This window comes from Crotalus tigris, unplaced genomic scaffold, assembly GCF_016545835.1.
Source record: "Crotalus tigris isolate CLP2741 ecotype Arizona unplaced genomic scaffold, ASM1654583v1 scf7180000024297.1652928, whole genome shotgun sequence".
NCBI lineage: Eukaryota > Metazoa > Chordata > Lepidosauria > Squamata > Viperidae > Crotalus > Crotalus tigris.
This window is the reverse complement of record NW_024100470.1, coordinates 1288929-1361017: the sequence shown is the minus strand read 5'-3', so window position 1 is coordinate 1361017 and position 72089 is coordinate 1288929. Positions and strand designations below refer to the sequence as shown.

Sequence of the window (72089 nt, the reverse complement as noted above, 5' to 3'; positions counted from 1 at the left end):
AAAATGTTCTTTGAGGAAAGCAATTGCCTCACAGTTCTTATTTCTACTAGTCTCATTTATCGGAACCATGACATTAAACCAAGACTGCAAATTTCTTTCATCCATGGAGTTCTGAGCCCTGGTCACCTACCCAAGCCTTGGGAGGATGACAAAGACTCAGGGAAGACATAGAGATGGAAAAGAAAGGGGAATCACCCCCAAGCCTGGAAGCAGCTGCAGCGGATGGGACACAGGCTGCTACTTTCGTGGGGAGTGTGGTCCTAGCAGCTGGAGCGAGACCAAAGAACCATGAAGTCCTTCTGAAGAAGCTGATTCAGAAGGAGGAAGCCATTGTCCTCAGGGGGACCTGGTGGTCTGACGCTGGACTGCCCCTAAAGAGCATGCTGAAAGCTGCAGAGGTTGAATTCCCACTGGTTTCATTGCTTTGGAATGCAAATATTTCAGTGGAGGTTTGGATAATGATCATCTGGACATGCAGAGCAGTCATCCATGTCTGAAAAAGAACACAGTGGAGTTGATGTAGTGGATTATATGCAGTGTTGCACCATAATAGCTTAATCTCATTATAATTGGAAACTTTCTACTCTTCTTATCTGTTATTTTCCCCTCTGGACACAAACAGCAATCATAACAGCAAACGGCTCCCCTTCTTTCTTGGCCTTGCTATATCCTGCTTCACAAGGATCATTACACAAAGATAAAGGTGATGCTTATCAATGAATGAAGAAGTATTTTAAGATACAGAGAGGAAAGGAAGTGCTTGGAGAGATACTGTTACTTTGGAATTAACAGAATCAAAATATGTTGATAAGCAGAAGTAGTGTAATGACATTATTTTGAGATGTTATTAATTAATTAATAGTAGTAAAGTTGGAAGGGACCTTGGAGGTCATCTAGTCCAACCCCCTGCTCAGGCAGGAAACCCTATACCATTTCAGACAAATGGCTGTCCAGTCTCTTCTTAAAAACTTCCAGTGTTGGAGCATTCACCGCTTCTGGAGGCAGGTTGTTCCATTGGTTAATTGTTCTAACTGTCAGGAAGTTTCTCCTTAGTTCTAGGTTGCTTCTCTCCTTGCTTAGTTTCCACCCTTTGCTTCTTGTCCTACCTTCAGGCGCTTTGGAGAATAGCTTGACTCCCTCTTCTTTGTGGCAGCCCCTGAGATATTGGAATGACTTACTGAAGTCTAAGTAAACTTTTTCTAATTAGTTTTATTCATTTATAACATAAAATGTGAAAATACAAAAGAAAATAGTAGGGGACAGTAGAAAAATGGAAAACAAAAAAAGGTGTGAAGAAAGGGAGGGGAAGAAACAAAAGGCATTAACTTCTGACTCTCTCTGTTGCAGTAAAATCAGACATTAAAATCAAATCTCAACTTTTTACATTTCTATAGTAGTATGCACTAGCCATGTCTGTATTGGCAAATCATTGTAATCAGTAAAACCCAAAATCATAATATTATTTTTTTTCACCTCAAGCACAAAGCTCAGAAGCAGTTTCCAAGTAGAAACAAAAGTACTTATGCTCTTTTCTTTTATCAGCACAGTCAATTTGGCCATCTCTGCTAATTCCATCAGCTTTTGTAACCATTTGTCCATGATAGGAATCGAGGCATCCTTCCACTTTGGTCCATAGAGCAATTTTGCTGCTGTAACTATATATAAAATCAGAGTTCCAATTTTTTTTCAATTCTCTTTCTATTAGACCCAAAAGGAAAGTTTCTGGTTTAATCCTTATGTTCACTTTAATAATTTTCTCCATTAATATATGAATCCTACTCCAATATATATATATTTTTTTGCTTTATCACATGTCCACCATAAATGATAAAAAGTCCCTTCTTTACATTTACATTTCCAACATTCATTTGTAATATCTTTATACATTCTAGATAACTTTTCTGGTGTTAAAGTCTAAGTAAACTATTTCCATAACATTTTCCTTATCTACTAATTTAGTCACTTTGTCAAAAAAGGCAATAAGGTTTGTCTGGCATATTTTGTGTTTGGCAAACCCAGGCTAGCTTCTAGTAATTGTCTTGCTCATTTCTAGATGCTCACAAATCCACTGCTTGATTCTGTTTTCCACCATCTTCCCAAATATTGATGTGAAGCTGATTGCTCTGAAGTTTCTTAGATCTACTTTTCTTCTCTTTTTGTAGATTGGAACCACATCAGCTCTTTTCCAGTCCTCTAGTATTTCCCTGGTGGTCCTGGAGCTTTGAAATATTTTGTTTAGTGAAAGCCATAAATAAGAAAAAGAAGATATCTTTCTCTTTTTTACATTCCCTTTTGTGAAGAATTGTCTTGATTATTGCAACAAAAATTGGGCACAGCAAGAGGGACCATAAAGGGATTGAAAGGGTAAAGCACTGATGAATATGTGCATCATAAATTTCTCCAAGCCAGTAATAGACATGCAGGTAATAGAACGCTAATGCAATAATTTATATTCCTTCAATAATGGAATGCAGTAAATTCTAGAATGTTACTATAACTCCACTTGCAGCAGTTGCAAATAATATCACCATAAAACTTCTAACTTGATTTCAGAAATCCATCTTCTAGGCCAGATTGCTAGGAGAAGGCATGAAGAAAATATTTGATTGACAGTCAGAAAACCTAAGTTCTCTCTATCCAGCAATTAATTCAGAAAGGGCCTTTTATACTTTTGTTGTTCTTTTAAAACCATTTCTTAAGCAAGGACTTATTTATTTATTTACTTGTTAGATTGCCTTTAGGATCTCAACACACTATTGACTGCATTGCCTCTTCCAATTTTTCTTCACAACTATGTAAGATAAGTTGGCTGGAAAAGAATGGCAGGTCACTTAGTTTCTGTGCTATTGGTTCAATGTGAACCTGTGTCTTTCTAATTTTAGCCCAACATTTTAATTATTTAGCCATACTGATTTACTAAAGATTTGTCTTTCCATTGAAATAAACAGTGTGGATTAGAGTGGTTATTTATAATATTAATTAATAATTGAAATATTTTATTTTAAAGTTCAATTACTAAGTTGCAAATCATGAAAGTTAGCTTTCTGAATTAATGAAATTTGTATTCCATTTATGGATAACAATTCTTGAAATATGTCAAATGATAGGAAGGAGAAAAGGAAGGAAGGAAGGGAGGGAGGGAGGGAGGGAGGGGGGAGGGAGGGAGGGAGGGAGGAAGAAAGGAAGGAATGAAGGAAAATATAACACTAAATGATAATGGAGTTGGAACTAACGAGAGAAATTGGAACCATAAGTAAGAAGGCTCCCTGTTTCCTCAGTTCAGCTTAAAATCATAATTTTATAAAAGGACTGTTTTTAAAGATGTCTACAATTGGGGGCATATAACAATTTGAGGCTGACATAGCTTATTTTTAAAACTTTTTTTTCATTATCTGATTCTTATTGTTCAATTCAGGTCTCATCACAATGATAAAACACTTGGGAAAAAAAATACACATCAATAAGCCAGCACTGGAGGAGATCATGGAGAAGACCTCCACAACCAACATGTATTTTCCTCTTGTGCTTATATAAGTAGGAATAAAGCATAACCAAACAGTGCAGAAGACCAACATACTGAAAGTTATGAATTTAGCTTCATTGAAACTATCAGGTAACTTCCTAGCTAGAAAAGCAACAGAGAAACTGACCAGCGCAAGAAAACCCATAAAACCTAACACACAGTAGAACATGGTGACTGACCCTTCACTGCACTCCATGATGACTTCTTCAGACATTGAGTGCATATCAAAATCTGGATATGGTGGAAAAATTGCCAACCATATGATGCAGATAGTGGTTTGAACAAGGCAACAAAAAAGAACAATGAAACTCTCCATTGCTTTCCCCACCCATTTTCTCATTCTAGATCCTGGCTTAATGGCCATAAAAGCTAGGACCACAACAAAGGCTTTGGCTAACACACAAGAAACTGCCATGGAGAAGATGATTCCAAAAGCAGGTTGTTGAAGGAGACACACAATCTTATCAGGTTTCCCAATAAATAATAAAACACAAAGGAAAGAGAGGAGGAGAGAAACGAGGAGAATGTAGGTGAGATTCCAGTTGTTGGCTTTTACAATGGGAGTGCATTTGTGTTTAATGAAGATCCCAAGCACCAGAGCTGTGGTAAAAGAAAAAGAAAGAGCACAAATAGCTAAACTGATCCCTAAGGGTTCTTCATAGGATAAGAAAGTTATGTGTTTTGGAATGCATGCATCTTTGTCATGGTTTGAATAATGACCTTCTGGACAATGAAAACAGTCTTCCATATCTGAAAAAAGAAAACAACAGTTCTGGTTATTGACCTTCATTCATCAAGCCTTAGTATGACATAACTCTCAGAGAGAAGCTAGTCATCAACAGTGACACTGACTATTTAATCATTTTAATATGAAACCATATTCACTGAAGATTAGAGCAAATTTTAGGCCAAGAAACCTTGGCCCATACTCAAAGTCTTTATCGTCATGCATTTCATTCTATCTTAGATATCACATACTATGTATTAGCTGTATATCATTTTTGGTTACAAATATATATGTAATGTATTTTCACAATCCTTTTCACTGTGAATAGCTTTAACTCCAAGGAAATTTCCACACACATGGAAGGTTATGTTTTAATCTTTGTAAATTACCCAGAGTCACTTGTGTGACATTGGTAGTCATATAAATAATCTAAATAAATAAATAATCCAAATAAAAAGACCTGTTAATAACATAGCTTATTCCATTACTTCTCAAAAATGTTTACCTTCTTTGTTTGAAAATTTTCCTTCTGGACATGGATCGCAATCATAGCAGCAAAATGGTTTTGATTCCTTCTTGGTCTTGCTATACCCTCTTTGGCAAGGATCATTACACAAAGAAAGAGGATGTGCCTATCCAAAAATTAAAAATGTTGTGAAGATTTTTACAAAAGCATTTGAGCAATTTCTATTTTACTGGAGAATTTAAAGCTTAGACATGGTGTAATAACTACTATTGAACTATTATAATATTATTGGGAAAGAATACTTGGTCTGCAATGATTTAATGGAATAGCCACCCTTCTTTGAATTTGTCCCCCAAAGTTTTTTCAAACTGGCTCCTGAAGCCAAAGTGTTCTTCATCCTTTGATTTCTGTCACATGAATGTAGTTGATCTTTTCAGTTGATATTCTTTATTAGAAGGATGATTCTTAGCATCTGTTCATCTGTCAAATTTCTAAGCAACACTACCTGGTGCCCCATGACCTTTGGATTGCTCCTGCCCCTCTCCCCTTTGGGGGTGTTGGACTGATTGGAGGGAAACTTCTGCAGCTCCGAAGGGCTGCAGCTGTTCTGCACTCCAGGTGTCCCTTCTGCACGTGGCTGGCATGCCGCCCAGCCGAGGCCCGAGACAATGGCTTCGCTGCTGTCATTGGCCAGTCCGTGAATCCACCTGCTGGGTGGGGAATTGTGGTGCACACTCTGAGATGCTCTCCTCTTCTTGCAGCCACCACCCGGGGCCAAGCGTGTCACCCGTCCCATCCCGTCTGTCCTTCCATCTGTCTTCACAACTCAGAGCTGGCCCAGTGAACGGGCCCGGCTCCCGCCCCTCTCCCCTTTGGGTGCATCGGACTAATTGCAGGGAAACTTCTGCAGCCCTGAAGGGGGAAGGCAGAATGCTGCTGCTGCTGTTCTTTGCTCCAGGCATCCTTTCTGAGCATGGCCAGCGTGCCACCCGGCCAAGGCCAGGGCCAACAACATCACAGTTTCAACGCCTGAAGTCGGCCTCTTTCTGCGCCACAAGTTTCCCTCCCCAACATGTGGGTCGTGTACCTGAGACATCCTCCGGGCAGCAGTTCAAAACCTCGAGCTCCTCTCATGGTGAGGCCAGGGATCAGGGAGGTCCACCTCGACTCCCCACATATCCCCCAGTAGTCACAGGGCCTCCTGAGTGGAGGGGTCCTGGGCCAAGCTGAGCACCCAGTCCCATAACCATTGAAACCAAGCTGTGCCCAAGTCTTGTCTTTCCATTTGTGTGTGGTGCGCCCTCATCGTCAGGCCAGCCAGTCACGCAGCAGAGGAAGCAGAAGAGGGGTGGCTGGGTCTCTGGAGCTCTTTCAGCTGCTCACTGGCCTCAGCAGGCCCCAACGAGGCAGCAGAGTTCACACACCAGCTGCTCAGCCTCATGGGGTGGCAGCACCTGGGCAACACACAGGGCTGGGAAGGAGGAGGTGACGCCAGTTCGTGAAGTTGTTCAGGGGCTGGGGAGAAGTTGGTAGTGCTGGGTGGAGGCAAGGGTGGTGGAGCTGGGCCTCTTGCTCGCATCCCTGCCAGCCATGGCATTCCTCAGGTAGGTGAAAAGCCACCCGCTCTTCAGCCGGGAGTTTCATATCCACAACCATGCTGGCATCAGCTACTGCTTGGTGCTCTGCATGTTGATCTCACTTATGTTCAAGGTGAGCAGCTCTGGCTGGGGAAACCAGTTGTCTTCTCCTTGGGAAAAGGGGGTCCTGCTGAGTCCTATAGCTGCATGTTTTCAAAATGAATGCTCCCCCCTGGCTCTGGGAGTAGGAGGTATCAAGTGATTTCCTTCCACTGCAGAGGCTTTTGCCATTTCCTCTATCTTTTTCACTTGGTACATCTCTCCCTTCTCTCTCTCTCTCTCTCTCTCTCTCTCTCTCTCTCTCTCTCTCTCTGGTTCAATTCCTGGATGATACGGTATTAAATCAGAGAATTACATTGCTATTTATTCTTCTCACTTGGGAGCCCTCTTGCCCCCTGGAGTTTAAACCTGGTTGCCTGGATTTGAAGATCTAACCTAGAAACCCACTTCTGAGCCTTTCTCTCTCTTTATTCTCTGAACTTTTTCCCAAGCCTTAAATCTTGCCCTGTCCTAATTCAGAGGCTTTCACAGAGAGCCAGGCTTTCTGGGCAAATGCCATCAAGGCCAAATCTTGGTGGGCTTCTTGGCTAGTTTGTCCCTTCATGGTTATGTCAGTAACTTTCCTCACCTACCAAAGCAGACAGTGGAGTGACACCTCAGGGGAGCTTCCATCTTCCCCTTCATTGGCTTGGGTTTGGCATGGTGAAGGTTACTGCTCCATGTGGAGTGAAAGAGCAACAGTTGTAAGGAGCACCTGTTGTCTGCACCCTATGAATGAATTCACCATTGCATGACTAAGTCATGGTGTGGTTTGTGATCCAATCCAGTTACTGTCAGAATCCAATTATATTTCATCTTTAATTATCAAACATAGAAACTCCCAATTCTGCCTTCTCTGGATTCTGCCATAAGAGGGAGAAAAGGGGGAGAGCAAAGGGGCTTTATGGCCCTCACTTCCTTCAGCACACTTCAAAGGACTGAATGTGTGTTTATTGTGGCCTCTAAGCTTAACATATCAAAGAAGAGTAATTGCCTTTCATGTAGTTATCTGAAGTCTCCATCCAGACGGAAGAAGAAAGGGGATGGAATTGTGATACTTGAAACTATCACTGGAAGGGGGGTTGATTGGGTGGGACTACTGGGGAACCCCTTAAAACCTTGAATGGGAGAGCTTGAACCCCAAGTCCTGTCTAGCATGCCTGCAACCATTTTCTCTTAATAAAGGATTCCTGTTGGAAGAGCTATTCCAAGAGTTCTGTCTTCTTAAGATGCAAAGTGGGGTGGGTCCTTACATTAGACAGGACTTGCAAAATTAATCCACCTGGAAGGTAGACCCTTGCCGGGGGATTTTGCAAAAATTTACCATGTCAGACAACGAAGCAAGAGAGGGAGAAAACTCCCTGGAAAGAGAGCCGCTGACCCAGTTGGAACCTTGCCAGATGTTGGGATCCGAGAGGCCAGATTTCTCAGAAGAAGAAGTGGTGGAGACACAGGACCACAAGCCTCGCTGGTCGATGGGCGTTGGAAAGAAAAGCGAGTGGGGAAAGGAATCAAGAAAAGTGACCCTGAGACGGGGGACCAAGCAACCAGAATGGAAGCAGGAGATGGAGAAATCCCTGCACGCAAGTGAAGAGGGAGGAAGCTGTATGCCGTACTCAGACTGGATCCTAGAGAGAGCTATTGACCTGATGAAGAGAACTCTCAGCTCCCTAGGAGAGGAGATTCCTGAGCCCTACGCCCGCCCCAGTTCCTGGAGCCACAAAGGGAGAGACACCGAGGGGGACGTGGAACCTGCAACCCCAGGGACATTTACTGATCCAGGAGCTCCCACCCCCTACCGGACCACAGATGGAAATCTGGACGGAAGACACTACCACCCACAATGGAGGCACCGATCCATTCCAAGACGTCCACCGTTGGAGGTGAAATTCAAAGGGGAGCCAACACGCTTGGGGTTTTTCCTAACCCAAGTCCTCAGCTACATGGAGGAATATGGGCAGGACATCCCCAGCGACAAAGCCCGCATCCGGATCGTGCAATCTGCCCTGGATGGACCAGCTGCAGATTGGGTGGTGAACCTGCATGACTCCAATGCCCCAGAACTCAGTAACTTCAACCGTTTCATGTCCTCGTTGAGAAGACGATTTGAAGACCCCCTGGCTGATCGCAAAGCCCGTGAAAGAATAACAACGATGAGGCAGGGCAAACGCCCAGTGGCTGAGTATACACAAGAATTCCGAGCCATTGCCAGCAAACTGAATTGGCCAGAAGACATCCTCCTTGGCCGTTTCAAAGACGGACTAAACTATGATCTATATGATGCTTGCCTGCCCCGAGGAGACCCACATCGACTTGAGGAATGGTACGTCTTGGCAGAGGAAGCAGAGATCGACATATTGAAGAGGCATCGCCGAGGAAAACAATGGAGCCGCCCCCCGCCTGAGCTGACACACCAACCGGTGAAATCATCGGATACAGCCAAGAAGCAGATGGGGTGTTTCAAGTGCGGAAGAGAAGGGCATCGAGCTGTAGAATGCCGCTCAAAGGCCCCCCAGCACAACCCAGACAGATCCCCAATCAACAAACCCAGAGGGTATTCAGCTAAGCCAAAAGAAACAGCCATGAAAATGATGGAAATTGCAGAAAACCCCACCTCTGCTCACCAAGGGGAAAGAACTCCAGCCTACACCACAGGGACGGTGGATGCCTCAGATGACAGCTCGGAAGGCGAACCCCTGGTAAGTGGACGCATCACACCCATCTTCAAAACAGTGACTATATTAATCCCCCCCATGCCCGAAGCTGTGAAGGTGAAAGCCTTAATAGACTCTGGCTGCACCCGCTGCCTCATTAGCCCAACACTAGTGGGGAATCTGGGCATCCCATCCAGGAGACTGGAACAACCAATCTCATTTGGCCAGCTAGATGGATCCATAGCAGGGGGGGTGCCAGCTACCCTAGCCACTCTGCCAATACACCTCTCCCTGGGCAACCATGAAGAGGACTTAACGTTTGTGGTGACCCCAGGTATGGAATGCCCAATGATTCTAGGGATGGAATGGTTGAAAAAATGGAACCCCTGGGTAAATTGGAGGACGACAGAAATCAAATTCCCGAAGGGGGACCCTATGGACTTAAAACCCCAAGAGAGGCTACCAGAATCAAGAATAGAAAAAGCATCCATAGGAGAGGAAAAAAGATTAACAGAAATACCAGAGGAATATAGGGACCTTGCTGAAGTCTTCAGTGAGGAGAGGGCGAATGAGCTTCCCCCCCACCGACCCACAGACTGTACCATTGAATTCAAGCCTGGGGCAAAACTCCCGAAACCCAGATTATACTCCATGAGCCCAAAGGAGAAGGAGGAAATGGAAAGATTTATAAAAAAAAACCTGGAGAGAGGTTTCATTGAACCAGCTAAGCCTAAAGTGGCTGCCCCGGTCCTTTTTAGAGAGAAGAAGGATGGCTCTTTACGTTTATGCGTGGATTATAGGGCCCTGAATACAATCAGTGAAAGCAACCTATACCCGCTGCCCCTCATGAAAGACATGCTGTCACACCTATCGAAAGGGAAAATTTTTTCTAAACTAGACTTAAGGGAAGCTTACTATCGAGTGAGAATCAAGGAAGGGGACGAATGGAAGACTGCATTTAACTGCCCCATGGGGTGCTATCAATTCAAAGTCTTGCCATTTGGATTACAAGGGGGCCCTGCAGTCTTTATGCAATTAATCAATGACGTTCTAAGGGAGCACCTGTTTAAGGGGGTCCTTGTTTACTTGGACGACATTCTTATCTTTACCGAAACAAAAGAAGAACACGTCAAACTTGTCAGAGCGGTTTTAAAGAAGCTGCGAGCCGCTCACCTATATGCCAAACTCTCAAAATGCGAATTCCACCAGGAAAGGATAGACTACCTAGGCTATCGCATATCCCCACAGGGCATTGAAATGGACCCAGAGAAGGTCAGAGCAGTATTAGAATGGGCACCACCCCGCACAAGAAAGCAACTACAAAGTTTCCTGGGCTTTGCAAATTTTTACCGCCAATTCATCCCCTCATTTGCACAGATAGCCTTGCCCCTCACCAACTTACTAAAAACGAAGGGAACATCCTCAGTAAAACCTAGCCAGCCACTAACATGGACAATGGAGTGCCAAGCAGCGTTTGAGAGACTAAAGAGACTTTTTTCTGCCGAACCAGTACTAAGGCACCCAGATATGGACAAGCCCTTCATAATACAGGCAGATGCAAGTGATGTGGCAGTGGGGGCTGTGCTATTACAAGAAAATGATGATGCAGTATTGCAACCCTGTGCATATACATCTAAGAAACTCACGGAAACAGAACAGCGCTGGCCCGTATGGGAGAAGGAGGCTTATGGGATACGTTGGGCATTACTCACGTGGCGACAGTTCCTGGAAGGCAACAAAATCCCCTTCCAGGTATGGACTGATCACAAAAATTTAGAAGCCCTGAAAACTTCCAGGAAACTCAATCCCAAACAAGCCCGCTGGTCCCAGCATTTTCACCAATTCCAATTTAAGCTCAAACATTTACCAGGAAGAAAGAACTTCCTGGCAGATGCACTATCTCGCATGCCCCAATATAACAGCGCACGAACCACAGACTCTAGACCAATAATGGCAGAATCACAACTGGCAGCGCCAGTAACCACAAGAACCCAAGCCAAAATAAAACCACAACTGGACAGCCAAACTGGGATTGAATTCAGAAAAAGTTTGGAAACAGATGATTGGTTCCAGAAAAACAAACATGTGTGCACAATGAGAGACGGATTGCCTTGGGTAGGGGAAAAGTTATATATACCAACAACTCAAAGACTAACTTTCATGCAACTTTGCCATGACACAAAATCAGCAGGGCATTTTGGATTTGTAAAAACTTTACACTTAATTAAACGGCAATTTTGGTGGCCATCAATAAAAAAGGACATAGAAAGTTATGTTGCCAGCTGCCCAACCTGTGCATCAGCAAAGAGGTTGCAAGGGAAATCGCCAGGGCTGTTACAACCAGTGGCAAGTCCCTCAGCCCCCTGGAGGGAAATAGCCATGGATTTTATAGTGGAATTGCCTGAAAGCAATGGGAATACTGTTATCTGGACAGTCACGGACCTATTTTCCAAACAGGTGCACTTTATCCCTTGCCAAAAAATTCCCACTGCAAAGGCCTTAGCAAAACTTTTCATCCAGCACATTTACAGATTGCACGGGGCACCCCAACGCATCATCTCTGATAGGGGAGTGCAATTTACGTCTGCATTTTGGAAGGAATTTTTATCCCTCTTAGGGACCACTCAGGGATTGACATCTAGCCACCACCCTCAAGGAGATGGACAAGCGGAACGGTGCCAGTCGGTACTTGAGCAATATTTGAGATGTTTTTTAAATTTCCAACAGAGTGATTGGACGGACTTACTTCCTTTTGCAGAAGTTGCCTACAATAATGCAGTCCACTCCAGCACAGGCTACACTCCTTTTCAAATAGCCAACGGCCAAAGTTTCAACCCTATGCCAGAGTTAACCCCAAAAGAACCAACGATCCCTTCACTGAAAGAATGGATGGAAAACCTACAAAACACCTGGCCAATAGTCAGAAAATCACTAGATGAAGCTAGGCGGGCATACAAAGCACAAGCCGATAAAAAAAGGGTTGAGCCTACACCATTCATTATAGGAGAAATGGTGTACTTATCTACAAAATACCTAAAGTCCCTACAGCCCTGTAAAAAACTTGGACCAAAATATATAGGACCTTTTCCAATTAAAAGGATCATAAATCCAGTAACAGTAGAATTAGAATTACCCAAAAACCTCAGGCAAATACACCCAGTTTTTCATTGCAGCTTGCTGAAAAGAGAGCATCAGTCACCTCTACGGCCAAAAATCCCCCCCCCACCACCTCCAATCATGGTGGAGGGGGAACAACACTTCGAAATAAAAGAGATCCTTGACTCTAGGAGATATCATGGAACAACTCAGTACCTAGTTGCCTGGAAACACCTCCCTGCCTCACAAAATGAGTGGGTCCATAAACGTCACGTCAGAGCTCCGAAGCTATTGAAGAAGTTTCACACAGAGTATCCTAACAAGCCTAACTAAATTCTTTACTTGTGTTTTCTTTCAGGTGGATCTCTCTTATTGTTAAGAGGGGCCGGATGTCAGAATCCAATTATATTTCATCTTTAATTATCAAACATAGAAACTCCCAATTCTGCCTTCTCTGGATTCTGCCATAAGAGGGAGAAAAGGGGGAGAGCAAAGGGGCTTTATGGCCCTCACTTCCTTCAGCACACTTCAAAGGACTGAATGTGTGTTTATTGTGGCCTCTAAGCGTTAACATATCAAAGAAGAGTAATTGCCTTTCATGTAGTTATCTGAAGTCTCCATCCAGACGGAAGAAGAAGAAAGGGGATGGAATTGTGATACTTGAAACTATCACTGGAAGGGGGGTTGATTGGGTGGGACTAATGGGGAACCCCTTAAAACCTTGAATGGAAGAGCTTGAACCCCAAGTCCTGTCTAGCATGCCTGCAACCATTTTCTCTTAATAAAGGATTCCTGTTGGAAGAGCTATTCCAAGAGTTCTGTCTTCTTAAGATGCAAAGTGGGGTGGGTCCTTTGTAAATCTTGGTTTATGGCTCAATATGCTGCATAAACCCATTAACAGTATAGCTTGAGCCCAGCCCCCTTTTCAATAATGCAGACAACCATCCCCATTGTTGATTCCCAGCTTGGCTGACTGAGCAAGCCATGTTGCTGCAACTATGAAAAACTAGTCTTCCTTTACTTTCTTTTTTCCTCCAGAAGGCTGGAGGAAGCATTCAGTCTCATACACTTTGCCATTTGGGGGAATGAAGGGACTGGCAGCAGCTTTTTTTTTAGCCATCTCTGTTACTCACAGGCCTATTTAGATAAACAAGCAGAAAAGATAGTTGCCCAAAACTTCTGATTCCACTGACTTTTGCTCTTGGGTGAAGAGCAAACTTGGGCCATGTTCACACAACAAATTAATCATCAGAAGGGGTCAAAAAAGATGTATGCATTCTCCCCTTACTCAAGTCATTTGTGGCTTAATATTCAGCATCAGATTATTGGAACCAGAACTGGTTCTGTTTTGAATTTGAAAAAAGAAAATTGAAAAGCTTCTGGCCCTAGCCTAGTGAATAAGTTTGAGGTGGGGGGGCAGTTTAAGATAATGGCACACCGCTCTTCCCTTAACCTTTTTTAACTTACTGGCTGAGCAGGTTGTGTGAACATAACTACCACATCCTCATAGCACTAGTGCCCAAAGAGGGAGAGAGGAAAGGGTAGCTTCTTCCAGGGCTCAGTTAAACAAATAGACCAATGCTTTTCCCCCTTTGGAGAAAAAAATGGAGGAAGGGATTGATTTGTTCACCTACTCAAGCAAAGTGAGTGAACTGCGGAGGCACAGCAAGGAAGACCTGAGTCCACAGGACCCCACTCAATCTTTGTCTTCTTTCCCTGAATAAAAAAATAGATTTATTCTTCCTGCCTTGCTACCATGAGGAGAGATGTGTAGTAGAGACAATTGCCTCTAGTGCACAGTTGTCTACTCAAATAAGCAAATGCTCATCTCTCCTACCATAGTACAGCTGTTAAGACTATGTCCAGCCTTTCGCACTGAACTATCAGAGAGAGGCAGCAGCTCTTCCTTCCACTATTTGGGATGATACCAGGAGCCAAAGTTAGGCAGAACATACTTGCTCTAAGAGCAAATAATTAATATGGATCTTTTTAAAGCTATGATAACTCATCAAGATAAATACATGGAATTGAGAATCACTTAAATGTTTTATTTATTTATTTATGAGACTTATATACCGCTTTAAGTGCAAGCACTCTCTAAGCGATGTATACCAGTAAGCAATGTATATATATATATATTACATTGCCCCCAACAATCTGGGTCCTCATTTTACCTAACTCGGTAGGATGGAAGGCTGAGTCAACCTTGAGCCGGTGAGATTTGAACCACTGACCTGCTGGACACAGTCAGCTAAAGTGGCCTGCAGTACTGCACTCTAACTGCTGCGCCACCTCGGCTTCTTTCCTGTATCTCCACAACCCAGGGGCAATTTGAACCCAGTTCCCCTTGAGTTCCCCTTAGATCAGGGGAATCTAGTCTAGCATTTTACCACAGCCTGCTCAGTCAGTGCTCACCAGCAGAGCATGAATACAATGACACTATTCTGCTTATGTTCCCTGATAACTGTTATTCAGAGGAAGTTAAACATGCCAACCAGAATGTGAATCAGATGCATCTGGAGCCAGGGTCTTGAGAAGCAATGAAATGGCTTCAGACACATTCTCATTTTCCCTTTAGAATGTGGACAAACCTGAATCCATTTTGTTCAGAATCCTGGCTATAGGTACATACTGTTCTGAATTGATCCTGAAATGAATGATTTCTGGGCCAAAAAAGAATCCTGTTCATAATTTATGTACAGCACTGTGACGGGGAGGGACTGAAAGTATTAAGATTTATCCTGGCTTTCAGGCCATCTCCTTTATTCATTTGTTTTTATTCTGTTCTCTAGCAATATGTAGAAGAGGGACTTGTGCTGGAGCGGGGGTCTGGCTAACTCCATTCTGTTTTGGTATATTCTCTCTATTCAGATCATCTACTCCAGTTTAGTCTAGTCTTACTGGCTGACTGACTGGGGATTCTGGAAGTTGAAATATAAACTTCTTAAAATTGCTGAAATTGAGAAATGCTGATCTAGGGTGAGAATGTCACACTACATTTTGTTTATCCATTTTGCGTTTTTCCTGTTTGACTTCTGTAATGACTGATGTGTGATAATTGTATAACCTTAAAACTAAAGGAGGATTGATAAAGGTTTTTTTTTTAAAAAAAAAAATCTGCCTGGAAGGTCTGGATTTTTCTGATTTCCACCCTTTTCTGTAACAGCAGCTTTCTTGAAACAGCCATGACTCTTCATTAGGAGATAAACACTTGTTCCCAACTTGTCACTTTTTTTCTCAATATCCTTTTATAAGCATCTCCCTGAGTTATCTAGTTATTTTGACTAGGCTTCCTTTGCTCACTTTCCTACTGCACTCAATCTTCATGGTATGTAACTTCAATATTCCCTGCCTCAGTCTAAACACATCTATTATATGGATTTATTTTAAATGATCTCTTCTGGATCTGGGCAGGAGATCTGCAGACATCAACATTATCATTATCCTTATATTCCATTAATTTTTCTATTTGGGCATCCCTAGGTGATCTAAGGATATTGTTTATACGTGATCACCAGTAGCAAGCAACTGTGGCTGGTATGTGCTTTTAGAACCTTTGTTCTATGTCTCATCATTTATATTTATTAAGAGAACAGAGATGCCAGCAGCCTTACATTTTCAAGAGTATTATGGCTCAGTTCAGTTATTGTATCTTTTTTTTTTTTTTGCTGTCTGATGTACTTGAATCATCCCACCTGCAGGGCTGGGCAGGAGGTAGCAGTGGCAGCCTAATGGACCTGCACGAGCTGCTGGCAGTGGCAGCCCAAGGCAAGGCTAAGGTGTGTCAGGTGTGCAAGGGGAATAGGTTCCACATGCGGGCCAAGGGTAAGATTTCTGAAGGGGCCAAGGAGATGACCAGCAGTGACCTGTTCTCCAACTGTAAGCAAAAACAGATGGGATGGAGTAGGCGCATCCGGCAGTCTGCATCATGCGCCTCCCCCCAACTCCGCCTGCTGCTGGAGGGCTGGCCCGGTATTTGCAGTGGGCTACAGAGTCCCAGAGTGCGCTGGTCAAGGGGCCGGCAGGGTGTGGCTGCTGAAGGATCCCGTCAACCCCCATGCGCTCGCTGATCTCTTTGTGCAGGGGCCAATGGTGTTAGGCAGCAGCCACCCCATCCCCTACCTCACCTTGCTTTGCCCTATGGCAATGGCACTCCTGCCCTGCCCCTGCCTTGCCTCACCTCACCCCACAGGACAAGCCTCCTGCACACTGCCCCACCCACCAGAAACCCTCTGGATCTTTCCAACCCTACCCAGCCCCCACAAATGTCCCTCCCCATGAGCAACATCGAGGTGGCCATGCCCACTGCAGCCATGCCCACCCAGTGGGCCATACCCACCCAACAATTGGCGATAAATAAGTGGGTTTTGGGTTGCAGTTTGGGCACTCGGTCTCTAAAAAATTCGCCATCACTGATTTAGATGATTTGGAGATACTACATATCATCCCCATCCAGGAAGATACAGGCTGAGTTGAATAGAGGTGATGGGACCTGCATGCTGACATATATAAGGGTATCAATTTGAACATGTAGAAAAAAAAGAATTTGAAAAAAATATGCATACATACATACATACATACATACATACATACATACATATGATTGCAGGCTAAATTTCAAAACCAAGTTTTCAGAGTGCATGACTAAGAAAATACTTAGAGCCAAAAAAAAAGTTTTTTGGTCATGTAAATTGTAACAATTTATAAAATATTTGGTATCTATCGATAAACAATAGATATTTATGAATCTTTCTGCTGCTAGGAAATAGCCTTTAAAAATTATAAAAATATTTTATATTGAATATAAAATTAAAATTTGCTTGTCCCAGGGAAGAAGCTAAGCAACATATTTGAATCCAGAATGTTTTTAATGTTGTTTAAACAAAATAAAACACAACTAGTCAGAACTCACCTGGTTCAAGCTTTTTGGCCACATGATGGAATCTTCAGAAATGTTGAAAAATTTGTCTGGGGAAATCGTAGGATCTATCCTTCCAACCTGGATCCTGAAAAATGACCGGTTTGGGAATGTGACCCAGTTGTTAATATCAAATCCACCAATGAATTCCCCATTTTTGTCAAAGGAAATCTTTTCTCCAACACTGTTGTTGAATGAGACCCTTCTCAGGAAAAGATTAAGCTAAATTAAAAAGGGTGAGAAGGAAGATAAAATATGACTCATTCGTCATTCTATTTCTGGTCAAAGTCCATTTCATATGGAGTTTGTTTATTAGATTTTTTTTAAATATATACATTTATTAATCTATGAGTTTCTTAAGCACATGAAAATGTACACATATATTTCAATATATTATTTTGTAATGGAAGGGCTTGAAAGATGTCACATAAGGAAAGAGGGTAACTTGGTTGTTAAAATGTTTTTTTTTTCCCCTTGATGAGTTTCAGCCTAGAGGAAAGCATTTGTCTCCAACAGATATCCTTCTGAGCAATAGTGAAAAATATTGGATATGAGAATAATATGAGAATATGAATGCCTGACTGTTCAAGTATACTGAACAGCTCTAACTGTCTCAATATAGGGGGAGATATACGACATCATCTATCTCCAGTCTACAAAACAGTCCTTTCAGCAGTTGCAAGAAGGCTCCACACCCATTTGCATTACTCAGTTGACCTTGAGGATACAGATAAACCTCCAACTGGCCTTAACAACTCTCCAAAAGAATGCAAATGACCAGATGTCTGCAAGGAATATAAATCCTTCCATTCTCCACCATCCAGTCAGAACTGAAGAAGCTTCTTGGATGAGAAGCAAAACATCTTCAAAGAAAAAATAAGAAAGTCCAGTTGCCTCTTGAAAAAGCACCTTTCGGATATAGCTCTTAGATGTCCTACTTTTCTTTGGAGTGAGCCTTCTAGTTGGCCCATAGAATGAACTTGCAGATCTGCAGCATATCTCTACTCTGAACATTACCTGCCACAGTTGCTGATTCTGAAGCCTGAGCCCTCTTCTCCCCACAATAAAGTTGTGCTTGAGTTTTGATGAATGCATTGCCTCCAAAGCATAAGCTACAGTATAGACAGCATTGTACACATTATAGCTGTGGGCAGTTGTGCTAAATTCAAACACAGATGCAGGAAGGGTTGCCATCTTCTCCTTCCTTGTACAGATTGTGCCATCTTTATTATCTAGATGAGAGTTGTCAAACAAGCACCTAAATGCATGCTGCCAGAAATTCTTTAGAAACCCATCGTGTTCTGCTGTTCTTGGATTTCTGATTAGAAGAAATTTCTGGAAGCCTGGCAGCTCCTTTGAATGAACTGCAAAGGATAAAGCACTTTGGAGGAAATTTACATCCCAATCTCTTTGAAGAGAAATGGACGTGAAATCCATTTCAGCATTCATGATCCAGACCTTTGTTTTCAATGACATATCCTCCACTTCTGAATACTGCACTAACATTTTCAAAAAATTCATGGATTCCATTGTACCATATAAGACAATCACCTTGGTTGTGCTTTTTGCAATAACAGAGTAGGTTTTGCATGTTTCGTCCATCACATCCGTAAAGTCACTGTAAAAATCTACCTTTGGGAACTCTTCTATGAAATCAAAACAGATGCCCTGCTGGTAAAAAGTGGAGAGCACCTCCTGTATAAATTTTTCCCCTTGGTCATCATTTACAGCAAGAACTCCAATCCAGATCCATCTAAAGTATAGCAAAAGCTGGAGGAGGCCCTTATGTTGATGGGATTCATTTGGAAACATTTGTTGGAAGAAAACTCCTTGAGTCTCTTTATCCATGACTGGAGCAGAGCCATAGGTCAGCTAAGAAAAATGATAGGGAAGAATGAAGAATGAGTAAGACTATTTTTTTCCTTTTAAATAGTGCTAGATTTTTTTTTCTTTCCCTTGGAATCAGTGTTGACCGCTGATGATTGCATAGACAGTTTCCTGTATTTTTTGGGGAGGTAAGATTTCAGAAGTGGTTTGCTATTTCCTGCTTCCTAGGGCAAAGCAAGAATGACTGGCCCAATGTCACCAAATGGGCTTAATGACTAAAATTCACAATTCCCAGTTTCAGACCCAATGCCTTAATCACTACACCAAACTGGCTCTCTAAATAGTGTTATGTTTTTTAAATTACAATGACTATTTTCAAACATCAGTTTGAAATATCCAGTTTCATGGAGATACTCATGTGTGCTTATGATGATTATCAACAAATTGGACAATTTCCATTTTTTCCATGTGGACATGTGTACATTATGAATGTACTGCTATAGAAAACATCTGGACAAGAAGTAAAGCCTACTGCCCTTAGAAGGAAACTGACTTGAACATATGCTTTACTACTCAAGGTTGAATCTGGAAGAACACAAACGCACACACACACACACACACACACATATGCACATAAACTTGAACAATTCTAGAAGTTTCTTTTAAAAAAGAAATAACAAATTTTAGTAAATGTTTCATATTGCAGTCCTATATTACAAATGCATGAAGACGTTCTCATTAAAATGAATGGGAATCTTTACACCAGAGAATACAATAAGCATAAAAATGTTGTGAGGGTGAAAGCCTTAAAACCTCATGCAACACAACTTAGATCCAGATTGGAAATCCTATGCCAACAAAAAGTTAATCATGGAATTTCTTATTATGTGTTTAGTTTGATTTTCTTCCACACCTTGAACATGGCTTTTAGCACACTGTTCCATAATTTTCTAAGGGACCAAGATTTTTGGTAATTGTATGCAAAAGATGACAGAATGATCTCAGTGCAAATCCAAGGCAAACCATTCAATGTCACAGTAGTCCAAGTCTATGCCCTAATCACTGGTGCTGAAGAGGATGAAATTGACTGGTTCTATGAAGCCATGTATGGCTGTGAAAGTTGGACCATAAGAAAGGCTGAGCGCCAAAGAATTGAGGCCTTTGAACTATAGTGCTGGAGAAAACTCCCGCGAGTCCCTTGGACTGCAAGGCGTTCAAACCGGTCAGTCCTAGAAGAGATCAACCCCGACTGCTCTTTAGAAGGCCAGATCCTGAAGTTGAAACTCAAATACTTTGGCCAACTAATGAGAAGGAAGGACTCACTGGAGAAGGGCCTAATGCTGGGAAAGATTGAGGGCAATAGAAGAAGGGGACGACAGAGAATGAAATGGCTGGATGGAGTCACTGAAGCAGTAGGTGTGAACTTAAATGGACTCCAGAAGATGGTAGAGGACAGGAGGACCTGGAGCAGCGTTGTCCATGGGGTCGCGATGGGTTGGGCACGACTTCACAATTAACAACAACAATGAAGCCCTACAGCACCTTATAGAAACAAAACCAAAAATGATGTCCTTATCATCATGGAGGATTGGAATGTTAAAGTAGGGAGCCAAAAGATAATCAGAATAACAGGCCACTCAGGTATGAACTAAATCATATCCCTGATGAATATACAGTAGAGGTGACAAATAGATTTAAGGAATTAGATCTGATAGAGAGAGTGCCTTAAGAACTAAGGACAGAGATTCGCAACATTGTACAAGAGGTAGCAACTAAAACCATCCTAAGAAAAAGAAATGCAAGAAAGCAAAATGGCTGTTTGAGGAAGCTTTGCAAATAGCTGAGGAAAGAAGGGAAATGAAAAGCAAGGAAGAAAGAGAAAGATACACCCAATTGAATGCAGAATTCCAGAGAATAGCCAGAAGAGGTAAGGATGCCCTCTTAAATGAACAGTGCAAAGAAATAGAAGAAAACAATAGAATAGGGAGAAGCAGAGATCTCTTCAAGAAAATCGGAGATATGAAGGGAACGTTTCATGCAAAGATGGGCATGATAAAGAACCAAAATAGCAGGGACTTAACAGAGGCAGAAGAGATTAAGAAGAAGTGGCAAAATTACACAGAAGAACTATACAAGAATGAGCTTAGCATCCCTGATAACCACAATGGGGTGGTGACTGACCTTGAGCCAGACATCCTAGAATGTGAAGTGAAATGGGCCTTAGGAAATCTGAGCAACAACAAAGCTAATGGAGGTGACAGTATTCCAGCTGAGCTATTCAAAATCTTAAAAGACGATGCAGTAAAAGTGCTACACTCAATTTGCCAGCAAATTTGGAAAACTCAACAGTGGCCACAGGATTGGAAAAGGTCAGTTTACATTCCAATTCCAAAGAAAGGCAATGCCAAAGAATGTTCAGACTATCACACCATTGCACTCATTTCACATGCTAGTAAAGTTATGCTTAAAATCCTACAAGCTAGACTCCAGCAGTATATGGATCGAGAACTACCAGAAGTACAGGCAGGATTTTGAAGAGGCAGAGGAACTAGAGATCAAATTGCCAACATACTCTGGATCATGGAGAAAGCTAGGGAGTTCCAGAAAAACATCTACTTCTGCTTCATTGACTATGCTAAAGCCTTTGATTGTGTGGATCACAACAAATTGTGGCAAGTTCTTAAAGAGATGGAGTACCAGACCATCTCATTTGTCTCTTGAGAAACTTATATGCGGGTCAAGAAGCAACAGTGAGAACTGGACACGGAACCATGATTGGTTCAAAATTGGAAAAGGAGTCCGGCAAGGCTGTATACTGTCGCCCTGCCTATTTAACTTATATGCAGAGCACATCATGAGAAAGGCAGGGCTAGATGAATCAAAAGTTTGAATTAAGATTGCCAGGAGAAATATCAACAACCTAAGATATGCAGATGATACCACTCTAATGGCAGAAAGTGAAGAGGAACTAAAGAGCCTCTTGATGTGGGTGAAGAAGGAGAGTGAAAAGTTCGCTTGAAACTCAACATTAAGAAAACCAAGATCATGGTATCCAGTGCTCTCAAATCCTGGCAAATAGATGGGGAAGAAATGGAGGTAGTGACAGATTTTATTTTCCTGGGCTCCAAGATCACCTCAGATGGGGACTGCAGCCAAGAAATTAAAAGATGCTTGATCATGGGGAGGAAAGCTATTGCAAATCTAGACATCATACTAAAAAGCAGAGACATCATCCTGCCAAAATAAGGATGTATAGTCAAGGCCATAGTTTTCCCAGTTGCAATGTATGGATGTGAAAGTTGGACCGTAAGAAAGGCTGAGCGACAAAGAATTGACGCCTTTGAACTATGGTGCTGGAGAAGACTCCTGAGAATCCCAAGGCATTCAAACCGGTCAGTCCTAGAAGAGATCAACCCCGACTGCTCTTTGGAAGGCCAGATCCTGAAGTTGAAACTCAAATACTTTGCCCACCTAATGAGAAGGAAGGACTCACTGGAGAAGAGCCTAATACTGGGAAAGATTGAGGGCAATAGAAGAAGGGGATGACAGAGAATGAAGTGGCTGGATGGACTCACTGAAGCAGTAGGCGTGAATTTAAATAGACTCCAGAAGATATAGAGGACAGGAAGGCCTGGAGGAACATTGTCCATGGGGTCGTGATGGGTCAGACACGACTTTGCAATTAACAACAACATGCAAAAGAAAATTCTTAAATATATAGAAATATTAATATATAGCAAACTGTCTTCCAGTTTCACAGATTCATCTCCTTGCCAAGTATAAATGCTGATTATACAATCAATCAAAAGGCAATGAAAATCTGAACTGCAGATTTTTTTTCCCCCTAAAAATGGATGTCTTTTAGATTTAGAGGAAATATTTGCATTTGTGACTTCATAATTTCAAGCAGAAAGTTGGGACTAAAATGATGCACTGCTTTGTGATTCAGAAACAGATTTTGGAATGAACTCATTAGATGGCTGAAGCCTAAAATAAAGACCAAGTAAAACCCATAATTGTAAACGAAAGCAAATTACAGGTCTGTTTCATAAATTGTAACTTTATGTATATTTTTAATTAAGAATTTTATCTTCCAGCACAATGTAAACTTTGTTTGTTATTTTTCAATCATACCCTTTTCCAAATCTCAGCCACAAAATTGCATCCAAACAATCACAAGAACAGTAAATGGCTTGTTCAGTTCATATGTGTCATAAGTACACTTTACCTGGGGAACTGTGTAGATGTCCAGTATGGTTGCCATGTGAAAATAGATATCAGGTCCTCCAATAACTGCAGCTGGATTGTTTTGAATGCCACACTTAAAATTGGGGCTGAATCTAGTCTGAGCAAAGAGAAGCTCCATTGAGGCAAGGTAGATCCAACTTGGACTGAAGTAGCTATTATAGATGCTGAATCCCACGGTGACATTCGGTAAAATCTGGGGATTTTCATTGATTTCATTTATAGCAAAAGCTAAGGCCAGGATGTGTTGGTAACTCTGAAACAATACCCTGGAATGAAAACTTCATGCTGTTTTAAAAGTAAATGGTTCCAAAAGTATTTCCTATATTTATGCTTAAATCACCTTAATACTGAGCATTTCACAAAGTATATAAAAATAAATGGATTTCTGAACAAGAAAGCATTGTCTTTGTTTTAGGAAATATAATTTGCATTATACATTTATGTAGAATTCACAGAATCACAAACCTGCTTCATAACAATGGGTGATTAAGGATGTTATTTTTGAAACCTATAGTGCAATAAGGAGTCATAGCTATTCTTAGTTAAACTTAGACCAATACATTTAAGTCAAACACAATTCTGCTATCCCTTGATTATTTATCAACACTAACACAAAATGCTGTTAGCAAAGTGTTTTAATGTCATTTGTTATCATTTACAGAAGACTGTATACTCAAACAGAGAGTTTCCGCAGCAGAATATTAAGTGTTAAACAAAATGATTAAAAAGATTAATGCACCCTGTTCCTTACTGAGTGATGGTAGCTGTACCAGAGATTGCCTTAAAAATAATTTGATTCAACACTAGGGTAAAAATATAAGACTTACACAAAATCATCAAGAAGTTCCAGAGAAGGGAGTTTAATGAAAGCAACAGGACTGGAAAAGACATAGAGTTGAGAAATAATGCCAGCAATTCTGAGATCTCCAGATTGAACATATTTATGATGAATATGGAGAGATTTACTAACATTGCAATTACGATTGGGGACCTTACACACCACCCAGGCGTTGATACTAATAATGAAACAATAAATACCACCATATTGCCTGAAAGTCTTCCTCCTGTATACAGATGGACCTGTTTCCACTTTGGCAAGTGCATATTTCCTTGATGAGTGGCTGAGCATTGCAAATGCATATTTCCAAATTGCAGAGCCTGCCATGATTCTCTCAAATGTTTTGAACACTAAACTGGGCAATGTAATATATCAGTGATCAAATATGTTCTAACTGCAACCCCAGCTCTGAATGTCTGGGGGAATATTAATAGCATCCTTCATCTGTTTTCATCTGATACTCTGAAGGATTTGGAAAAGTAGTGATGATAATCATGTGTAATTGGATAATTACAACGTACAGTAGATAATCACAAAGTCATAGTTTTTCATTCAGTCTCACCTTAAAGACAAAATAATGGAAATGTTTTATGTGCGTGAATCAGGAAAAAATAAAGACCACAGTAATAAGAATTCTAAAAGAACCCTTCTGTGTGAAAACACTGATTTTTGAATATACACTGCACTACACATCTCTGTATACATAGAAGGAAGACATTTTGGATGATTTCAAAAATGAAATATTACAACCTCCAAAAGTTTTAGAATTTGCTGAAGTGTAGCATATATCTGTCTGTCTGTCTGTCTGTCTGTCTGTCTGTCTGTCTGTCTGTCTGTCTATCTATCTATCTATCTATCTATCTATCTATCTATCTATCTATCTATCTATCTATCTATCTATCTATCCCCCTCTCTCTGTATCTATCTATTTATCATATCTATCATCCATCTTTTTATACACCCACCAACCTATTTGTGTTTCTTATTATGGATTAGATTTGTTCAAATCATTATCTAAATCAACTTCTTGATGGTGTCAAAATTGTTAGCTTATTATTCCACTCAATCATATTTTTGCCATTTTTTTAGCACTGGAAAATCCATATTTGTTCTCCAATGTTTGTTGTTTGTTATTCCAAAAACTTGTTTCTTATAATGTAAACATCCCTAATATGCACCCTAGCAAGGGAAACATATCTATGATTCATCCTAAAATCACTTAATTATGGGGAAAGAACATCTAACATTGAAAATATTAATGTGGAGAAATTCATGTTCATAAAAATTATGTTTTCTCTACTTCTGAACAAAGATAATCATAGCAGAAAATTATTTTCTCTTCTAAGAAACGTCTAAGTTATAATTTTCATTACAAGTAGTCCACAACTGAACCCCAAATTTAAGTGCCAAATATCATAAATATGAGTCATTTGCCAAGTATCAGAATTTTGATGGTCATGGTCATAAATGTGGAAAACAGTTCTAAGTTACTTTTTTTCAGTGCTGTTGCAATTTTGAATTGTCACTAAACAAATAGTTGTAAGTCAAAGACTACCTGTATACAAGAAAAAATAAGGGTCTATTCAAGAAAGCAAGAAAACAATACTGTACTGTGGGAAAAAACAATTTTAGAGGATATATATAGAGAGAAATAATGCCACAGTCTATAACAGACTGTGGCATTTTATCTCTCTGTATATTTTCTAAGAATCACTTTGATTTGCCATGGGAGATATTTTCCTTTGGCATCTGCCCAAACTGCTCCCTCCTCTTGATTTATGGAGGATGATTTCTCCCCTGTCTTATTGTGATAGATTATTATCCAATAATATCCAACCAAATTAGAAACTAGAATCAATCTAAACTCCCGAGACAGGAGAACATTTCTTTTAGAAATACAACACAAACCCAGACCCAAAAACTAGGGGATACAAATGCAGATTATTGAATAAAAACTCTTCATCATGGTTTAGTCCAAACCGGGAATAAACAACATGGCAACTGCTTTAGAAAGAAGGTTATAGTTTATTGAAGAGGAAAGCCAGACAGAAGGATGGCTCTGGATGAAAAGAGAGAGAACACATGTAGGGAGTGGGTTTTTATATCCTCTGGGTTCCTTGAGGTTGTTTCCTGTTCCTGTTTGAGGGTAGTAAAGGGAAGTTTGAGTTTGAGTTCAAGGGCTGCTTTGGAAAGGTGAAGGTGAGTACCTCTAAATTTTAACTTTAAAGCTCAGGGGAGTGAGAGAAATGTGTATATGTGTATATGTGTTTAAAGTTCATTCAACAATTTGGCACCCCAGATGGGACTCCAAGCTAACCTCTCCAATGCCTCAAGGAAACAGCCATTTCCCTTTACAAAAAAGAGTAAATCAGGCCAAAATTTAAAAGTACCAAAGAAGAGGGTTTTTTTCTTTTTTCTCACTCTTCCACCCCCACCCTGTGTAATTCTGGGCAGACAGACAAGAACTAGTTAGCCAAAGGAAACACCTGGACGACAAGAAATCACAAAAAAATGAGCCTTGTGTAAACAATAAAAAACCCACTGGATTAGGGGCTACAGAAATACCCACCTGATAGAAATAATGTAAAAACTGACAAGATTAGCACAAACACACACAGAGAAACCATTAGCAAACCATCTCCTGAAGACAGGATTAACCTCTTCCTGTCTAACAAAATCAGGCTAGGAAAATTAGGAAGACAAATAACCTTTACAAAGTCCAATTAAAATTTCAGTAAGACAAGGGGTATAAGAGTTGGACCACTCACCATGGAAAAACTACTAGCTAGTCCAGAAACCATTGCTGTGTCATTATTGTCTGGTTTCTGAAATAAAATCTACTTTCTGGTAGCTTGCTTCATTTAGTGTCTATTCTTTTTTCTGTGCTGAAGAATTATTCCCAGCTGGGGAAATGAACTAGAGAAATTTCTTCTCACAATTGCTTTATTCCTTTCTGCCATTGTTTATTGCTTCATCACTTCTTCTTGTTTATGGCAATAGACAGGTGCAGGAAATAACCTGAGTTCCATTACCTATAGGAACCTGAGATCCTTTACCTATGAATACATATGTCTTTACATCATGTGTTTCTTATGCACATGAGATATATAAATATGAGTGTATCCTTTTGTGATGTGGGATTTCTCTCATTCTTTGGGAGGAATCCCACCAGCACATGTTGATTACTTGCTTTGGGTCCTGTGTTTTGATTCCACAGAAATCTAGTGTCAGAAGTGGGATTCACAATCTACAAGCTGTGACCAGGGAGCAGATTCCTAAGAGTGCTAAGTTCCTGTGGGACCTCCAGATATAGGCAGGTACTGACCAATCAACCAGACACTGTGATAGTGGACAAGGGCAGTAGTGATAGATGTAGCAGTGCCAAGTAGCAGCAACATTAAGGAGTATGGGAAGCTGAAGAAGTACCAGGCCTGAAAAAGAAATTAGAGAACACGTGGAAATTAAAGGCCAAAGTGGTCCAGTGGTGATGGGGGCACTTGAGGTTGTGACTCCTAAGCTGGAAGAGTGATTTCAGCAGATCCCAGGAACAATATCAAAGCTCTCTGCCCAGAAAATTGCAGTAATTGCTAATATATTATGCAGAACTTCAAATTCTCAGGCCTCTGGTAGAAGATGCAAGATTGTGGAATACACATCCCCCTCCCACCAATTGAAGTGAGAAACCAATTGATTTACACAATATATATTGTGGAAGACTGTTATGTAAAGCAAAAGTATAACCAATCAAATAAGAAAGAGCAATCAATCAATCAGAATAGAGCTTGGAATTCTTCTAGTCCAACCCCCTGGTCAAGCAAGAGACCCTTTACCATTTCAGACAGATGGCTGTCCAGTCTCTTCTTAAAAACCTATAGTGAAGACTTCCGGTTTGCCATCGCGGGGCTGGCAGATGCATGGAGGTGAGCTCCATCTTCAGTGTCTGGTTTTATCCTGCAGGGAGACCCTGGAAAGGATCAAAAGTCACCCTGTGATGAGCAAGGAGAGGACCCCCACTCAATCGTGGAAAGGTGGCAGCCCTGCCGCTTGATCTGGGGCAGCTTTCCAAACCGGCGGGGAAAAGACCGGCCATAGTAATATGGCTCATCATTAAGCTGCTGACAGCCGAAGTCAAAACTACAACCAAGCACCTTTAAAGCAATGTGGCTGAAACTGCGTGAGATCTGATCTTCTCTTTAAGACTTTAAATATTTTTTTACTGCAAAATCTGCCCAAAATATTTCTCCCCCTGTGAGGAGAGAGGGAAGGAACTCTTACCCCACCTTCTAAGAACAGCGGGGGCTGACTACCCAGGGGAAAAGAGCAATTATAAGAACAATTCTAATTTAATTGGATGCATATACCTTTGAAATTTGGGAACTAAAAGTTTTCCTATTCTTACTGGAGATATTAGCTTTTATTTAAAAAGAAAAGAAATAAACCTTGAAGAACTATTATTAATATGAGATGTCAGGCCTATTAGGTTAAAGAATAAATTTAGTTAATATTTTAAAATAAACACTTCTTCTAGCTTTGTAATTCTTAGCTCTACTTTTAAAGATTTGTTAGTTTTATTACCTATTTCTATTTCTGTTTCTTTATTTCTACACTGATATAGATATATAGTGATTTCATTCTTTTTTCCATCACTTCTTGCCTCAGAAGGCCATCATTTTTTTTAGTTGTGAGTATAAAAAATCTTGAGACAGATGCTTGTTTCTTTATCATTATAAAATTAGCCTGTTTGTACATTCCAAATCCTATGGGTCTCCAAGGCAAAATGATAACCTGACCATGACAGCATTGTTAATGTTTCCCATGACATTAAAATTAGAAGCCCTTAGAGCTCTGTGAGTATAAACAGTGGTAGATATTACTGTCTATCTCTGCCTGAAAAAAACAGCCAATGAAGTCATGTTACACTGTTCTACTTGGACACCTTCAAGAATCATGTTGTGGACAGGGACATTTGTATACCAAAAGAAGACTTATATGGATGATGGTAGCATTGATGGTATTATTGTTGATAGTCATGCCTCAAATAGCATGCCAGGATCCTAATGTTCAATGTGACCATGATGAGCCTGTTCCTATTCGTTACACATATCATCAGCTTGAAGAAGTTAGCATTGGTGGCATCATTTCAGTGTTCATGTCATTTTCTGATCCCACTGATTTCAATCAACATCCTTCTGAGAAGCTTCAAGATGGACTTATGTAAGTTCCTAATTGATTGATTTTTCAGCTCTGAGTCCAACTGTTCAATTATATGACGCTCAAAACTTTTTTCCTCTAAGCTATAGTAACAAAAGCCCAGAAACACCTTTTTCAAACATAGGATACCTTGATATATTTTCAATGTACATTTTAATTGCTACATAAAAACAGATCAAAAGTCCATTATGACAAATTGTAACTAATTCATTCTAGGTAGTGAATATAGATTTGTGTACCTTCAGAAAACGTACATAGAACTAAAATCTGAGGAAACTGTATTACCCATGATTAATATTTATTTGATATTACTGGTAGGAAAATTAAGTTTCTTTCTTTGGGATATAAGTCTGGAAGATTGGACATACCATCTTCTGATGCAGAGCCTTTTAAATCTGTTATGTAATTTTTGTTACAGAATATATTATCAAAACTACCAGCACATACTGACTTTAGTATTTGCTCTCAAGGAGATCAATGAAAATCCTCAGATCCTGCCCAATGTCACGCTGGGCTTTCATATTTATAATAGCAATTTTAGTCCAAGTTGGACTTACATTGCATCCATGGGGCTTCCCTTTACCCAGGGCCAATTCATTCCTAACTTCAAATGTGGGGTCCCCAAAAATCTGGCTGCTGTCATTATGGGATCTGACATATGTCTCCATGGGGCAACTCTTCTAAACATCTACAAAGTTCCTCAGGTAAGAGTGATGAAGTTGTACCAACTACCTGAACAAGCGTAGAGTGCTAGCTTTTATGATAAAGAGCATGGTTCAGATTCTATAGAACCTTTTTGATACATATCCATTAAGAAAGTTTGAAAGATTTATCTAAATAGTAGATAGAGAGAAGAATTGGTCTGGATGTATATTTCAAAATAATAGAAAGAAATAGAAAGAAATCAACCTGCACAAATAAGGAGTCCTGGTGACATAATGATTAGAATGCATCATTGCAAGCCTGGAGATTAATCCCTTTTTTTTAAATTAATACTTTTTTATTTTTCCAAACTCTCCCCCATACATATACCATGATATTTATCAGATGTTAACATACATTCTTTTTACATTCATATATAAGATACTTTTGATAAAATGAAATAAATACTGTACATACACATGACTTTTGGTGTTGCTCGTCCATTTCCCCTTTCACTGTATCCACATTCCTTCTTCTCTACCTTCTTTCTCCCTTTCTTCTCTTCCCTACTTCCCTCTTCTTCTCCTCTTCTCTTTCCTTCACCACTTCTCCCTACTTCTCTTCTCCTCCAGCCTTCCTACTTCCTTCTCTCCTCCTTTACTCTTTTCTCTCTCCTCTCCTTTCTTCCTTCTCATCCCTCTTCAGATACAATTCAGGGGTAATGTCCGAGCAACTCCTCTCTCCAAATTTCCCTACCTGTATTATATATAATAAGATTAATTTTCTCTTACATTAATACTTCTATTTATCTAACCTTCTCAGTATATACTTCTATAAATATTTATACAACCTGCCTGGAGATTAATCCTGATGGGGCTCAGTGTTGACTAAGCCTTCCATCATTCCAAGGATGGTAAAATGAGGATTTCTGAGATTGTTTAGGACAATATGATGAAATTGCAAACTACTCAGAGAATGCTGTAAAGCACTATGGGCAGGTATATAAGTCTAAGTGCTATTGTTATTGCTATAAAACCTGCATTTAGGGGTCTTGTTAAAATAAAATCTCTTTGTCCTCTAAGCTTTGGGAAACCTCCTTTCACTTATAATCCTGCAAATCTGTATACCTCTCTGGTAACAAAGCAGAGACTTTGGCATTTTGAAGAAGACAATAACTAGGGTGTTTTTTGTGTCTTGGGCATTCAAGGATGCTTCCTTCTATAGGCCAACAGTGTCTCCAGAATATTATGGAAAGATTGGAGGGAGAGAAGGAAATTAATTTTAGGACTCATAGACATTTATTTCTTCTTGATTGGATTGGCACAATACCAATAACATCTTTGGCCAGACTCTGTGTATGTTTGGCATATGCAAATATTCCACAATCCTAGGGACCAAATTCAGATTCAGCTTTAATTTTTCCTTTTCTAGTACAGTTATGGCTTTTTTTTTGTTTCTACATTTCTTTGCAAAAACAATAAACTTAATGAGAGTTGTTTCACAAAAATATTGCTTTCATTCCTGTATCCTGGATAGATGTTTGCAAATAAATGCAACTATTTGAATTCTCCAATGAAAATGTTCTTTGGATTCTCCAATGTAAATGTTTTGGTTTTTTTTTTTGCTTCCTTTAGCTGATCTATGGCTCTGCTCCAGTCATGGATAAAGAGACTCAAGCAGTTTTCTTCCAACAAATGTTTCCAGATGAATCCCATCAGCATACCGCCCTCCTCCAACTATTGCTGTATTTTAGATGGAAGTGGATTGGTGTTCTTGCTGTGAATGATGACAATGGAGAGAAATTTGTACAAGAAGTATTACCCATATTTTCCCAACATGGCATCTGCTTTGATTTCATACAAGAGTTTCCTTATGTAGATTTTTACATTGATTATAATGAAGTCATAGATGATGGAGTCCAAATATACCATGTTCTTATGACCAGCACAGCCAATGTCATAGTCTTATATGGTGAAAGTAGGTCCATAACTTTTCTGAGAATGTACTTGCAATTAGCAGAAGTGGAGGATATACCAAAGAAGACAAAAATCTGGGTTACATCAGCTCAGACAGATTACACTTCAATTTCCTTTCATAAATCTTGGGATATCCATTTCCTGCAAGGTGCTTTATCCTTTGCAGTTCACACAAAGGAGGTTGAAGACTTTCCAAAATTTCTTGAAAGCATAAGTCCAACCAACAACCAGCATGATAATTTTAGGAAAGATTTCTGGGAACAGGCATTCAATTGTTTCTTCACCAATCCTGAAACAGAGAAGTCTGAGAAAAAATGTACTGGACAGGAGAGGCTTGAGACCCTTCCTAAGTCTGTGTTTGAAACACTCATGAGTGGCCAAAGCTACAACATTTACAATGCAGTCTATGCTGTGGCACATGCTTTGCAATCTCTGTATTTATCCAAGTCCAGACAAAGAACAATAGTGAAAGAAGGAAAGAAACAATTTCACAATCAAGTGTTGTGGCAGGTAAGATCTAAAGCAGAGAAATGCACCATACATGTAGTAGCAAGATCTGTCTATAAACCGTAATAAATAATATTCTTTTAGGACCTTGATATGATTCTAAAAAGTGAAATGTTCAACTGATTTACTGAACTGGAATATTTATATGCTCATATTAAAATTATAATAGATGTTCTACAAAACTATTAGCAATAGCAATAGCACTTAGATTTATATACTTTCCCATAGTGCTTTACAGCACTCTCTGCATGGCTTACAATGTCAGAATATTGCCCCCAACAATCTGGATCCTCATTTTTCCAGCTTTGGAATGATGGAAGGCTGAGCCAACCTTGATTCCATCAGGATTGAACTGTAGACTATGGGCAGAGCTAGCCTGCAATACCACATTCTAACCACTATGCCACCAGGGCTCCTACTGCAATGACCTTTGGAATATGCTTCTGTCCATCAAATTAAAGATGAGTCTATAAGTAGATGGAAAGAGATCATCTTCTTCTTCATTATGTGCAGGATCAGAGGCTTGGTAACTTTTTGTTATAGATGATTTGATTGGAATGTTTGCAGTGAATCAGATAGAAATTTTTGATTATCCAAAGGACTGTCATACCCATTATTCAAAGCATTTGAGATTAAGATGTTCTTCATGAAGCTATTAATTAATGTTCTATTAAGGCCACCTGCATTGATATTCTGCTCATTATTTCACAGCGCTGGGCTTATTCTACACTCAGAAATTAATTTTTGAAAATTTAATCAAACTCTATTTTTATGTCACTTAAAATCCATTGTGCTATGTTGTTTACTCTGGGGTTCCTTGCTTACTCCTGTTTACTCTAGAATGAAACAGAAAACATGTTGAATATGTTTGTAAGGACCCATTTTCTGCTCTACCCTCCGTTTGTCAACTTGGGCTTTATAGGCCTCTGTGGCTTCATCCAGGGCCTTCCTGACCACTGGACAGGTGTTTTGCAATTGTTTGATCCACTCCTTCAAAGAGGGGATCTCAGGTTCTTTTGTGGGAAGTTCAGGCATGGCCACAAAAGTTTGACCATTTCCCACTTGAAATGGAGTGAAACCAGTACTAGAGTGTACAGCATTATTATAGGCAACCTCAGCAAACATAACAGGTCAGCCCAATTGTCTTGTTGGTAATTAATAAAACATGTCTGGTACTGTTCTAGAACTGAGTTAATCCTCTCTGTCCCCCCATTCGTTTGAGGATGATGAGAAGATGATAGCCCCTGACTAGAATCCATTAAGTCCAAAAAAGCCTTCTAGAACTTAGAAGTGAATTGAACCTCTCGGTCTGAAATTATACATTGCTGAGCTCCATGAAACTGATATATGTTCTACACAAAGAGTTCAGCTGAAGTCTTTGTGGTTGGAATCTTGGGGCATGATTACAAGCCTGTTACAACCCAAATTACAGTGTTTCCAGCACTTTCAGGCAGCTCTACAATGAAATCCATAGAAATCTCTCCAGGGTGCCGACGGACTTGCTACTGATTGCAGCAGTCCTGGGGATTTCCCTTGTCACCTCTTGGTGGCTGCACATGTGGGGCAACTGGCCACATAGCTTTCTATGTCCTTTTTCAATGCAGACCACCAAAATCATCTCTTAATAAGATGTAAGGTTTTTACAAAACCAAAGTGTTCAACAGTTTTTGAATTGTGTCCTGCTTGCATTAATTTAAATCTCAAGGCTGCTGGGACATAAAGTTTCTCACCAATCCACTCTAATCCATCTTTTAATGCACACAGGTTATTATAGTTGTGAAACCATTCATCTGTTTCTAAGGCAGCTTTAAATTCCTGTAATAAAGTATTCCTAACATGTTCCATTGGTTTTGATTGGCCCCTAAGTGGTTACAAGGGCCGCCAGTTGATGAGGATGCAGAAATGGATTGGCCACTTCCGCTTTCTTACTGTTATATTGTGGTAACCTGGATAAGGCATCATCTAGAAAATTCTTCCCCCCAGGGAGGTAATGAATTGTAAAATTGAAGTGATTGAAATGTTGGAACAATCTTGCTTGTTTAGGGGAAAGTTTTCTCAATGTTTTTATGGCTTCAAGGTTTCCATACTTGAAATAGTATTTTATTTCCTTCAAGGAAATGCCTCCAAGTGAGTAAAGCCCACCATACATAGGCCTCTTTCTCCCATGCTGCCCACCTCTGTTCAGTCTCTAACAATTTTCTTGAGGTTTGAGCACAAGGTTGCATCTTTATTTCTTTGGAACAAAACAGCTCCCACAGCCACATCAATGGCATCATCCTGAATTATAAAGGGTCCATGTGTTTCATAACCGGCTCCACAGAAAAAAGTCTTTTAAGTTTCTTAAAAACTGCTTAACATTCTCCTGTCCATTTTAATGGTTGACTGGGCTTTGGCTTATCCCCCCTCTGGTCTTTAACAGGTTCATAATTGGGAGGACAATCTTTGCAAAAGATGAATTGTCTATAGAATTTTCAAATCCTAGGAAACTTTCAAGCTGTTTCCTGGTTTTGGAAGGTGCCCAGGGTAAGACTGCCCTCACTTTCTCTGGGTCCCTCTATGTCCCTTCATTTGATATGCGATAATCCACATAATCAATATGATCTTTGTGGAATTCACATTTTAATCGTTTGACATACAGTTTGGCAGAACATAGTTTTTTTTCAGTACTGCTCTGACTAGCTTAATGTGTTCATCATTTATCTCAGTGTAAATAAGGATATCGTTCAGGTAAACTAGGACCCCCTTATACAGGTGATCAAGTAAGACTTTATTGATCAGTTGCATGAATACTGCAGGCCCCCCCTATAACCCAAAGGGAAGAACTTTAAATTGGAAGCACCGCAATGGGCAATTGAAAGCAGTTTTCCACTCATCTCCTTTCTTTATTCTTATGTGATAATAAGCTTCTCTCAAGTCCAGTTTTGAGATTTTTTTCCCTTTTGATAGGTATGCTAATATATTTTTTATTAAAGGTAATGAATACATGTTTTTCACGCTCACAGCATTCAAACTCCTATAATCCATGCAGAGATGAAGAGAGCCATCTTTCTTCTCTCGGAATAACATAGGGGCTGCTACCTGGGGTCTAACTGGCTTGATAAACAACTACTCTAAATTCTTTTTGATGATTTTTTCCAGTTCGTTCAACTGGAGGTTGTCCTCTGGCCAGTGTAGGTGACTGGCCAACTCTCTGAACTCTTTGGTATACTCAGCAACTGGTCTCCTTCCTTGCTTCACTGTCTTAATCCACTCCTGTGCTTTCTTATTGACCAGCCAGTCTTTGAAATGCCTGCAGAGTATGGCCACAAAACAACTGAAGTTTTTCTATTCAGGCACATTGCAGTTGTAAATGGTCATCATCCAGTCAGCTGCCCCACTTTCCAGAGTCAGGGTGACAACACGAACTTTCTTGACATCGATAGGCAGCGTTCTCCCATAGATCTGCATGTAGGTGAACCCTTGTGCCAGGAAATACCCCAATCACTTTGGGTCTCCATCAAACTTCATTCCAATTGGAATTGGTTTCAGCTCAGCTGGCTGAGGAGGTCTGCCGCTGGCTCCTTGACATGGACGACCCACCACTCTGCTTCCTCCTGGACTCCAGCTGCTGCCATCTCTCAGACCTCTGATTCTTCCTCCTCTGATTCCCTCTCTGACTCTTCTTCCAACTCATGGCTTTCTTTCAGCTGCAGCTTAAATTCATTGAGGGTCTTTTTCACATACTCCATCACTGCTTCCATTGGCCCTGTTTTCACTTCCTCCTGTTCTCCGTCTTTGTCAGGTGGGGCAGGCTCTGGATTCTTTTCCTTTGCTTTTTTCCCCCCGGTAGGGCAGCAGCTTCTCCAGGTTGAGTACTATGCATATCTCGCCTTATGTAAGGATCTACTTCAACTAACCACCCAAGAAAGCAGAATTCTTGAAACTGGTATTGTCTCAAAAAGATACTTTTATTAGGGGTCAGTGGCAGTAGGGAAATCAAGGTGAGATCTGGGAAAAATCCCACACAAACGGTATACTTAAGCAAGCAATATTCCTCCTCCCACCAAGTCATAATGTCCTTTTGAAATTCAGCCAATCCACAGGTGATATGGTGTGCAGGTAACTGGCACAGTTGGCACACATCTCAAGGTCTTGTCCAGCTTTCATTTCTCTGTAACCGTCTCCCTGATAAGGGAGACACATTCCTTTCTCAAGGCTAGAGGCAGGAGAGGAAAAGTAGAAAGTGAAAGTTATCCCAAGTTCCCCCTCCACCCAGCAGAATGGCAGGCCACCAAAGTATAATATATATGCAAGGGAAGCACAGAGGTTTTGGGGACCTGACAGTGTTCCTTTTACATTCTCTGTTCTCATTATTATATTTTAGTAACTGCTACTCTTGTTTTCCCTTGAATAATGCCTCAATAAGTGGGATAGTTTGATATGTTGTAGAAAAATATGGTTTCAGATTATAATTTATGGGTAAGTATTAATGAAAGTATTAATTCATCTGACCATTTCAAATAATTTAGTATATTTTATATATATATTTGCATTAATTGCCACCTGAAAAGGCCCTGATGAAATTATCAAATTTATGAAGATTGAAATGGAGAATTCTTGTTAAGACAATGGAATCATTCACACATTATTCATTTACATATACAGGGAGTCCCTAAAAACACTAGAGATTTTCTGCTTACAAAAGGTCAGCATGATTTGGGCCAACTTGACCTCCAGAGAGAGAAGGTTCCAGAAGAGGGGTACTAGATCAGAAAAGGGAGATCTTATCAACTTTAAGTATTCTTTGGCTGATGGCACCTGAAACATACTCCTCCTGCCTGACTGGATTAGATTGAAATAACTGGGGAGAGATAATCTCTCAAGTAACCTAGTTCTAAGCCATGAAGAGCTTTAAAGATAACACCAGCACCTTTAATTGCACATGATAGCAGACTGCCAATAAGTAATCAAATCCTAATACGACTATTGGAAATATAAAGTTTATTACAAATAAGGATAATTTTAAATGCTTATAGTCTTATACATCCCAGTATTTCTCATGTGTTTAATCTATGGTCATCTAGCTTAAATAAGTATAAATTGTATTGGACTATAAAATAAAATAAAAGCAAACAAGAAGTATCCAGTATAAATCCTCCCTTCCTCCTTCCCTCCCTCTTTTTATATCTGTCATTATATTTACAGCTTCATTCCTTTCTGAGAAGTGTTTCGTTCAACAACAGTGTTGGTGAAAAGATCTCTTTTGACAAAAATGGAGGATTCATTGGCGGATTTGATATTATTAATTGGATCACATTCCCAAACCAATCCTTTATTAGAGTCAAAGTTGGACGAATAGATCCCACAGCTCTGCCTAATAAATTCTTCAATATCTCTGTGGATTCCATTACATGGCCAGTAGCATTTCCTCAGGTTAGATGCATGAATTTAGGTTTGTCTGCCTTCATTTATACAGCATAAAAATGTCTCTCTATTGATGGAAAATTCATAGCATCACCTCTTGTTTAACCTCTATAGACATCCTCTGTGGAAAGAAAAAAAAATCTGCATGAATGTTTACATTTAAAATATTCGGTATAGAAACATTTGTCACATTTTTCCTTATGACCTCTCGTATGGATTATACCAATATTCTCAACATGGAGTTGCCCTTGAAGAGAGTTCAGAAGCTTTAACTACTGCAGAAATGCAACAGAGCTTCTAGTAAATGACTAGTTTATTTGGTATATATCATTATTCTGTGAACTCCGTTGGTTGCCAGTCTCCTATCATGTGCAATTAAAGGTGCTGGTCTCATCTCTAAAGCCCTTAGAACTAAGTTATTTGAAAGATAATCTCTCCCCAATTATTTCAATCAGACAGGAGGAGTATGCTTCAGGTTCCACCAGGTAAAGAATGCTTAAAATCTATAAAATCTCCCTTTTCTGCTCTAGTACCCCTCTACTGGAACCTTCTCTCTCTGGAGGCCCAAATCATGCTGATCTTTTGTAAGACTCTAAAACTCTGGTTTCATGCCCAGGCTTGGGGGGTCTGACTATGTGAAGGGAGCCCTTACTTACTTGCATGAGCAATTTATGTTTGATATTTCTTGGCTGCTTTGCATTTTAATAATTTTTATAATGCTTTAAATTTCTATATCAAAAGATTATTATTTTTTATTTCTTGATAGACACCACCTTTTTCTTTGTGTAATGATCCTTGTAAGGCAGGATACAGCAAGGTCAAGAAAGAAGGGGAGTCATTTTGCTGCTATGATTGTCTTCCATGTCCAGAGGGGAAAATATCAAAGGAGAAAGGTAAGGAGGCTCAAAATATAATGAGGCTAAGCATACAGTACCTAATATAATGGCACCAATTGCCATCTTAAATGTCCTGATGAAAGTGTTAAATTTATGAAGATCAAAATTGACAATTTCAGTGGACAATGACACTGTGTATAAGCCAGAATATATATTGGTATTTTTCCAGAATAAACATCTCTCTTTTGTTCTTTTTCAGACATAGATGACTGTTCTCTGTGCCCAGATGATCATTATCCAAACCCTGAAAGAAATATATGCCTTCCAAAGCAGATCAGCTTTTTATCCTATGAAGAACCCATGGGGATCAGTCTTACTGTCCTTTCTCTTTGTTTTTGTTTTATGACAACTTTGGTGCTTACAATCTTTACTAAACATAAAAATACTCCCATTGTCAAAGCCAACAACCGGAATATCACCTACTCTCTCCTTGTTTCTCTTCTCCTCTCTTTCCTTTGTGTGTTTCTATTTATTGGGAGACCTAACAAAATTCTGTGTGTCCTTCGTCAACCAGCATTTGGGCTCATCTTCTCTATGGCAGTTTCTTGTGTATTGTCCAAAACCTTTGTTGTAGTTCTAGCATTTATGGCCACCAAACCTGGTTCCAAAATGAGGAAATGGGTAGGTGGAAGAATGGTCACTTTTATTCTTTTTTCCTGCTCCCTTATTCAAACCACTATTTGCTTAGTATGGATAACATTTTTTCCACCATATCCAGATTTTGATGTGCACTCCATGCCTAAAGAAGTCATCATGGAATGCAGTGATGGATCAGTCATCATGTTCTATTGTGTTTTGGGTTTTATGGGCTTTCTGGCTGTGATCAGCTTCTCTGCTGCTTTTCTAGCTAGGAAATTACCGGATAGTTTCAATGAAGCCAAATTCATCACCTTCAGCATGTTGATCTTTTGCAGTGTTTGGCTTTGCTTTGTTCCAACTTATTTAAGCACAAGGGGGAAATATATGTTGGCTGTGGAGATCTTCTCCATGATTTCATCCAGTGCTGGCTTATTAGTGTGCATCTTTTTTCCCAAGTGTTTTATCATTGTGATGAGACCTGAACTGAACAATAAATATCAGTTAATGAAAAGAAAATTATAAATCATTTTTCTTTATATATGTGTCTGATAATTTTCCAAGTATACATTTAAGCCAGAGAGTATATGGCATATGCAATTACACAGTAGAATGGGGCAACTTGCTGCAGACAACTTGCAACAGCAACCCGTTACAACTCATTGTGGGACAGCTCACCATGGCCAACTCACCATGGGACAATTAATTGTTTAAAATAATTAACATTTATTTTAATTTTTAATGTTTAATGTTAATTAACATTTATTTTAATTTTTATCATTCACTTTTCATTTTCTCCCTCCTTTCTTTAATGATTCCATTCCACTATTTCTTCAATATTAATATAATTCTTGTTCTGCAATGAGTTGTCCCACAGTGAGTTGGCCACAGCAAGTTGGCTGTGACAAGATGGTTTCAGTGAGCGGTCATAAACCCATTACATAGGACTACTGTGTTTCAGTCTCTGCCCTATGGGGGAAAAAAACTCTTCTCTATTATTTGGGTGGCTCGGACCCTTTTATCTTCTTCAAGGATGTGAAGAGTTTTCTCCTAGATATTTAATTTATTATGTACATTTATTATTATTATTTATTACATGTTACTGTGGATTAAAGGCTAAGAATGATTTATTCTATTGCTTGTGTTTGCATTAATCTTCCAATAAGACATGGTCACTTTCACCCAAAGTTCTGGAAACTTTCACCCTCTCTATCATTTCTTCTCTCTTAGTAAGAATTAGGTCCATTATAGCAGCCTCTCTAGTTCCCTCCTTTACCTTTTGGATGAGAAAGTTGCCAGTTAGGTTGGTTGGGAACATGTTTTATAATAATAATAAAGTTGGAAGGGACATTGGAGGTCATCTAGTCCAAACCCCCTGCTCAGGCGGGAAACCGTATACCATTTCAGACAAATGGTTGTCCAGTCTCTTCTTAAAAACTTCCAGTGTTGGAGCATTCACAGCTTCTGGAAACAGATTGGTCAACTGATTATTTTTTCTGTCAGGAAATTTCTACTTAGTTCTAGGTTGCTTCTCTCCTTGATTAGTTTCTATCCACTGCTTCTTGTCCTGCCTTCAGGCACCTTGGAAAATAGCTTGACACCGTCTTCTTTGTGACAGTCCCTGAGATATTGGAACACTGCTATCATGTCCCCCCTCGTCCTTCTTTTCATTAAACTAGACACACCCAATTCCAGCAACCGTTTCTTATACATTTTAGCCTCCAGACCACTAATCATCTTTGTTGCTCTTCTCTGTACTCTTTCTAGAGTCTCAACTCCTTTTTTACATCATGGTGACCAAAACTGGATGCAATATTCCAAGTGTGGCCTCACCAAGGCATTGTAAAGTGGTATTAACACTTCACATGATCTTGATTCTATCCCTCTGTTAGTGCAGCCTGGCACTGTGTTTGCTTTTTTAGCAGCTGCAGCACACTGCTGGCTCATATTTAGGTGATTGTCCACTAGGACTCCAAGATCCCTCTCTACTACTCTATTACTACAGTTATCTCCCACTTGATGCAGAGTTTATCTCCCAGTTGATGTCAGGGTAATTAAAGTCACCTTTTATTACTGTGGTATATTTCCTACATAGTTTGGTTAACTGATTAGCAAAATTAATTTATCTTTATTTGGCTGTCATTTCTTTCTTTCTTAAAATGTGACTTTAAACCCAAGAATACACTAAGGCAGAAGCTTGTCCACCCCAAGGATAAAACACCCAGACACAAACTGAGCAACGTGGTATATGCAGCACAATGCAGCGACCCATGTACAGATCAGTACATTGGGAAACAAAACAACCACTTCATAAACACATGGCACAACATAGGAGTACAAACCAATCAGGACAAGATTCAGCAGTCCATCTGCATTTAAAAAGACAAAGGCTACTCTTTTGAAGACAACAAAGTTCACATTTTGAACAGAAAGGATTGTTGGTTTGAAAGAGGGGTAAAAGAGACCATCTGTATCAAAATTGAACAGTCCTCTCTCAATAGAGTGGGAGGGATACAACATTATCTATCTCCAGTCTACAAAACAATTCTTTCAGCAGTTATATGAAGGCTCCAGACCCATTTGCACCACTCAGGTGACCTTGAGGACACAGATAAACCTGCAAGTGGCCTCAACAACTCTCTAAAAGAATACAAATGACTAACTGTGTGCAAGGAATATAAATCCTTCCATTCCCCATCATCCAGTCAGAGCTGAAGAAGTGTCTTGGATGAAAAGCAAAATGTCTTCAAAGAAAGTGGCAAGAAGGTGACAAGCAATAGGGAAAAAGCAGAACTATTTAATTCATTTTTTGCATCTGTCTTTACACAAAGGGAAAAAAACAGACCAACCTATCAAAAATAGTGCCATAAAAACAAAATAGAAACACAAGTTAAGATAGGATAGTAAAAGATAAGTGAGCATCTGTCCAGCTTAGATGAGTTCAAATCACCAGGACCAGATGGATTACACCCCAAGGTTCTCAAGGAACTGGCAGATGTGATCTCAGAACCACTGAACTATATTTTTCAAAGATCTTGGAGCACTGGGGAACTACCAGAGGACTGAAAAAGAGCTGATGTAGTTCCCATCTTCAAAAAGAAAAAAAAAATGGATTCAGGAAATTACAGACCTATCAGCCTGACCTCAATACCTGGGAAGATTCTGGAAAAGATAATGAAACAACGAATCAGCGAACACCTAGAGGCAAACAAAATCACTACTAAAAGCCAACATGGGTTTGTCAAAAACAGATCATGCCAGACAAACCTTATTTCATTCTTTGACCAAGTGACAAAATTAGTAGATCAGAGAAATGCTGTGGATATAATTTACTTGGACTTCAGTAAGGCATTTGATAAAGTAGATCACAACCTACTACTTGATAAGATAGAAAAATGTGGGTTAGACAGCATCACCACCAGATGGATTCATAGATGGATTGGCTGACCAGCTGTACTCAGCGTGTGGTCCTCAATGGAACTGCATCTACATGGAGGGAAGTGTATAGTGGGGGTTCCCCAGAGCTCTGTTCTAGGCCCAGTCCTCTTCAACATCTTCATCAATGATTTGGATGAGGGGATAGATGGGGAACTCATCAAATTTGCAGATGACACCAAGCTGGCAGGAATAGCCAACACTCCAGAAGATAGGCTTAAGATACAGGAGGATCTGGACAGACTGGAACACTGGGCGCTATCTAACAAAATGAAATTCAATGGTGAAAAAGTAGGGTTCTACATTTAGGCAAGAAAAACCAAATGCACAGGTATAGTATAGGGGGTACCTTGCTCAATAGTAGTAACTGTGAGAGGGATCTCAGAGTCCTAGTGGACAATCACTTAAATATAAGTCAGCAGTGTGCTGCAGCTTCCAAAAAAGCCAACACATGCTGGGCTGCATTAACAGAGGGATAGAATCAAGTTCATGTGAAGTATTAATACCACTTTACAATGCCTTGATAAGGCCACACTTGGAATACTGCATCCAGTTTTGGTCACCACTATGTAAAAAATATGCTGAGACTCTAGAAAGAGTACAGAGAAAAGCAACAAAGATGATTAGGGGACTGGAAGCTAAAGCATATAAGGAATGGTTGCTGGAATTGGGTATGTCTAGTTTAACGAAGAGAAGGATGAGGGGGGACATGATAATAGTGTTCCAATATCTCAGGGGCTGCCACAAAGAAGAGGGAGTCAAGCTATTCTCCAAAGAGCCTGAAGGCAGGACAAGAAGCAATGGATGGAAACTAATCAAGGAGAGAAGCAACCTAGAACTAGGGGGAAACTTCCTGACAGTTAGAACAATTAACCAATGGAACAACCTGCCTCCAGAAGCAGTGAATGCTCCAACACTGGAAGTTTTTAAGAAGAGACTGGACAGCCATTTGTCCGAAATGGTGTAGGGTTTCCTGCCTGAGCAGGGGGCTGGACTCCATGGGGCTGGACTCCATGACCTCCAAGGTCCCTTCCAACTTTTATTATTATTATTATTATTATTATTATTATTATTATTATTATTATTATTATTATTATTATTATTATTATTATTATTATTATTAAAAAAGTCCAGTTGCCTTTTGAAAAAACACCTTTGGGACAATCATGACCTGGATGACTAAGAATCTCCAAAGACGTTTCTATTTGTATTTTATCCTATAATGAACTATAGTAGATTTAATTATAATTTAATTCACACTAAATATAATTCACACTAAATCATTTATCGGATTATTTGAACTCATACTAATCATGGTTCACCTGTATCAAATTAACAAAGATCACACATTCTATTTCTTAATTTTTTCTATCTATGCTTTTATCTAAGATATATATATATTAAAAATATTTCCCCACTTTTTATAGATCCTTCTCTGCCATTCTAAAGCAGACAGGAGACATTTCTTTTCATGTTAATAATTTCCATAGCTGAAGAAATAGATATCATTATTTTCTCTACAATTATCAAATTAACTATGATTCCCACTAGATTGTCTCCAGATTTCTGGTGTCAAGTTGAATCTATTATTTACTACAACAATTAAACCTGGGTCTGAATGCTCTGTCAGTTTCACTACTGACAAAGAAGACAGTAGCATTCTGTTTTCAACCAAGCTTTCAAGACATTGTATTTGGTGATGTTCAAACTACACTTTTTCCAGTCCAATTCTCTTTGACTGTCATCTTTCAAATGAACTTCAAGATGAAGTTCAAGATGAAGTGATGTAACCTTTTCTTTTATTCTGTAAAATGAATTCTGCTCCATCAGTCATTCACACAATATGAGGTAATTTACTTCAAACTGTCAGAATAAATTACGTTCGCATGTGCCTTCATCTTCATTAACAGATCTACTTTTCTTATTTGATTAGTTACTTAATTCATTCTTATTCACTTAATCATTATTTATTTCTGGCTGCCCAACTCACAGTATGACTTTTTATTAATAATAAATGTCAGGTGACTAAGGAATATGCTAATCTTGGAATAATCAATGAACAAATGTGATCAACAACTATGTCTATTATAATTCATTCTTCCTGGGCAAAAGATACTTAGCTATCTGTAATAGTCACTGTAATCTAAAGATCCCATAGTCAGAAGTCATTTTTTTCACTAACTTCAAGCTACAAAAACAGTTGCTGGAATTTAAGCAGAAATCATTCTTTTGAAGTTACTTTGGGGAACATGAATTCATCTATACCACCGGTGTCAAACTTGCCATGTCACATGACGTGTTGCGATGTATCACAACTTTTTTTGCATTGCCGGAGCTGGGGTGGGCGTGGCCTCCACATGATGCAAACAGTCCATGGGCCAGCAGTTTGACACCCCGATCTATACTAAAACAAAGTGAGATTTCAAGCTAAAGGCATTTTTTTTCTGGAATAGAGAGAAAACAAAAGCTATTTTTGCTTTGCTTATGTTTTTTTAGTTCCCACAATCATATCAATATGCTTTTATATTTTAATTGTATATATTTATAACATAGCCAAATACACTTTTCTGAAACTGTTACACTCTTTAATAAAATGAGACAAAAATAATTTTCATGACAGGGTTCTTTTTCAGAGTTACCAATATGTTCTAGCCCTGGTGTTTGCTGTAGAGCAGATTAGGGAAAATCTCTGGATTTTACCTAATCTCACTTTTGGGTTCAACATCTATAACAGTGATTTCAGTCCAAGCAGTACTTTGTTGGCCTCAGTGGAGATTCTCTCCACACACAGCACATTCATCCCAAACTACAAGTGTGGCTTTGGAAATGTAGCAGCAGTTGGGGACCTGATATCTGCCTCCACATGGCAAGCATTTTGAGCATCTTTAAAATTCCACAGGTAATACAAGATTTAGAATGTAAATGTCAGTTTTCATGAGACTATCATTCTTTGGAAGCCCTCTTGTATTTGGAAAATGGGAAAGGTGAAGTAAAGGAGCATGGGAAAAGTTTTAATATGGTGATAGGGATTAGGGATTTAACAATCCTTCCCTCTGAAGAACTAGTTAAGTATGCATCTATGTAAGGCACACTGCACTGTAAAAATCATAATTCCTGTATGGTTTTATCCTGCCTGCAATAAAGCTATTTATTTAGGCAAGTTATCTGAAAGTCCAATACCATTAATCCAGATCTTCATGGATAAGGGCATATCAGAAGGATTTGTTGTACAATTTGGATGTGACAGGAAAATGGTATTGTTTTAGATTTTTTTCCCTATCTGCAGCCTCAAACTCCAAATCTGAGAATTCAGAATTTACTTATTGTGCTGATCAACAGAAGATCTATGTTAGAATGTTAGAATTTCTCTATGTTATGCATTAATGACCTATTAAGTTGTTTTTCCCTTCCAATAAATCAACAAAGTATTATAGTTGTGAGAATGGAATAATTTTGGAAAAAAGATGTCCAAAATGCTATGGATCTAGATTACAGGGAAACCTCAGATACCAAAAGTTTAGAGACTTGAAAAACTCAAAATTCAGTGCAGCTAACACATGGGAACAATATATTAGTATTTAGTCATCTCTGTTGTTCTGAGAATTGAGAAGGCTCTGAAAGAAAATTGCATTCCCTATTAGACATTTTTTTGGGTGCCTTTCCCCCCACTTGATTTAATGTGGGATAACATTTACAAAGGATTTAAATGGATGCATTAAAAAACACACAATAAAGGCACCTGTATTGGACAGTCTGAGATTATAAGACTTTGTACAATGTTCCATTTTATTCTTCTTCCCATTTCAGTTACAGTATGGCAGCTTTTCTAACCCTTTAGATCATCTCTGTTCCTAAAGAGTCCTTTCCATTTAGGTGTTAGTACTTTTATGTTTAACATCTTTCCAGGGCTATCTGTTACAGGTAGTCGTTGACCTACAACCATTTGTTCAACAACTGTTTAAAGTTATAATGCCATTGAAAAAGGCGACGTGACTAGTCCTCACACTTACAACTGTTGTAGTGTCCCTGCAGTCACATGATCAAAATTTGGGTGCTTGCTAACCAGCATGTATCAATGCAATTGCAACATCCTAGGGTTATGCAACCATCATTTATGACCTTCCTAGCTGACTTCTGACAAACAAATTAAATGGGGGAAATTGGAATGGCTTAATAGCCATATGATTCACTTAATGACCACTGCAAGAAAGGTCATAAGCTTGGGAGTGATTCACTTAATAACCACATCACTTAGCTACAGAAGTTCTGATCCCAACTGGGATAGTAAGTACAGGACTGACTACCTGTATGTTAATAGGGTTAAATGAAGTTAATTAAATAATAGTTACATAATAGTTAATTAGATAAGTTAATAGTTAATTAGATTAATAGTTAGTTAAGTAATGCCTATATTTTCTTCTTTTAGGTGGTGGAAATGGAAGTCTCTTAATGTCTCTTTTACAAATTATCAAGATGTCTCAAATCTTTCAGTATTCGTATCTAACTTGAATATATATATATTCAATAATGATGGTGAAAATGCGACTCCCGGGCATAATTATAAATGGAATGAATAAAGCGCATTCACCAGGAGAGTTTAAAGTTAAAATACTTTAATTAAAGTATTTTACTATATTAAAAGGTTGCCAAGCTTTCGTTGGGAAAACTCCCCAACATCTTCAGGGCTGAGAGATCGTTTCTAATAAGGTGGTTTAAACGGAGGATATGTCCCTGTGACATGGCCCTTGCCTGTTTTTACGGTCTACCAAAGATCCACAAGGAAGGTACCCCCCTTCGCCCCATTGTATCATTCAGAGGCACCCGCATCTCAGGACTAGCTAAATGGCTTAGTACCCGCATCAACCACCTCGTAGATGGCAGTAACACCATGGTCAGATCTGCAGAAGAATTTTTAACTAGAATTAAGACCCTTAGGGTGGAGGATGATGAGATGATGGTGTCGTTCGACGTCACCTCTCTCTTCACCTCCATTCCCCAGGACTTAGCCATCTCTGTCCTGAAAGAACGTTTGACATCTATGAGAGAAGGTCATCACCAAGATTCCCTTCAGACGGAAGACCTCGTGAAATTGATAGAAATATGTCTCCAGACTTATTTCACATTCCAAGGTACCATCTATGAACAAATAAAAGGAACCCCGATGGGCTCCCCCATCTCCAGTATTATAGCTGAGGTAGTCCTTCAACAGCTTGAACATAAGGCTATGACTTTATACCAACCCAAATTTTGGGTTCGATACGTGGACGATACATTTGCTATTGTCAAAAGACAACATGTAACTACATTTATGGGAATATTAAATTCCATCTACTCTGACATAAGGTTTACTGTAGAGGAAGAAAGACACAATTCTCTTGCCTTCTTAGATGTTTCCATCCACCATCAACCAGATGGATACCTACATACGAAGGTATTCCGTAAACCAACCCACACAGATAGAATCCTCCATTACCAGAGTAATCATCCTGTTTCCCATAAAATCAGCTGCATTAAAACATTATTTAAACGCGTTGACTCCCACTGCAGCACGGATGAATATAAGAAAGAAGAGAGGAGACACCTCTTCTGTACATGCATATATAATGGTTATCCATTAAAATTTATCAAACGACATTGTACAACTTTCCAGCACCAGACCACCCAACGAAGAAGGGATTCCCCCCTACAAAAAACACGCATCTCCCTCCCATACATAAGTAACATCTCAGAGGCCACAGCCAGACTACTAGCACCCCATGGTATAGAAGTAGCTCACAAACCTAACCAAACCCTACGATCAAAAATTATGCGTCCAAAGGACCCCCTACCTACCATGGAGAAATCTGCTATTGTTTATAAGATCAACTGCAAAAACTGCGAAGGCAACTATGTGGGAGAAACAGCCAAACACTTGAAAACTCGCCTCCACCAACACAAACTGGCAATAAAACGAAGCGAACCACACTCACAACTTTGGATGCATATGGCACAACAAGGCCATCAGTTTGACTTCAATAACACCCTTATCGTAGCCAGTGATGCCACGAAGGGAGGTCGGCTGCTAAAAGAAGCCTGGTTCTCGAATAACAACTCAATCAATCGTCACATTGACTTGCACCCAGCACAACAAGCGCTACGAAAATGGAACTCAAACCATCATCCTTTATATCACAAACCTTACAATCAACATCCACAACATTCTAAACCAGGAGCTACACCTCCTCCCTACCAGAAACAATCTGATATAGACTACCCAGACACCTCAGAACAACATCAAGGGGAAACCACACCCCCTTTGATTGGAGGAAACAACAATAATGACATTGGAGCGCTTAAGAAATTTGAGGATAGAACCACTAAATTTAGCACTACCCATAATAATAATAAAGGTGAATATCCCATACAGAGAGGGGAGAAAAAACATGTGATGACGACCCATTCGCTTGATAAAAGGGAAAGTAACATGAGCGGGGAGTCTGCCCATGTACCATCAGACTTTTGCTCACAGAAACGGGGGGGATTTAACTTGAATATTGACCTACGAGGGAAGATGAGCATGGAGGACACCATGACGGAGGAGGATGATTCAAACATTGAAAAATACCACATCCAGTTGATGCTTGTACATGCGAGCGAAGATAAATACGGGAGCACGCAGCAGAAGAAAGATGTTAAATTGCAGCTGATGAAGCCCCGCCTCCATGGTAGGATACACAATGACATCGAACTAAATCCCCCCTCTGCAACGAGAGCCAGTGCTGTTGGGAGAGGGCGGAACATAGCTTTAACAATACCCCCTGAGATCGACGGAGATGTGAACAAAAGTGCTCGAGAGAACAATGGAAGAAATCTTTACTCTGATTCCCCCTCCCACCTATCAGCTGTTCAGCGGGGAATGCTAGCACGGTCTAGGAGCCACATGCAGACGTCTATGGAACCCGTTTAAACCACCTTATTAGAAACGATCTCTCAGCCCTGAATATGTTGGGGAGTTTTCCCAACGAAAGCTTGGCAACCTTTTAATATAGTAAAATACTTTAATTAAAGTATTTTAACTTTAAACTCTCCTGGTGAACGCGCTTTATTCATTCCATTTATATATATATATATATATATATATATATATATATATATATATATATATATGCAAATTTTCATATATATATATATGAATGAGACTTATATACCGCTTTAAGTGCAAGCACTCTCTAAGCGGTGTACACCAGTAAAATATATATATATATATTAAGAAATAAAATGATCACCAGGGTAATAAAAACCATAAAATTTAATAAAAAGCGCCTAGCTTTCGCCGTCACCTGCCGGCATCCTCAGGGCTAGTGCGCCAGGGAGTGAGAGAGTCACTTTTACAGGTGCAACAAAGCCTGCGCACGACTCCTCGATCTCGTCATCGGGCCTAATTGGGATGACTGCGCACGGCTGGTCTGTTCCTTTCTATTCCTTTTAATTGCATGTTCATCCTCCTCCATCCTTCTTTCTCTCAGTCTTAGGGTGGATGGGTAGATGCCTCTGTAATTACAATGGTCTCTATGTTTTAATCCTTGTCCCCCGGGGTCAGGTGGCAATACACATTCCATGTTTGTTTTGCGATCCTCCTTCGTCCCATTGTCCTTCTTATGACAAGTTTTTCCTTTAGTTTTGGTGTTTTCACTGCTTATATGAATGTCATCTGGGTGGACCCGTAGGTCCTTTCGAGGTGGCTGTGATCTACTGATGGTCTGGGGCTGGAGGAGGAGCCGTTCAGCTGTGAGGATCAAATAGAACGTGATCCCATCATTACCCCGCTCCCCGGACCGATTACTCGCAGCAGGGGACGCGCGAGACAGCTGGGTGCAGTGACGAACGGGGAACCGCCGCCCCCTTCCATTCACGATCGAGCGGTCTATCCTCTGGTTCCGGACCATCGACGAGCTACACTCACCTGGGAGGGGTCCGTGGGACTGTCTGAACGGCGCTTGCCCCAGGGGGAGGAGCGAGGACATGATTCCGCCACTGCTCCCCCCGGACTGTCTGACTATGGTGCGGTGTGCGCGAGACGACCGGATGCAGGGGTGGTTGGGGAGTTGTCGTCCCCCCCCTCCTCCGTGACTGAACGGCTCCTCCTCCAGCCCCAGACCATCAGTAGATCACAGCCACCTCGAAAGGACCTACGGGTCCACCCAGATGACATTCATATAAGCAGTGAAAACACCAAAACTAAAGGAAAAACTTGTCATAAGAAGGACAATGGGACGAAGGAGGATCGCAAAACAAACATGGAATGTGTATTGCCACCTGACCCCGGGGGACAAGGATTAAAACATAGAGACCATTGTAATTACAGAGGCATCTGCCCATCCACCCTAAGACTGAGAGAAAGAAGGATGGAGGAGAATGAACATGCAATTAAAAGGAATAGAAAGGAACAGACCAGCCGTGCGCAGTCATCCCAATTAGGCCCGATGACGAGATCGAGGAGTCGTGCGCAGGCTTTGTTGCACCTATAAAAGTGACTCTCTCACTCCCTGGCGCACTAGCCCTGAGGATGCCGGCAGGTGACGGCGAAAGCTAGGCGCTTTTTATTGAATTTTATGGTTTTTATTACCCTGGTGATCATTTTATTTCTTACTATGAATATTCCCAGGGTTCATGTTTTTAAATTTCTTAAACGCGAACATATATATATATATATATATATATATATATATATATATATATATATATATATTTACATTGCCCCCAACAGTCTGGGTTCTCATTTTACCTACCTCGAAACGATGGAAGGCTGAGTCAACCTTGAGCCGGTGAGATTTGAACTGCTGACCTGCTGGCACATAGGACAAGATATTTATGCAAGTTAGTGGTTTTCCTACTGTTGTTAATAGTAGCAATGCCTTGAGCAGAATGTAAAGCTTCTGGTGTTAATTGCAACATTATTAATCCCCTTCCTATTCGTCATAAGTACTCTCAGCCTGGAGATATGATAATTGCCAGCATTATTTCTCAAGTTTATACTTTTTCCAGTCCAATTCTCTTTGACTATCACCCTTCCAGTGAACTTCAAGATGATGTAATGTAAGTTGTTCATTTCTTCCCACATAAGATTTCTACACCACGATTAATTCACCTGACACAAAGGGCAATTTACTTTGAACTGCTACAATACATTGTATTCACATATATCTTCATCATCTCTAATTGGATAGTTGATCTCTGTATTCCTTTCTATTTTCTTATTCAATTTTTATGGTTATTCAAGTATGATTTCCTCTCAAAGCTCAATATTCTAAGAGATATACTAATGTTGTGATAATCTATAATGATAAGACCAAGATGTAATAATTCTTAAGCAAGATTTATTGGAATGCTTCATATGGCTCAAGATTTAGTTGCTTGGGTTTAATTCTTGCTGAAATCTAAACATTCACAACCAGAAGTCACTTTTTGCATTAAGTTAAAGGGTAGCAAAATAGCATCTCTCCCTTTAATGAAAATTACTGCTTGACATTGTTTTGGGAAGTAAAACGTAGTACCCAAATGGCAGCCTATATATTTTAGGAATACAAAGAAATGAAATGTCATATATGCCAATGTTATTTTTCAATAACAGCCAAACAATGTACCGTATATGCTGGCGTATAAGACGACTTCCGGAAGCGCTAAACTTGGCGCCAAAGATGGGGGTTGTCTTATACGCCGAGTCGTCTTATACGCCGGAAATACTGGTAGTTTCCGGCGTATAAGACGACGTTCTAGGAATGCGGCTCGGCGATAAAGATGGGGGGCGTCTTATACGCCGGGTCGCCTAATACGCCGCCATAGACGGTATTCTAATAATCTTTATGAAATAACATGATATAAACCTGAAATGTAATATGTGTTGCGATCTTTAACAAAGGTTTACTTGTCATGACAGAGTTGTGTTTCACAGCTACCAATACGTTCTAGCTCTGTTTTTTGCTATAAAGCAGATCAGTGAAAGTCTTCATATCTTGACCAATGTCACCCTGGGGTTTAATATCTATAATAGTAATTTCAGTCCAAGCTGGACCTCCCTTGCCTCAATGAAACTTCTTTTCATGCATAACACATTCAATCCAAACTACATATGTGACTTGGGGAACATTCCTATAGCAGCAATTGGAGGACCTGACATCTGTCTCCACATGTTGAACCTTCTGTCTATCTACAAAATTCCACAGGTATTCCTACAATCATAGAAATCTTTCTCAGTTCCCATTACATCTAGTTGCAATTTTTTAGAAACACTGGGTTTGAGATATGAGAAAAGGTTAATTCAAATACCAAGGGAAATATTTCAATATGAGGGTAACTTTAGGAGTTCCTTTAAAAGAAATGGTTTACGATGTGTAACAGAAAGGACAAAAAGGTCCCTTTTTACAAATCATTAAAACAGCTGCAAGTTTTTCCAGACTCTTATAGCTTACATGGAAACTGATCAAGGCAGTATCTTCAAAGTATCTGTTTGCTGGAATATACTGTATGTGCATTCCAAAGCATTACTTTTTAAACTAAATAGCTTTAGTTTCCCTTAAAAACTGGTTTGGAAAAGGTAGCGAAGGGATTCTTTGGAGTGAAATGGCCTTATTTATTTGCAATCCAGAAGGTGATCATTTTTCAACTTTAATCTCCTTATAATATACTTTGCAAAAAGAGTCTACAAATCATTACAGTCAGTCAGTGCTTTTTTGTCATAGAATGCACTAGAACAGAGTTCTGGCACCTTTTTTGATGGATTTTCCAAGTTTTAAAAGTAACCTTTGAAAATTTGATGTTTGGTACACATGGACTTGAATCACCCTGTTGAGTGTAGAAGGTTGGCGGCAAAATCATTAAAACTGTGTATGCGGGCTGCTTGTGTGTAGAGTCCAATGCATGTGTACTTCGTCCGCACTGGTTGTGATAGTGCTGTTTGGCTTGTGGCACTGCTCGGCATGTGATTGGTTGTGTGGTTGTGCGCTGAATGCTTATTGCGGGCGGCGACCATTATGTTTCATTACACAACTGACATGTGTGGGTGTGTGTGTACAGTGATTGACTACATGTGAAAGGTAAATAATTTCTTTATTTTAAAAAAAAATTGTAGGTGAATTGAAAATCTTTTTTAAATTTTTAGTGTAAAAGTCCCAAATTTAAAAATGAAAAAAAAAATACTTTTGTTGTTCGTCCATCGATTTCGATGAAGACCTTGACATCTTGTGGGTTATGGGCCATCAACGATGTGTCCGTAGGTGGAGCCACCTAGAAATAAATACCTTTTAGAAAAAAATACCTTTTAGAAAAAAAGAGGTTAAATGCAGGCTCTGGCCGCCTTTCAGGGGCTTCTTTTTCCCCAGCTTTTGAGGCACTGATTTTTAAAACTCCACAAAATTTAAAAGCATCGTTAGGCTAGAATGATTAGAAGGTGGTGAGGTGGCGCAGCAGTTAGAGTGCAGTACTGCAGGCCACTTTAGCTCACTGTGTTCAGCAGGTCAGCGGTTCAAATCTCACCGGCTCAAGGTTGACTCAGCCTTCCATCCTTCTGAGGTAGGTAAAATGAGGACCCAGATTGTCGGGGGCAATGTAAATATATATATATACATTGCTTATTGGTGTACACTGCTTAGAGAGTGCTTGCACTTAAAGCGGTATATAAGTCTCATAAATAAATAAATAAATAATGCAGCTTTTGTATTTTAAATAATTTGATAAGTGAGAGAATTGCATACCTGCCCATCAGTTCACATGCTGATTCACTTCCATTATTTTTTTCTTTCTTAAAAAAAAACCCTCTGTACATGAAAGTCCTGGTCTAGTGAGCCCATCAAACGGGCTGGTAGGCCAGGCATCATTAAGGTCAAGTCCTGGTCTGTCCAGTCGGGCAGGGGAGCTATCAGGCCAGCCACCCTCCCTCATTCTGCGGAGGTCCCAATGGGTTAGGGCTCCTCCAAAACACCTAGATGAATATGTAAGTTTCTTGTGAGCATAAGCACAGTACAAGTCTATGGTGAGGAGATGAATCTTATGTGGGGCACAACAGAGCCCGCGAAACACACATTAGAGAGTGGCACACAAGCTGTAATAGGATGGAGTGTCTGTAGCATGGAAACAAACAAAATTAATTATTATTATTTTTTATATATACATATTATTTTATATTCTTGTAGGATTGTAAGAACAAGTACCGTGTGTGTTCTAGCTAAGGGGGGAGGGGTGTTTTGTCCTGAGCCTGCAAATGCAGGATTGGGACATTGCAAGGTTCCCGGGCAATTGCAGAAGCTGCCCAAGACCAGACTGAGTGGTGCCAGCCGAGCGCGCATGTGCAAGGCGCAAAAAGTGCATAGAAATGTTGCCATCTTGTCCGGGAATTGGGAACGTATAAAGGGAGGCCTGTGTGCCTTCACTCGTTGTTGTGGTATGTAATGAGTACAATAAAGAGCTGTTTCAGAGACATGCATATTCTTTATTCGCCATTGATCCCAGGATTTAACAGAACGGATCTCTAATATTGAAACACTCTGATTCGAAGACATTTTGGCTAGGGATGGTTGAGAAAGACTGTAGTATTAGAAAGCTCTGATGCAGACACTTTATAATGAACATCAGATATAAGCCTATTCATTTAATATTAAGGGACCTTTGATATGACTGCCATTTACTCTGATATTTACAGGTTCTTGCCTAGGAGTGGGGGAAATGTGAGATTCATTCCTCCCTTTAGAGATGAAAAACAATTGGGTGACTTTGGGCCACTCACCCTTTCTCAGCCTCAAGAAGGTATTGGCAATCCATTTCACATATGTTACCAAAAATGTATGCAGCTATGTAGTCAGTAGGAGTAAAGGTGGATTAGAATGATATTGTTTTTAAAACATACTCCATGCTGGTGAGCAAAGAATGTAGCTATTGAGACCTCAACAGGTAACTCAAAGCCCTTATGTATTTTGTGTTCCATTGTCTCCTTGGATATAGTTCATCGACACTTTCCCCCACGTATCCCAAGTGCTTATGTCTGAATGTAGTGTATCCTTATCAACTAATGCAGCTTTTGTATTTTGAATAATTTGATAAGTGAGAGAATTACATTACCTGCCTATCACATGCTGATTCACTTCCATTATTTTTTCTTTGTTTAAAAAAAACCCCTCTGTACATGATATTTCTTACCCTCTTCAGCTGAAATCTTCCCTTCTGGACATGAAAGGCAATCATAACAACAAAATGGCTTCCCTTCCTTCTTGGTCTTCCTATAGCCTCTCTGGCAATGATCATTACACAAAGAAATGAGGTATGTCTGTTCCAAAAACAATTTTAACATTCAGATGGATAGATAAATATATAGACAGACTTGAGATTTACTTCATACTAGAGAAACATTATTTTAGAGGGAATAAATGACAAGTGCTGATGACATTTACTAGTTTACTACTCAAAGAGTAGTAAGTTGGCAATTGGCTGTTAGAATCTCCCATATTACTGGAATATTTTTATGTTTAGGATAAATATTTTGTCACTGATCAAAAGTGCTGATAATTTTCGTTAAAAAAGTTATACACTACTTCTACTCAGCTCTGTTATTAAGCAGAATAATGTGACTGTTTTTAAAGTGTTTAAATTTATTTGCAATATTGGAAATAATGAAGACAGTAGGATATTTTCAAGGTCTGACTAAATTCTTGTGTTACTATGTAGGTTGTGCTGCACAAAAATATTTATTTTCTAGGCCTGAAATATCGGAGGAATTTGTGTAGAATTTGTGAGGTATATTTGTGATATTGATGCATTGCAATAGGAAACTTTTTGTTATATGATTGTATTTTGGGCTGCAATAAAGCTACTTACATATTCATGCCTGAGTGTTTTTTCCCCCATTAATTCAGCTCTTTGGGTATTGAGCAAACCTCAAAAAAAAAAATTGCAGTTATGTGGACATGTAGGGAAGATCTCTTGTATGAGAATTTAGTTTTTAATTCTTTGGGAAGCATAAATCTTGTGTATTTTACACAATCTACTCACTTTACACATTGAGGACCAGGTGAGGTGCCCTCATTTGCATTATAACTGGAGATGTTGAATATTCAAGGTCATGCCCTGAACTGTCTCTCACTTTAAGCCATGATTTTGGGGGGGAAAAACCCACATCCTATTATTTATTTATTAAACAAATTTATATGGCTGTTCAACTCACAATGACTTCCATTTTTCACAATCTACCATTTAGATATAGTAGGCTATAGCTATAGCAATCATTATGCCATTGCTGTGATAATCATTATCTGCTATATATTCAGTATATAATTCCAGCTTACTGTCAAACTACATCTCTTTCCTTCTGAATTCATTATAATTTTATATTGCTGGTCATTAATTAATTTCAAACTTCAGATTCTCCAAATTGATAAATGCCCCTAGATATGTATTTTCTTAGTGCTCCAATATCCTGTTTCATTTGATGGTTTGTGTGATTGTCAAACCTTTGCTGCTAATTCATTTCTGTTGGTCACCAGGCCTTGATTGACAATAAGATAATGAATGAATGACAAAAACATTGAGCTCCATTGTACTCATGTCTTGGGCTTCATGGGTTTCTTGGCCATTCAGCTTTCTTAGCTAAAAAATTACTTGATAGTTTAAAGAGAGCCAAATTTATCACCTTTAGCATGCTTGTCTTCTGCAATGTTTGGTTGGCTTTTATTCCATTCTATCTTATCATTGTGTTTGGTCATGAAATAAACAAGAGAAATCTATTAATGACAAGAAGGTTCTGAATCAAAGGAAGACACTAAATAAACAAAAACACTAAAATTCAGATGGATTTTTCATATCATGAGGATACCTGAGGCCAAAGGTAGCCAAAGAGAAAGTGTTCACTCTGATGCCCTATTCACAGATTTAACTGAAGTTCTATTTCTTTCCTTAGAATTTCAACCTAACTATTTAGAATTAAGAAGACTGTTGAAATATTCTTTCCTTTGATAAGGGCTGAATGAGACATTTTCTCAAGGCTACTTTGCAGGAAAGGTGACTTTCCTCACTTCTAAGAAATGGAAGATAGGTATTGCTTTGTTTTGTCCCTCCAGTTGCCTCATCCTTTGTCTTCCTCTGTCATGTTTGTCACATTTAAAAGTTTGAACAATTCTGTTCCCACTCACCCCCAAACTAACATAGAGTTAACACAGTTATATGCACTCCAATTAAAATAGAGACACCTTGGGGAGGGGTTGAAGCAAAGAGTAGGTATTTATTAAAATATTTTCATATTAAAAATAGTTCAGAAGAACGTCTTGGTGAATAAAGTTATTATAAATAACTAGTTGGGTTTTAGGACCAGTGCATAAACTCAGTTAACAAAATTGCATTGGATTCAGGATGAATCCTAAGAATTCAGTAGGGAAAGTCTGGAACTTTTCTGTTTTAGCTCGCAATCTAATCCAAGGCAAGAATGATGCCTCACATTTGCTAACATGGAAAAAATCAAAAGTGATTCTAGCTTGAGCTCTAGGAGTAATTTGAGATCATTAACAATGGCCAAATTCCATGAAAATATGTGAATTATTCTATCTTTTTTGTAGGGAAAGAAATTTCATTATTTTTGACAGAACTGCCTGATACACACAGACATGACTGCCATATCTAAAATTACTCTAATTTTGGATAAATGGATTTGAAGAGAATAGAGAAATTTCTCTTGTCCTATGAAATGTTGCTTATGAGTAGATGGAACCATTGCTTGATGAAATCAGCCAATTTATCAAAACAATTAGTAGAGGAATATTATTTATAATCAGGATGAAACAACACTTGTTACAGGGTTCTTGTTACTGAAGCATGTTTTCTAAAAGTATACAAAGACTAATGTTTGCTTATAGCAACAGCAAAATGAGCTATGCTATGGCCAGACAAAGTGATCTTTGCTTATTTACACATAAAAGTCATTGCACATACAACATAGTATAACAGAGTTGGATGGGATCTTGGGGGTCTTCTAATAAACCCCCCTGCTTGAGCAAGAGATCCTATACCATTTCAGACAAATAGCTGCCCAGTCTCTTCTTAAAAGCCTCCAGTGGTGGAGCACCCACAACTTTTGAAGGCAAGCCATTCCAATAGTTCATTCTTCTCACTGTTAGGAAATCCCTCTTTAGTTTTAGGTTGCTTCTCTCCTTGTTTGGTTTTCATCCATTGTTTCTTGTCTTACCTCTGGTGCTTTGAAAAATAGGTTGACCCTCTCTTCTTTGTGGCAGCCCCTCAAATCTTGAAACACTGCTATCATGTCTCCCCTAATCCTTCATTTCACTAGACTAGACATACCCAATTCCTGCAGAATTATCATTCTTAACAGACAGACATATCTCTTAAAAAAATAGTCCATGCTCAACCTGATTTAGATGTGTGCTTTTCAAGTTCTGAATATAAGACTGAAGACAGAGTGTCCAAATCTTTATTTGCAGGAAAAGGAAGAAGCTCAGATAATCCAATCCTGAGATAGATATGTTTTCCACAAAGTACCGGTATTTCCTTTCTTTTAACTGAACCCAGTAACACAAAGAGCTATAGCATAAACTGAGGATCAGATTACTAATACAGTTTAATAGTATGCAGATTAAAAACAGCAAATGAATTCTAAATAATGAGAAATGTCCTGGGTTTTTTTTAAAGGTTAAAGCTGAAATTCTGGCTATATTATCCAATTCCTTGTAGACTATATGCTTGATTTGCTAGTGGCTATAGCTGACAGTTGAAGCTCAATGTGTTATTTTTGTCATAATTTAGATGATGAAAGATTCTAGTTTCAATCCAATCCCACTGAAAAGAAATAAAAACCTCCAAAGACTGATATGGAACACTATGTAATACCTTGTATATCTATCTATCTATCTATCTATCTATCTATCTATCTATCTATCTATCTATCTATCTATCTATTTATTTTTAAGGATCTTTGGGCCTTTTGCTAATCCAGGGAGCATGGATGGAGATGTCTTTTGATGAAAGATGGTGAATAGATTCCTGTGATACTTTGACTCTATGATTAAAGCACTCTGTGATATATTTCATCACTCTGGTGAACACCTAATTAGGCCAAAATATATTTATTCATATAGTAGGGCTGTATTACTATTAACCTTCTCATCTTCTCATACTTCTTATCTTTCTACTGGTATCTTATGATTTATTACTTGTTTATATCTTATGATTAATAAATAATTATGATTAAGTATTTATTAATGATTAATTATGATTAATGGTTTTAACTATGATTTATTATCTATGATCTATCACTTGTTGTTTGTATATACACTGAGAGCCTATGCACTGAAGACAAATTCCTTGTGTGTCCAATCACACTTGGCCATTAAAGAATTCTATTCTATATCTCACAGAACTTGTGATTCTGAGCAGATAGTTGTTTTTCTGGCAATTAGCCACAATTACTTTCATTTCACCTCCAAGTCTCAAGGGTGCTTTGTTAACCACCAGTGAAACTAAAACCCAAGATAGAAGCACTTTGTCATTATTTGCTCTACAATGTAAAGAAGCAGAATACAGTATATATATATTTGTTGGTATTGTTATTTAGTGCTCTTGGTTGGTGCTGTAAATGAGCCAAGTGGTTATTCAAGTTAGGCTGTGCTATTCAGCCGAGAATCTATTACAAGAAAAAAATAGGACAAATGAAAGACTGCAAAGAAGAAATTCTATCATGCAAATTAATGAAGCTTTCTGTATTGGTATTAATGCTATTGTTCAGGGTAGTTTCAGAGATTCCTAACACAAATTGCATTGTTGGTGATCCTGTTCCAATTCTTCATAAATATTATCAATCAGGAGATGTCATTGTTGCTGGTATTTTGTCTCAAATCTATATATTTTCAAACACAATACACTTTCATGAAAAGCCTTCTACTGACCTTTTCTATGATACTGAGTAAGATGCTCATGTATCTAAAACTAATTATTCAGAAATGAGTTTGATGTTTGGGGCTGGGGCTGCATTGTATATCCCTTTGTCCATAAAGACTGAAATTGTTTAAGGATGTCTTGGATGTTAATTATGTCCATTAGGATGTCCATTAATAATGCATTGGGAGTAAACAGTTCTACTTAATCTGATTCATATGGATAAGTTCATGATTCTGAATTCATGATTTTGGCAGATCAAATTCTCAGTTAATTCTGTGGAAGACGTTTAATGTTTTACATTTATTTATTTTTCTGCAGTTTGCTAATTAAGTTATCTATAAATTACTTCATACTTTGGAGGAAGTTTTTGGAATCCGTTATAATAAAACATTGTTTTCTCTCATATTCTAAGTTTGCTGCATGAGGATGAGATATTGATCAAATATTTATTTTTAATTAAATTTCACCATGGACAGTCATAAAGTTATTTCCTATTTTTTTGAATTAAAATCTTTCCTACCTTATTTTTTTTTTACTAATGAAGAATCCTGTTTTATTTCAGGATTTTCCTATTCCTTAAAAAGAATTGGAATAATTCAATTGCACAGCTAAATAAATTTGTTCTGAGTAATGAAATACTTGTACATTTGTGAAGATAAAGTTTTCCCATTTTCTTAAAAATATTTAGTCATTTATACTCAGACTTAAAATTCTGATTTTCACTGTTTCTAAAATGAATATCAACAGTTGAATTGATTGCCAATAATTTTCCAGAACTCCAATTAGTCATAATAATATCCTGCTTAGTTATTTCAATTTTGGAAGACTTCTATGGATGTGAAAAACCTAGTTTAGATGCAATCTAAATTATGAGGCTAAATTTTAATCAATGAACTAAATTAAGGAGTGTGGGAGAGAACAATCTGGTGGAGGTAACCCCTGAATTTATAATTTATTTTTTTCTATACATGCAAAATGGTGCTGTGGAATTTAGATATAATTGAACAAGTAGATGCAAAGACAATAATATGATTGGTATTGAATTGTGTATGTAATTAATTGTATGCTTGCACTCTTGGATATTTTCTAATATTAAACAGTATCTTTTAAAGTAGTATCATTTCTATGTGGTGAAAACCAAAATAGATGTATTTTATTTAATACCATTCATTAGTATTCATCTAATGAAAGCTTTGAGTACAATATGTTTAAAGCTATGAATTGAATGAAAGTTCTGTAGCTCTTTTGCTGAAAGCAAAACAAGCTCAAATCAATGCGTAATTTTCATTTCAGGGTCGTGACTCAGCTCTACCAACACATTTTGTCTTTGGCATTTGCTATAAAGGAGATCAATGAAAATCCCCAGATTTTGCCCAACCTCACTCTGGGCTCCCATATCTACAACAGCAATTTTATTGCAAGCTGGACATATCATGCTTCAATGGAAATATTCTCAACACAAGGCAAGCTAATCCCTAACTACAAGTGTGAAACAGAAAACAATCTAGTGTCAGTCATTGGAGGACCTAATTCTGAAGTCTGTATCCACATGACAGCTATCCTGTCTATTTACAAGATTCCACAAGTAAGACTTTCTTCCCATTGCTTAAATATCTATCTATCTATCTAGCCTTTAAGTTCAAATTCTATCCTTTTGAGAACAATTACAGTAGGTTAAAAAAAATATAGCAGTTGCCTTTCTCATTACTATGAACACTTATTGAAACCTGTGAAGAACATAGATTTTCCTTTAATGAGATGAACAAATATGTAAAATAGTATGCAAAACTTTTATTTTTATTCTCCAACATGCAAACAAAACCACTACATTATTCATTTTCAGAATATGCAATTCTGTACTGAGTAAACTAATCACAAATAATGTCAACATGTTCATTTTTAACTCAGTTCACTCAGCTGGAGATTCTTGGTTTATTTCTCTTTATTTTCTTTTGAGAGTGGTCATTAGAATTTCATTTTTTAATGTGTGTCAGTGTGTTCAAAGAACAAAAAGTTAATAAAATTTATCTTTATCTTATTCCAAAGCATCTTTTTTTTTTTGCATTTCTATTGTATGTTCTCATTTTACATAGCAAGGCATCTGCTTCTCAGCACATTCAGTTTACAGATTAGGGAACTTGACTTCATAATCTCCTTCATGCAATAAAGAAATGGTATTTTACTCACATAGGAATACATATAATAGATTTATCTAGCTATTAATTCTCTAACACAGTTTTTGTTTTTATGCTATAGTTCACTTATGGTTCTGCTTCTGAGATGAATAGGAAAACTCAAGCTGTTTTCTATCACCAGATGTTTCCAGATGTACACAGACAATATAATGGGATTCTCCAGTTACTATTACATTTCCAGTGGACATGGATTGGGATACTATACGACAGGGATAACAATGGAGAAAGATTTGTCCAAGATGCTCTTCCTGTATTTTCTCAGAAAGGAATCTGCTTTGATTATATCGAAAGTTTCCCAGTAATTACATCAGTTAATGACATTGATAAGATGGTGACAGAGGGAATAAATCGGTATAATTCTATAAGTAAAAGCATTTCAAATGTATCCATTGTTTATGGTGAAATTGAGACCATGATATATTTCAGAATGTGTTCCACATTGTCAAAATATGAGGATGTATCAATTATGGCAAAAGGAAGGGTTTACATTATGACAGCTCAAATGGAATTCACATCATTCCCCTTTCAAAGGAATGAAGACATAGACTTGCTTCATGGTGACCTGTCCTTGGCAATTCATTTAAAGGAGGTCCCAAGATTCATTGACTTAGTTCAGTTGGTAAATGCTATCTTTGAATTAGAAGATGGCTTCACTCAGGGTTTTTGGGAAGAGGCCTTTGGATGTTTCTTTCCTGAGTCCATGGTGGACAGGGAAGGAAGGGTCTTCTGCAGTGGTGAGGAGAAACTGGTGAATCTCCCAGCATCTATTTTTGAAACGAGCATGACTTCCCATAGCTATAGCATCTACAATGCAGTCTATGCTGTGGCATATGCTTTGCACAACATGCTTTCATTTCAATTGAGAAAAACCGAGAGTGTACACGAAGCAATCCATAGCTTGCTGGCTCAACATCTATGGAAGGTAATGTCTTGGACAAACTGATTTCCATTAGGTCAGTGTGTCTCATGGGTGACATTCTATAACAAACATAAAATATTGTTTGTGTTATATTTCCTTTGTGACAGGGACCATTTTTAAGTATCTCATATGGTTCAAAATTTCAAAAGTATATATGGGCTGAGTGGGAAGGGGAACAAATGTGGCGCAAATATTCAGAGGCAAGTTGGTCTACTTTATAACAATTGCTGGTGAAACATCAGGAAATCTGTTGCCTGGACCATGTCACCAATCGCTGAAACCCAATATTATCTAACAAATACATTTTTATTTAACTTTTCCATGATTTTTCCAGAGAGAGTGTACTAGTGATTTTTGTAGGTTCCAAAAAATTTCAGTTTTACATTTAGAAATATGATGGATCAGTTGTGGAAAGATTGATGAGTGGCATGGTGGCCTTGAAAAGGTGAGAGGTCAATCCTAGGGAGCAGGAAACTTGCTTGCAGGAAACTCATATTTTACTTAAAGACCAAAAATATTTAGCTAATACTCGCTTGGGATCTCATTTTGTATCTCCTGCCCCTGGGAAAAATGGGGGCGTGGTAATCTACGTTAAGCAAAACCTACCAGCTTGTCTGGTAGAATCAGATCCTCAAGGAAGATATGTTATGATTGAACTTGGTTTATATGGTAAGAAAATACTTATAGTGGGATTGGCCGCACCAAACCAGCAACAGGAACAATTTTACAGATTGTTACATGAGAAAATAACTCTGTTGGATTATAGGTCAGTGATATTATTGGGAGACTGGAATGGTATTTTAGATACACAAAAGGACAAAAAAGGTTTTTCTACCTTTTTTAAACAGGCTAAACTACCTAAAGTTTTTTTTTTGATTTGAAAGAAGATTGGGAATTGAGAGACTATTGGCGTGAACGTAATCAAGAGGAAAGAGACTTTACTTTCTTCTCAGATAGACACCAATCTTTCTCAAGGATTGATTTCTTCCTGATTACAACAGATTTATATAACAGGGTGAAGAATGTAAAAAATTTTCCTAGGTCATTGACAGATCATAGTCCAGTTTGGATGGAACTGGTTGCTGAGAAAGAGGAGAGGAGATCCTGGAGGTTGAATGAGAATTTATTTAAACAAGAAAAAAATGTTCAAAAATTAAAGGAATGCTTAAAGGATTATTTTGTTTTAAATATGTATAAGGGAACATCAATGTCAATGGTATGGGATGCAAGTAAAGCTTTTATGCATGGGATTTTGATAAAAATGAATAATTTTCACAGACAAAAGCAGATTCAGAAACGTAAAGAATTGGAAGATGAGATTAAATTAAAAGAGAAGCTTTTAATTTTAAATCCTTTAGATGAAAAGGTGAAAGGAGCTATAAAATTGTTAAAAACACAATTTAATATGTTGATGGCTGACCAAGCTGCAACTAATTTAATGTTTATGAAACAAAATACATTTTGTAATGCTAATAAACCAGGGAGATGGCTGGCCTATCAGTTAAGAAAGAAACAGAGACAGAGAACTATAGATAAAATAAATTATAATGGTAAATTGGTTTATCAGAAAGAATTGATTAAGAAATCTTTTTTAGATTATTATCAAAAGTTATATAAGAGTACTAATGTACAAATTACAGATATAAATAATTACCTAAGTAAAGCTAATCTTCCTAAATTAACAGAAGATCAGAAAAAAGAGATTAATGGTTTAATTACCAATGAGGAAATTGTGACAGCTATTAAGCAATTAAAATTAGGCAAAGCGCCGGGTATGGATGGCTTGACAGCTATTTATTATAAAACTCTAGTAGAAGAGATGATTCAACCTTTATGTGAGCTTTTTAATAATATATTACAAGGTTTAGAGATTCCTCCATCATGGCGCAATGCTTTTATATCTTTGATTCCAAAAGAGGATCAAGATCTCACTTTGCCTAAGAATTATAGGCCCATATCTCTTTTAAATGTGGATTATAAAATTTTTGCAAAAATTATAGCTAATAGGTTTATGGGGGTCTTGCAGCAGCTTATACATAAGGACCAATTGGGTTTTATAACTAGAAGATATATGAAAAATAATGTTAGACAAATTATTAACTTATTAGAATATTTAGATAAAAACAACCAAGTCTCTGCAGGGCTGATATTTTTGGATGCTGAAAAAGCCTTTGACCAATTGAATTGGCAGTTTATGTTATGTTTAATCAAGGAGATGAATTTTGGACAAAATATATTACAAGCTTTATCTAATATATATCAAAAACAGACTGCTCAACTTATTGTTAATGGGGGTTTATCAGAGGTTTTCACAATAGAAAAAGGTACAAGACAAGGATGTCCATTATCCCCGTTATTATTTGTTTTAACATTGGAAATTTTGTTGATTAAAATTCGGGAGTCTCAAGAAATAAAAGGAATAGAGATTAATAAAAAAGAATATAAGCTAAGAGCTTTTGCAGATGACTTGGTTGTTACTTTGTCTCAACCTACTTATTCGGTAGTAAAATTATTACAATTGATTCATCAATATGGGTGTGTTTCGGGTTTTAAAATTAATAATAATAAGACTAAAATATTACCCAAAAATATGACTAATTGCGATAAACAGACCTTGGTTAACTTAACAGACTTTGAAGTTGTCGATAAGGTAAAATATTTGGGGGTCATATTATCTGTTTCTAATGTAAAATTGTATAAAAACAATTATGAAAAGTTGTGGATCGGGGTACAGAAGGATTTAAAGAATTGGGATAATTTACAGTTATCTCTTATGGGTAGAATTGCAGTTATTAAAATGAATGTCCTACCAAAATTTCTTTTTTTGTTTCAAATGTTACCTATCTTAAAGAATGAACTTAATTTAAATGAATGGCAGAAAGGTATTAACAAATTTATTTGGGCAGGGAAAAAACCAAGGGTAAAACTTAAAATTATGCAAGATTTTCGTGAGAGAGGTGGATTCAAGGTACCGAATCTGAAACTATATTATGACGCTGTGGTCTTAACATTGATTAGCGATTGGATGAATTTAACAAATGTAGAAATACTCCATTTGGAGGGTTGGGATTTACTTTTTGGATGGCATGCCTATTTAATTTTTAATAAAAAAGTGGATCGGGTTTTTAAATCCCATATTATAAGGATTTCTTTGCTTAGGGTGTGGAGGAAATATTATAAAAGCGATTTTAAAATACCATTATGGGCTATACCTTGGCATGCGATAGAGGGGATAAAGAGAGGAGTTAAGATGGATACGGTTTCCTATATACAACTACTTAGATGGGATGGTCAAAATTGGCAGTTAAAATCTTTGGAAGACTTAGTACATGAAAACATTACTTACTCATGGTTTCAATATAGACAAATAGTGGATAGATGGAAGACGGATCGTAATATGGGTTGGCTTAGAGAAGATGAAAATCTTTTTAAACAAGTAAGGGATCAAAGACCAACTCATATTAAGAGGGTTTATGGGGTTTTAGTTGAAATGGATTCAGAATCTGAATTAATCAAAGATTGTATGATTAAATGGGCACAAAATATTGGTGAACCAATCCCATTGGATACTTGGGAACTTATCTGGGTGAGGAATGTTAAATTTACACAAGCGCAGAATTTAAGAGAGAATTTTTACAAAATGTTTTATAGATGGCACCTTGATCCACAAAAAATGTCTATTATGTACCCTGATCTACAGCCTAAATGTTGGAGATGTGGTTGTTTGGACGCTACTTATTATCATATTTGGTGGTCGTGTAAAAATATAAAAGCTTTTTGGATTAAGATATGGTGGAATATTCAAAGAATCTTTAGAAGGAGGGTTAAATTTACCCCGCAATTATTTGTATTAGGTATTGTTACTGATTGTGATGCTAAGGAAGTTATATTGATGTTAAATTTGATTACAGCCGCAAGGCTGTTAGTAGGACAATATTGGAAGAAGGAATCTTTGCCTACTTTACAAGAGTGGTTTTATAAAGTTTCTTACTTGGCGGAAATGGCAAAGATTTCGGCTTTCTTAAAGGAGCAATCTCAAGAGAAATTTTTTGTTGTATGGGAAAAATGGATAAATTTTATAGAATATAATTTGGATATGGAAAAATATCATTTAGCTTTTTCATAGTTTGTATAGATTGTTTTCTCTTTTTTTTCCCGTCTTTTGTTTTCTTTCTTTCTTTTTTTCTTTTATTTTTTTATTTTTCTTTCTTTTTCTTTTTCTTTCTCTCTCTCTTTCCTCTCTTTTTTAAGCATTTTTTTTAATGCTTATGTTATCTATATTTTATTATTAACTATTTTATAAGTTGTAAAAATTTGTTTAGGTTTTTTAAAATTTTAAATAAGCCTATACTCAGTTCTGGGAAGTTTGGGGAGGGGGGAGGGAGGGGTGGGTTTGGGAGGGATTGGGTGAAGGTTGTTGGTTGTTTATTTGTAAAACTTTTAAAAAATTTTCAATAAAAAAAAAAATCCTAGGGAGCAGAAGATGTTTCTCTCCTAGGGCAAACACACACACACACACACACACACACACACACACACACACTACTATGAACTCCATGTGGTGTCCGGAAGGGCATCCAACCTCTAAATGCTCAGCTCTACACAATATTAAGGGATTATAGTAGGGGTGTCAAACTGCTGGCCCACAGGCCAGTTGCATCATGCAGAGACCAAGCCCACCGCAGCTCTAGCAATGCAAAAAAAGTTGCGATATATCACAACACGTCACAGGACATGGCAAATTTGATACTTAAGGATTATAGGGTTGTAAAATTGTAGAAATTGTAGAAAGACAGTCACTCATACAGCTTCACTAAAAGCTCTGATAGACTATTTGCCTGAGAGTTCCTATGAATTGAGATCTATCCATACAGGCACAATTCACATCTAATTAGGGATATGCATGCGATTGCATAGCAACGTGTATCAAGAAAACAAAAACTTGAGGCCTTCTCAAAAATGTATTCATCCTAATTTCTCCTTTTTCTCTAGAACCCTATTCTAATTCCTCTTTTCTGAATGTGTCTGTTTGTTATACATGAAGCAAACTTAAATGGAAAAGAGCAATGTTATTAAATATACCCTGTTGAATTGCATCTCATATCCCCTCTTCAGCTCAACCACTTTGTGAAAATCATCTCATTTAACAACAGTGTTGGAGAAACAGTTTTCTTCAATGAAAATGGAGAAATGGAAACTGGATTTGATATTATCAACTGGGTAACATTCCCCAACCTTTCCTTCCTTAGAGTCAAAGTTGGAGACATACAACCCTTGTCTCTCAAAGAAAAAATGTTTACTATTTCAGAGGAAACCATAATCTGGCCAAAGAGGTTTAATCAGGTAGGTTTTGTAACTCTTTGAGTTCTATTTAAGAATTATAAAGTTTTAAGAAAATGATTTGTTGGAGTAACTGTTCTTCAACTACCTGAGAAAGGTGTCTGAAAATATAATTTTTCTCCTCCACTTCTGCTCTACAATAGGAGAAAGAATCCAACAAAACACAACATGATCAAATATTTCCTTTTACACAGAGTATCAATATACAATAATCATATATTTCAGGAACAGCACGTTACATCTTCATACTTAATGTGTCTATGTGTGAATGTCATGTTTATTCAATTGCATTCATTTATACCATGGTTTTCATCCAAAATCATGACTACATATATTTGGGAGGTATATTCATTCATTTGAGTTATTATCTACAATTATAATATTTTTAATTGTAAACTTGTAAGAGGAAAATCAATAATAAAATATCACTGAGAAATGCTAGTGAATTCAAAATATGACATTTAAATAGCATTTGATTGGTGCAGATATACATCGTTACTTTTTTAAAAAAATGTGGCTCATTTGAATTCATTCTGAATAATTCATCTGTACAAGTACAGGACACTATGGTTAATTGTAGGTATGCACATTTGCAGAATGGAAAACTTCTTTCTTTTGTCTGTAGACAAAGCCTCTTTCTCTTTGCAATGGCAATTGTCATCCAGGTTACAGGAAGGCCAAAAAGGAAGGGAAACCATTTTGCTGCTATGATTGTCTTCCTTGTCCAGGAGGAAAGATTTCTAATCAGAAGGGTAAGTGATAACTTATAGAGGAATATTTGTTAACTTGTTGTCTGTGGTACTCAGGTTTATTAAATAATTGATTTAATTTGATAGACACCCAACTCAACCAAGTGGAAGGCTTACAACTGTAAAATTATAAAACAATTTAAATAATTTAGAAAATATTAAAACAATAAAAGTATCCATAAGATAAAAAAGTAAGGAATGGGTGCATCATCAGTAGGTGTGCAAAGGCTCTCCTAGCCACAACTACCACCTGTTGGTTGTCCATCATGCAGTTGTCTATATGGATAAATAGCTAACCAGATTTCATTATTTCAGTATCATTTTCATGAAAGTTGTTGATAGAATAGAAGCCTGTTTCTCTTTCCCTGCAGATATGGACAACTGCTTTCATTGTCCACAAGATCATTATCCAAATGAGGAACAAAACTTCTGCCTTCCCAAATCTGTAACATTTTTGTCCTATGAAGAAACACTGGGGAATATTTTTATCAGCTTTATTATTACTTTTTCTATCATCACTATTTTGCTGCTCTGGCTTTTCATTAAACACCATGATACCCCTATTGTGAAAGCCAACAATGAGACCCTCACCTACATTCTTCTCATCTCCCTCCTGCTCTCATTTCTCTGTGTTTTGCTTTTTATTGGTCGGCCTCATCAATGGACATGTCTTCTTCAGCAAGTTACTTTTGGCATCATATTCTCTGTGGCAGTTTCTAGCATTTTGGCAAAGACTGTCATTGTAATTCTAGCTTTCATGGCTACCAAGCCAGGATCCAGTATTAGAAAATGGATGGGAAACAGACTGGCTGTTTCTATGGTTCTTTCCTGTTCCTTTGTTCAAACCATTATTTGTATTGTATGGCTATCAACCTCTCCCCCATTCCTAGATGCTGACATGTATTCCATGCCAAAGGAAATTGTACTGATATGTAAGGAAGGGTCAGCTGTCATGTTCTATTGTGTTCTTGGTTTTATGGGTTTCTTGGCAATTATCAGCTTCATAGTGGCTTTCTTGGTCAGGAAGTTGCCAGATACGTTTAATGAAGCCAAATTTATTACTTTCAGCATGTTGGTCTTTTGTAGCGTCTGGCTGTCCTTTGTTCCAACCTATTTGAGCACAAAGGGGAAATATATGGTGGCTGTAGAGATCTTCTCCATTTTGTGTTCCAGTGGGGGGTTACTGGCTTTCATCTTCTTCCCAAAATGTTATATTATTCTGGTGAGACCTGATTTAAATAACAAGGAATATATAAGAAGGGGGGAAAACTAAAGAATTTAACGTTAGCCATAAGTAAAACAGTTTACGTTAAAAATATTTCTTTTTCAAGTAATCATCTTGTATTTTATAAGGCTATGTTCTCATTATATAATTTCTCTCCCCTATATTTTCAGTTAATTTCTTGAAAAACAAACAACAGTATGTCTGTGGGATTTTTGTTCAGTTCTTGAAATGTCTGCTGATCAAAAGCCAAATACCTGTAAGAAGATAATATCTTTTTTATCTTCAGTTGAAATGTAATTCGTTCATTCATTCATTGATTTTTCATTTATTTATTGAAGCAGCGACACTATAGCAAATTCTACCTATTCAACATATTTCAAGAATAAAATATGAAATGAAAGCAACATTTTTATTTAAGTATCGTTGACAAGTATAGTTCTATTTTTTAATATAATATTAAGAAATTTAAAGTTTCTTTAAAAACTAAGCCAAAGCAATGTCCATGGAATTTCTGCAAAACACTGACATTCTTGAACTTTGTCAAATTTTGTAAGAAACAAATTGGAAAATAAGGATGTAAGAAAAAATATGCTTCAATTCAGTTGTTATAGTTTTAGTTACAGTTATAGTTTTCCCCTATTAGCTATATTCTTTAAGAATGAATAATGTCATATCGGTGTTTGAAATAGTCAGTCTTTTTGAAGTTTTGCTTGCTCCGTGTGCAAAGGATCTAGCAAAAGTAGACCATATACTTAGTAGAATCAGTCAGGATCCAGGAAATTGACACTCCAAAATTAAAACTGCATCTCCAGCAGCAAAAAGAATTGGATCCGATCATTTATTACAAGTCTCCAAAAATAAAATACTTTAAAAGAAGCAAAAAACAAAAACAAAACAAACCCCAACCCAAACCTCTTATCCAGGATTATCAAGAACACTTAAAGGAACATGGAATATCAACCATTTAGCAGTCTGAAATGATTAGCAGGAAAATTAGTAAAGTTCTCAGTCTTCCAAAACTGGCTTACAATCATTCCTTGAAATTGATTGTCAGCCCTGCCCCAACTGGTTCTCCAGGAAAGAAAGATGCTTGACTCCATCAGAAGGTTGCAAGGCTCTTTTATTAGAGACAACTGGA

General features: G+C 38.4%; 3 protein-coding genes across 3 annotated transcripts; 2 read left to right on the top strand and 1 right to left on the bottom strand.

Moving 5' to 3' along the window:
* Window positions 1-3371: 3371 nt before the first annotated feature.
* On the bottom strand, window positions 3372-23253 carry LOC120299475 (vomeronasal type-2 receptor 116-like). Its single transcript, XM_039324329.1, has 4 exons — window positions 23116-23253; window positions 18078-18932; window positions 4756-4882; window positions 3372-4273 (listed from the first exon to the last, which is right to left on the bottom strand). The coding sequence occupies exons 1-4, from the start codon at window positions 23251-23253 to the stop codon at window positions 3372-3374; spliced, it is 2022 nt and encodes a 673-aa protein (XP_039180263.1).
* Window positions 23254-29002: 5749 nt separating this feature from the next.
* On the top strand, window positions 29003-39709 carry LOC120299474 (vomeronasal type-2 receptor 26-like). Its single transcript, XM_039324328.1, has 6 exons — window positions 29003-29187; window positions 29603-29888; window positions 31461-32312; window positions 37494-37721; window positions 38479-38605; window positions 38808-39709. Exons 1-6 carry the CDS (start codon window positions 29003-29005, stop codon window positions 39707-39709), a joined length of 2580 nt encoding a protein of 859 aa, XP_039180262.1.
* An 11890-nt stretch (window positions 39710-51599) lies between these two features.
* LOC120299473 (vomeronasal type-2 receptor 26-like) lies at window positions 51600-70999 on the top strand. The gene is made up of 7 exons (XM_039324327.1): window positions 51600-51694; window positions 60372-60548; window positions 61817-62108; window positions 62780-63640; window positions 68753-68980; window positions 69603-69729; window positions 70098-70999. Exons 1-7 carry the CDS (start codon window positions 51600-51602, stop codon window positions 70997-70999), a joined length of 2682 nt encoding a protein of 893 aa, XP_039180261.1.
* The last annotated feature ends 1090 nt before the right edge of the window (window positions 71000-72089 follow it).

What these genes read in the sequence shown, in the direction of transcription:
- LOC120299475 (XM_039324329.1), bottom strand. Translation starts at nt 23,253, where the DNA reads ATGGAGCTTCTCTTTGCTCAGACTAGATTCAGCCCCAATTTTAAGTGT. An exon ending in AGAATCAGCAACTGTGGCAG is followed by an intron (nt 4,883 to 18,077) that starts GTAATGTTCAGA and finishes ATTTTTGGATAG; the next exon opens with GCACATCCTCTTTCTTTGTG. An exon ending in AAAATTTTCAAACAAAGAAG is followed by an intron (nt 4,274 to 4,755) that starts GTAAACATTTTT and finishes TTCTTTTTTCAG; the next exon opens with ATATGGAAGACTGTTTTCAT.
- LOC120299474 (XM_039324328.1), top strand. Translation starts at nt 29,003, where the DNA reads ATGCCTCAAATAGCATGCCAGGATCCTAATGTTCAATGTGACCATGAT. An exon ending in ACATCTACAAAGTTCCTCAG is followed by an intron (nt 29,889 to 31,460) that starts GTAAGAGTGATG and finishes TGCTTCCTTTAG; the next exon opens with CTGATCTATGGCTCTGCTCC. An exon ending in GGCCAGTAGCATTTCCTCAG is followed by an intron (nt 37,722 to 38,478) that starts GTTAGATGCATG and finishes ATTTCTTGATAG; the next exon opens with ACACCACCTTTTTCTTTGTG.
- LOC120299473 (XM_039324327.1), top strand. Translation starts at nt 51,600, where the DNA reads ATGATAATTGCCAGCATTATTTCTCAAGTTTATACTTTTTCCAGTCCA. An exon ending in GAACTTCAAGATGATGTAAT is followed by an intron (nt 51,695 to 60,371) that starts GTAAGTTGTTCA and finishes GCTATTGTTCAG; the next exon opens with GGTAGTTTCAGAGATTCCTA. An exon ending in TGGCTCAACATCTATGGAAG is followed by an intron (nt 63,641 to 68,752) that starts GTAATGTCTTGG and finishes TCCCCTCTTCAG; the next exon opens with CTCAACCACTTTGTGAAAAT.